At 43.0% G+C, this 72,089-nt stretch overlaps 2 protein-coding genes across 2 annotated transcripts; one reads left to right on the top strand and one right to left on the bottom strand.

Moving 5' to 3' along the window:
* Nucleotides 1–40,734: 40,734 nt before the first annotated feature.
* LOC307038052 (piggyBac transposable element-derived protein 3-like) lies at nucleotides 40,735–44,142 on the bottom strand. Its single transcript, XM_079679352.1, has 4 exons — nucleotides 43,936–44,142; nucleotides 43,352–43,582; nucleotides 43,102–43,254; nucleotides 40,735–42,940 (listed from the first exon to the last, which is right to left on the bottom strand). Exons 1-4 carry the CDS (start codon nucleotides 43,991–43,993, stop codon nucleotides 41,391–41,393), a joined length of 1,992 nt encoding a protein of 663 aa, XP_079535478.1. The 5' UTR covers nucleotides 43,994–44,142; the 3' UTR covers nucleotides 40,735–41,390.
* A 7,519-nt stretch (nucleotides 44,143–51,661) lies between these two features.
* Nucleotides 51,662–53,795, top strand: LOC307034874 (zinc finger MYM-type protein 1-like; the record flags this gene model as incomplete). The annotated part of the gene is made up of 2 exons (XM_079673801.1): nucleotides 51,662–52,838; nucleotides 53,245–53,795. The coding sequence occupies 2 exons, from the start codon at nucleotides 51,662–51,664 to the stop codon at nucleotides 53,793–53,795; spliced, it is 1,728 nt and encodes a 575-aa protein (XP_079529927.1).
* Nucleotides 53,796–72,089: the final 18,294 nt, after the last annotated feature.

The raw sequence follows: 72,089 nt of genomic DNA, 5'->3' as shown, positions 1-72,089 counted from the left end.
ATTGTTGTTGTGGCCATCACCAGTCCTGTCTGGACTGGTTTCCAGCTGCCCTTGGGACCGATCTTCAGGCCCCGAAACAGATGGGTTTTTTTTGTAAATAGTTGCTTCCCCTAACCCTTTTTTGTAAATAGTATTGCTTTTTTATAAATAGTTGTTTGTAAATATTTGTAAAATATGACATGTGACATCTCTTTCTAACCGTCAGAGCCAATGGAATCGAGGGGAACTCCCACATTGTCCTTATTTGGTCATGTGTGTGTATTATACTGCCGCATAGCCAAGACCGGAAGCAGCAGCCACTCTGGTGGCTACCATTAGCAGCTAACTTTTGCTCTGCGATTTTTACATAAAAATGGAATAATGGATTATAAATAATTCCATTTATTGCCCAGGAACTTTATCAACCTATGGATTAACCGATTCAGCCGCGTTTTTTCTCGTTTTAATGCCATTGAACACGTCAGATCAGATTAACAGCTACGGTGAGACGATCTCCCTAGAAGCTACGTAAAGGTACGTGTTGTGATGTTTGTCTTTGCTTCCCCTGTCGCATGTTCGGATCACTCAGTGATGATACTATATACCTAAATAATCTGTGGAACCTCAGCTTTAATCGGAGATCTTGTATGTGCAGCTACGATAAGTAATAAGGGTACTTTTATCTTGAGTTCTGTGCCAATGTCCGTTAGCATTTTTCGCTAAGGGCTCATTTACATGCTTCTTATGAGACTTGTGTTTTGTTTTGGTAAAAATTGTTTATATCGTCAGTTAGCTGAGATTATTTCCGTTAATCTGGTATAACACATTAATAGGTTCTTAAATATTAAGATCCCCTGAGACACAGTGTCCTGAAAAAGAACCCAGGGTCCCCGCCGGCGGGGACCTTGGGGCTTAACAGGTTAATCTTTTTCTGTTGAACCCTAACCCTCTTTGTTCTCCTTCTCATTCATTTTACTTTGTTTTTTTCTAACACACATCACTTTTTCCATACACTGTTCTTAATAGCCTACTTTATTCGTCCCTTTTACTTTGTTCTTCCTATTGTTTTTGTTCAAACACATATCAATTGTTCATCCACTGTTGTGGTAAAATGATATTCATAGTCTTAACATGATCATGCTTCCCATGCTAACATGAACACAAGCGTTTCCCTCCAAAAATGTAAAACGTATCTAAGTAATAGGCTACCAAGCTTTCCGTTGTCACCCTGCCTCTCCAAATGCAAAACTGTCAATAAAAAGTATGCAATAATACAATTACAGCTGAAAAAGTACTTGGGTGTGTGGGTTTTTTTCTATATATATTTACCATTCAATAACGCAATCGCTGCTGTCTGTCTGTGACAGTCGCAGTTTGATCTCAGTGTGTCTTATAAACTGTAGGGGCAGGGGAAAAGGTTAAGACATGTAGTTTAGAATGAAATGAAAAATATATTATGCATGTGTAGGCCTATTATCCTCACAACTACAGTAATTAAATGTCCACTTTTGTGTAAGGTTTGAGGGTGTGGTTCTGCAAGCCTAATTTGCAGATTCACCTGTCGCGGCGCGCGGCGCGCCCAGAGGCTTTTTAGTGGGCGCGTCACCGGGATGCCAGGGGTGGTTCTCACGGGAGGAGGAAGCGTATGTGTGGTGAATGCGGGTATTCAGCGGGATATTTAAGTTTCCTCAGCATGTCTATATGTTAAAATGCAACGGGGAAAGTAACTGAAAGTAACCGTATGTGGATATTGCATCGACCAACCTCGAAGCACGTCTCCCTGGAGAGGACGCGCACAGTGAGAGAGATTCTCTCCAACACAGGGTGAGATCGCTCCTTTGTGGCACGCCGATCATCGTGTTTTCCTTTTTTGTGGATTATAGCCTGAAAAGGCCTACAAACATTTCTGTTTTTGCCGCCGACGGGCGCAGGAGCAACAGCCTTTTGTCTGTTTAGTTAATTGTATTAACTAAACACACTTTAGTTAATACAATTCCGTGGGGACTATTTTGTGGGAAGAGCAGATTATCCGTTTATTATTTCTGTTTACCTTTTTATAATATTTCATTCAAGAACCCCTTGTGCTTAATTAACACAACTATTTTTAGATAGTTGATCGTTACATGTCTGTCCCATAGAAGAACATGACAGCGCAGCACAACTATACTACGGACGTTACTGCCCTGGCAGTGACATCAACATAGCCTGCTTGTGCTACCACCCTGAAAATATCGTTAAATAACGAAACTTGGAAATAGTGCCAATCCATACAAAGTGTAACCACATCATGTACATATGAAAACAATCTTTAAAAAATAACAGCGTTGGTTTAATCTATGACTATTTTGACCATGTTCGTGCTGTTTTTGCCATAGAGAAGCATTGCCCCGGAAGTGCGTTTTGAACTATCCCGGCATACATAAACCATGTGACCGGCTGGCGGCGACATCAAAGAGTGTCGTAACTCTTTCTCTCTAGGGCTCTGGTTTTTACATGTTCAATACATTTGTAACACTGTACACATGAACGTTTCTTTTTTCGGTTCACCAAAAAAGAAATCTCACTCCAAGCTGAACTCAAATGTTGGCAGCCCTGGTAATATCGTGGTAATCGTTAGCAAATGCTAATCGCGAGCTAGCGATGCTAGCTAGCGCTAACTGTGAGTTGATGCTAAACGCTAGCAGAAGCTAACGGCTAACACCACGTGTTAGTTCCATAGAACAGAAGCTGATAGCATAGCTAAATATTAAAAGAGCATTGCCCTTCTTTTACTTAAAACCACTCTCTTTTAGTTATTTAACTTGTTTCATTAGCTGTAGTGCTGCTACATGCTGACTGCAATATCTGTTCAGGTTCAAGTTAAGAATAACTTAAGAATAACTGTTAAAAGTGGTTGAAAACAGTTAAACTGATTTAAAAACATAAAGTGTATACATTGTGTATTTCAACTTGAATGTAAGATGTGTTGTTGAGAAATACAAGTTAATTATCACTAGTTAAAATACACATCGGGATGAAGGTGAACTCTGCTGCTCCGCAACGAGGGTCTAACTTCAGCAGCTTGAGTAAAAGTAGAAGTACCAGAGTGTAGGAATACTCTGTTACAGTAAAAGTACTGCATTCAAAATGTTCAAGTAAAAGTAGAAAAGTATTCTCATCAAAATATAGTGAAAGTAGCAAAATTAAGTCATTAATTCAATTAGTCATTGTGCAGATTGGTCCATTTCAGAATAATATATATGATATGTTTTATAATGATTGATCATTAAAGTGTTTTCCAAGCTGGTAAAGGTGCAGCTAGTTTGAATGACTTTGTATACTGCAGGGTAGCTTGTGGATTTACTCCAGGTGGAACTAAAGTCTGATTTAACACTTGATTATATTTCACATCATTCATCCACATCTGTAAAGTAACTAAAGGTATTAAATACATGTAGTGGAGGAAAAGTACACGTTTTACCTCTGAATTTTAGAGGAGTAGAAGAACAAAGTAGCAAAACATTTACAGTGGGGCAAAAAAGTATTTAGTCAGCCACCAATTGTGCAAGTTCTCCCACTTAAAAAGATGAGAGTCCTGTAATTTTCATCCTAGGTATACCTCAACTATGAGAGACAAAATGAGAAAAAAAAAATCCAGAAAATCACTGTCTGATTTTTAAAGAATTTATTTGCACATTATGGTGGAAAATAATTATTTGGTCAAAAACAAAAGTTAATCTCAATACTTTGTCGTATACCCTTTGTTGGCAATGACAGAGGTCAAAAGTTTTCTGTAAGTCTTCACAAGGTTTTCACACACTGTTGCTGGTATTTTGGCCCATTCCTCCATGCAGATCTCCTCTAGAGCAGTAATGTTTTGGGGCTGTCGCTGGGCAACACAGACTTTCAACTCCCTCCAAATATTTTCTATGGGGTTGAGATCTGGAGACTTGCTAGGCCACTCCAGGACCTTGAAATACTTCTTACGAAGCCACTCCTTCGTTGCCCGGGCGCAGTGGTGTAGTCCAGGGTATACGCAGGTATACGGCGTATACCCACTTATTTTTCAGACACCATGGCGTATACCCACTTCTCAATCACCGCTGGTGCGCATTATTTAGTAGTGGCTCAATGTCATTTCATAGTACTGTGAAGACTCATGACACAAACCTACTCTGCCTCATATTGGCTAACTCTATGCCTTCGCTGGTTAGATTGGTCAGGTTTTCAGCGCGAGAACTGATGAAAAACCAATCAGAGGCAGAGTAGGGCGGGTCTTAATAAGGGAAAAAAACTGCATATAGACAAATGTTAATTTACTTTCAACTATTTGCCATTACAAAAATTGTATGAACTGTTAAAATGAAGCGAGCCATTCAGACTAAAATCTCCTTTTCCAATAAACGTCCTTGTGGAACTACATCGGCCAGCAGCTCAGCTACAGATAGTGAGGCTAGAACACCGGAGCTGTTAGCTGATAGCCCTGTTATCATCAGCCCTGACATCAGCCCAACACCTGCGCTCCCTCCGTCCCCCTCATCCGTTGAAGAGGATGCTGACAGGGAAGGAGATGAAGATGACAATAACGGTGGGTCTCACTTCTATATTTTAAGATTTTTGTAACAAATCGTAGCTAGGTAGTCATATATACTAACATAAAAGTAGTAATAGCATTATTTTCGTTAATAGTTGGTTTCGACTTTTAAATTTAGTATTTCTGATTCTAGTGGCGCTAGTTAGCTATTATAGCTTCATGGCAATGAGCACAACACACCTTAGTGAGACAGAAAGACATTTGGAAAATACATCCATTATTTGCTGCAATCCATATTTATTACTCTGAACTTTATTGTGTCCCTTATGCTAAGTGTCTGCCCCAACTTTATTTTCCCGACATTTACATTTATCTTGTACACAAAATCCATCCCCATACACCAGAGATAGCCTGAAGGCTTTTCAAGAGCATAGCTAGGTACCACGCAATCTGAAGAACGTTAGCGCTTAGCTAACGTTAGCTAACATAATGCTAAGATCATCGTGTGTTTGGTGACGTGACACAGCTATCTGCTTAATTGTAACATTAGCTGTGGCAACTGAAGATTAGTGTTTTGGATTGTCAGCGTTTTCCTGTCAAATGGAGATAAAAAATTAGCTAGCTAGCACTAGCAGCTACATAATTTGAGGTCAAATGTAGCTAGTGCTAATTTATAGGAGACTGCACAATCTGAGGGTAGATGTTGGCTGCCAGTGGTCTCTTCTAATTAAAGACAGCCATTTATCCCGCCGATCTACCTCTTTTAGGATTGAATAAAGTCTTATATCTGTGTTACTTTGGCGACTGTTGTTTCAGCCAACAGCTTAAAAATAGCAAGGGCATTTTGACCTTGTGCGACGCACAGCCAGATTCGGGCATAGCGACGCTACGTGGAATCCACGAATTTGGATACATTATGAAAACGGTTACTTTTATTTTGAAGGCAGGATGCGGTAGGAAGTAAAAGATTTATATGACGGTAAAAGTTTAAAAGTGCGTCTTCCTCACGAAAGGAAACGTGCTGTTGTTTACCAAGGACCTGGTTGAAAAGGGCACAAGGTTTGTCTGTGTTTAGGTCTAATTTGTGTGCAACATTGAGTCACGTCATAACGCCTTTTCTTAGAAGAGTTTTCACACTTTGTATTGACACAGCCATGGATAAAGCTACAGCTAGGCCCTGTGTAATTGACTATTTGACTATTTGGGGGCTAAAATGAAAAAATCTAATAATGCAGATTATGAAGGTGACGACTTTACACTTTTGAATAGGTTATGGTCATTGTTCCCCTTTTATAGCCTATAATTCAATCACTTTTGTTGTTCTTCCCTTAGACATCAATAATGACTGGCCTGACCTGTGGACTGTCAATCAAAAAGAGGATTTTAAATCCAAGAACCCCTGGTTGGGATCCAAAAACAAAAAACTTGGTAAGTTTAGGTATCTTGTTAGTTTAGGTAGCTTCTGAAACAGTGGACACACATTAATATTGTGTGCGTGTGTGTGTGTGTGTCCTTTTATGTATATGGGAAAAATAGACCATGCACACATACAGCTGTTGATACAGTAGTTACATTGTATGTTTATGCTTCACAGGATGTCTGGTTTGTAGCAGTGTGAACTCCATTGGGATCAACAAGGAGCAAGGTGTATCACTCTCAAGAGAATGGATGAACTTTGAAATTCAAGTGTCTTCTCAGGGAAGTAGAGAAACAAGTCTGTCAGTCTTGAGAAATAAGATCAGGAAACATGCTTTGTCCAAGGCACACTCTCAGGCTGTGAAGGTGGCAGAACAACAAAAAGAATCGGCCATTGAGAATGCAGTGGAGGTTATGACTGAGTCCTACAAGAAGGAAACTGATGCTGTGTTCCGAACAGCCTACCATTTGGCCAAAAAGAACAGACCCTTTTCTGACCATGAGAGCCTCATCGAGCTGCAGGAACTGAATGGTGTTAAGATGGGCTCAATACTTCATTCACGTTACAGTGCAACACAAATCATACAACATGTTGCCAGTGAGATGCAGAGCAAAATTGTGAGTAACATAATAGCATCATCCACGAAGTTAGCTGTCCTTATTGACGAGGCCTCTTCTTTAAGTCACAAACCTGTCATGACAGTTTCTGTAAAAGCGTCAATTGAAGGAGCAAGCCCTGAGTTCATATTCCTTGATCTAGTTGAATTAGACAATCAGAGAGCAGATGGCATAGAACAGGCTTTACTCACCTGTTTAATGAAGGCTGGCTTTACAGAAGAGTGGCTTCTTGAAAACTGGGTAACATTTGTGTCTGATGGAGCCAGTGTCATGCTAGGAAAGAAGTCAGGAGTAGCAACCAGGTTGACCTCGAGATTCCCAAGGCTCTTTGTGTTGCACTGTATGAACCATAGGCTGGAACTAGCTGTGTCAAATGCTGTTGATGAGGTGACGGGTGTCAACCACTTTAAAATATTTATGCAGAAGCTATATTCACTTTATAGTATGTCGAACAAAAATGAGCGTGAACTCAAAGATGCAGCAGCTGAAGTAGGCTCACAACTTCTTCGCATTGGCAGAGTTTTAGATGTACGCTGGGTGGGCAGTAGCTTTCGTACTGTTCGTGCTGTGTGGACATCCCTGGGAGGTCTTGTGCAGCACTTTAAGAATGCGTCTTCCGATGAGATGAGGTCCACCAAAGAGAAACAAATGTACAGAGGTTTATTATACCGTCTTCAAAGTCCTGAATTTATCTGTGACCTTGGGCTCATGTATGACACTCTCCATGAACTAAGTGTCCTGTCACTGGAGCTTCAAGCTCATTCTATAACTCTCCTCAGAGCAGAGCATCTGCTGAAACGCTCAATCAGAGTGATACAGTCTTTCAAAGAGAGTCCAGGTGAAAAATACTGTGAGGCTTTAGAGGCAAAAGAGGCTGGGGAGTATCGCTCTATAGCTCTAGTAGGAAATGCAAAGCTGAAGTCAATCAATCCAGGCCAGTTCTTACAAAGCCTTGTGAACAATCTTGAGCAACGCTTGTCTTTCGAAGATGCGGTCATCAAGGACTTCAGCATCCTTGATCAGAGTAAATGGCCGTCAAACCCCAGCATTCGCCATGGTGAAGACCAGGTTAAGCGACTGTGCAAGCGATTTCACTTGTGCACAGACCAAGCACTGAATGGGATGCGAGACCTACTGGAAGAGCCCAATAGTGAGCCCAAGGACCTAAAACCACTCATGAACTGTATGAAGACATTCCCTGTCAGCACAGCAGAGTGTGAGAGGAACTTTAGCCTTATGAACAATATAAGCTCAGACAAAAGGGCTGTACTACTGATCTCAAACATATCAAACTTGATGATGATTAATATCAACGGCCCCCCTACTTCTATGTTTGATCCTCAAAAGTATATGAGGACCTGGTTGAAGAGACACCGTGCTGCCACTTCTATGCGTTCAAGGCAATGTGGTGTGAAAACTCCTGCAGAAAGCAAGTCTGTCTGGAAAATACTGTAATATGAGCACTTACTTAGAAACCCAGCACTGGGTTGAGAGAGTCACTTTGGTTTTCATGGATATGTTGTAAAATGTATATATTTTTGTTCATTGTTAACTATATATTGTTGTTTTGTAACATATCGTTTTGAATTTATTGTTGAATTATTTGAATGATGATATTCAATATTTGTGGTGATATTTATTTATATATATATATATATATATATATATATATATATATATACACACTATATTGCCAAAAGTATTGGGTCACCTGCCTTGATGTGCATATGAACTTAAGTGACATCCCATTCTTAATCCATAGGGTTTCATATGACGTCGGTCCACCCTTTGCATCTATAACAGCTTCAACTCTTATGGGAAGGCTTTCCACCAGGTTTAGGAGTGTGTTCATGGAAATATTTGACCATTCTTCCAGAAGCGGCAACTGAAGTTGGATGAAGAGACTGGCTCTCAGGCTGTGCTCCTAATTCATCCCAAGGGTGTTCTATTGGTTTGAGGTCAGGACTCTGTGCAGGCCAGTCAAGTTCATCCACACCAAACTCTGTCATCCATGTCTTTATGGACCTTGCTTTGTGCACTGTTGCACGGTCATGTTGGAACATGAAGGGGCCATTCCCAAACTGTTTTCAAAGTTGGGAGTATGGAATTGTCCAAAATCTCTTGGTTAAATTACCTCACAAATGCGCCTCTGGAAGAATGGTCAAAAATTCCCATAAACACACTCCTAAACCTTGTGGAACGCTCTGCTTATTTATATAACAAATAATTCACTCATGAGAAGGAACGACAGATGTCCCGTAATGTAGTGGAGTAAAAGTAAGATATTTTACTTTGAAATGTAGTGGAGTAAAAGTAAAAAGTCCCCCAAAATGGAAATACTTAAGTAAAGTACAGATACTTCAAAAAAGTACTTAAGTACAGTAACGAATTACATTTACTTCGTTACTGTCCACCACTGTGTGTAAGTAATACTGAGTAACTATACTGGGTTAATATTTTTGGGGTGAACTAAATAGAGTATGTCACTATAAAACAGGGCGATAATCCTTTGCACTATGGGCTGCTTAAAAAAAATTGCAAAACTAAGAGTATACCCACTTCTCCAGGGACCACTACACCACTGCCCGGGCGGTGTGTTTGGGATCATTGTTATGCTGAAAGACCCAGCCACGTTTCATCTTCAATGCCCTTGCTGATGGAAGGAGGTTGTCACTCAAAATCTCATGATACATGGCCCCATTCATTCTTTCCTTTACACGGGTCAGCCGTCCTGTCCTGGTCCCTTTGCAGAAAAACATCCCCAAAGCATGATGTTTCCACCCCCATGTTTCACAATAGGTATGGTGTTCTTTGGATGCAACTCAGCATTCTTTCTCCTCCAAACAGGTCTAGTTGAGTTTTTACCAAAAAGTTCTATTTTGGTTTCATCTGACCATATGACATTCTCCCAATCCTCTTCTGGATCATCTAAATCAGGGGTGGCAAACTCATTTCAGTTAAGGGGCCACATACTGCCCACTTTGATCTAAAGTGGGCCGGACCAGTAACATCAAAGCATAATAACCCACAGGCCCTACATAACGACAATATTTCTGTTTAAGTCAAATAAGTAGCTACAAGTATTCGGAAAATGTCCACATGTAATGAGACGCAAAACGTTATGAACAAACTGAAATGTACTGTATTAAGACAAACAAGTGCAATTTCAAGTGCTACACACATGTTCTTTACAACAGATCACAGTTTCCACCTGAACTGACTCACCACAAAATGCAAATAAAAACGTGGGAGCTATTAAGTGAGGAGTTTGAGTTACCTCCCTTGCCTTGAAAATATAGAATTTTTATATTGGCAGTGCAGCCACAGTGTCACATCAAATCAAACTTTTTTTTGCCTATTGAAGCTGCTGATTGACATTATAATACACAATGTTCAGTGACAGAATAATATAACATTTTCAAATATTTCAGTAGGTTCTTATTTTCACAGAACTGAGGTCACAGAACTGATTAATTTGCTCCTGAAACTTGACATCTTTTAGCCCTCACAAGGGCATCAATATCAGGCTTAAAATCCTGACTAGCAGCCAATTTAATTATTTCATTCAGGCACTTGTGTGTGAGTCTTGAGCGCAGCTTTGTTTTAGTAATGTTCATTACAGAGAAAACCTGTTCACAAAGGTAGGTGGTCCCAAACATGCTCAAAACCTTTGCTGCCAGGGCTGTCAATTTGGGGTATCCTGGCAAAAGATACCGATAAAATGTGGACAAGTCCGACGAGGCAAATTTGTCCTTTAAATCCTGATCACATTGTAAGTCGATTATCTCAAGTTGTATGTCGACGGGCAGATCAGCAGCCTTAACTGCAAATGGCGAGCGAAAAACTGCAAACTCTGTCTCAAGCTCACCAAAGACCTGAAACCGCCGCTCAAACTCCCGCAGCAATTCCGTAATTTTGTCTTTGTACCGTCTCATGTCAGAAGTAACTCCGGTCGTATGCACATTTCTTAGATGAGGGAAATGAGCAGAGTCACCACTTGACAGCTGTGTCTCCCACAAAGCCAGCTTCAACTTAAATGCGCTTATGCTGTCATAATATTCTGTGACAACTTTTTTGCGACCTTGCATCGTTATGTTCAGATTATTCAAGTGCTCTGAAATATCCACCATAAATGCAAGGTCCTGCAGCCATTCTGGATTTTTTAATTCATGCACTGGCTTACCCTTTTTCTCCATGAACTGTCCAATTTCCTCGCGTAGATCAGAAAAACGCTTCAGCACGGCACCTCGGCTCAACCACCTTACTTCAGTGTGATATGGTAGGCTACAGGTGATGTCTTTATCACTGAGGAGGCTGTCGAACTGACGGTGATTCAGCCCTCTGGCTCGGATGAAATTAACCGTTTGAACAACCACTTTCATGACGTGATCCATTTTTAACGACTTGCAACACAATGCCTCCTGGTGCAAAATACAGTGGAATGTCCAAAAACGATCTCCTCCATTTGCTGCTTGTACTTTCTCCCTGAATTTCGTTGCAACACCTGCTTTTTTCCCAATCATTGATGGCGCGCCGTCTGTAGCCAGACTGACAGCACGGGTCCAGTCCACTCCAACCCTGTCCAGTGCTTCAACGAGAGCGCTAAAAATGTCATCCGCTTTAGTGGTGTCTGTCATAGGAACCAACTCAAGGAACTCTTCGGTGACCGTCAAAGTCTCATCAACACCACGAATGAATATGGCCGGTTCAGCAACATCTGTAATGTCAGTGCTCTCATCGATTGCAACTGAAAATGCTACGAATGACTTGACTTTTGTTTTTTTCTGGCTATCCAAATCTGCTGAAAGATCGGCAATCCTATCCTTCACTGTATTCCTCGTTAGACTAATGTTTGCAAAAGCCTGTCGCTTCTCAGGGCACACCATTTCTGCAGCCTTCAGCATGCATGTTTTCACAAACTCACCCTCAGAGTATGGCTTTGAGGCTGATGCTATTTCGTTAGCGATGAGATAGCTGGCTTTCACTGCTGCGTCACTTATATCTCGGCTCCGGGTAAAAATGGCCTGTTGTTTCTTTAGACCTGATAGCAGGTCATTTATCTTTTCTTTTCTCCGTTGTCCTTGCAAGCAGTCGTATTTCTCTCCATGGTGAGTCTCATAATGGCGGCGAATATTATATTCTTTGAGCACAGCAACTTGCTGCGAACACACCAAGCATACAGGTTTTCCATTTACCTCTGTAAAAAAATAGGATGCAGTCCATTTTTCTTGGAAAACTCGGCACTACGTGTCCACTTTTCTCTTTTTTGACAGAGACATTTGGGGATGAGGGTGTCAGAGGTTATTGACTGCATTCACTACTCTTACTCATCACTTGTTTTACAGTCTGGCTGCGCTCTCACTGGTACCGGTGCGGTAGTGCGCCCACTAGTGGAAGGATTCAAAATAGCAGTTTTTTTTCCTCCTCTCACAGCCTACTTAGCAAAGTCCTTCAGCTCCGTGGGCCAAGCTGAAATGCTTCCCGGGCCGGATCTGGCCCGCGGGCCGTATGTTTGCCATCCCTGATCTAAATGCTCTCTAGCAAACTTCAGACGGGCCTGGACATGTACTGGCTTAAGCAGGGGTGCTTTCTTTTCTCTTTGAAAGTCATCACATAACGGCATTGTAATACACGGTTCGGCTGCATTAAATATTACATATCTGCCGTAGTTCTCTATTTATAGAGCCCTGATGAGAAGACTTCTAGACAAACAGGAAGAACTGCCACCAAAACGGAAAACGTGGCGTGGATCATAAATAGATCAGCAATTAAACAACATCTTAGATTTATTTTCACACAATACGTCTCGTGCAGTATCAACCCTAATTCGGCTGACTTTTATATTTGATCCAATTGGTAGATAGGCTGTATTTACACCATAACGGTGCACAGCTGATAGAAAGAGACATCTAGTGGTTAAAGCACGTTATTGAATTTTATTATTTGTATTATTAGATATTAATAGGATCCCTATTAAGTATATTCATTACTCGTTATTCTCTACTAATAGTTAATTAAAGACTGTATCTAATGACTATTTTGCAAAAAAGGAATACCAACACCCATAAATGCAGGTAAACTAATGCAACAAGTCATACAATACTGCCTATTATCATAATAAAAGGACTACCTACACCCACACATGCAGTTCAACAAGTCACACAATGCTGTCTGGCTAATTATAATAGGCTAATTAGCATACTACATCCAAGTGTCCAGAAACATTTCAGAAAGAACTGTTTCTGCCAGAAACAGAGAAGAGTTAAATGTATTTTTGTAACTAATTAACTGATAAAATACAAGTAGAGTTTAAAATATTGCTAGAGATATAATTGCACATACTGCCATCAGAAATAATGTATTAATTTATTAAATTCTGGTCTTAATTCAAAATCTTAACAGAGGACACATTTAGAACTAAGTTATAGTGAATTATCAAAGACATTATATTTCTATTTGTGTTTTATTTCCCTATGTGAACATATAAGATGGGCAATCTCCATGACAGGTGCACAGGCTATTTTGACTACCACACTGACCCAGGTATGTAATATTGCAACAAAGACATGCTCAAAGCTGCTCAAAATCAAAATGTTATGAATGTATTCCGCAATAACTGAATATGTACATGTTCTAAACATTTTAATAATACAAATATATATATTTGAATCGTTTTACTTACTTGAATCTGACAAATCCAGTCCAATAAAACAAAGAGATTTAGCTTGTTTGAAGATTCGGAAGTTGTTTGAGTGTATTGCCAGAGGGCAGGACCTATAAATACATTTACTACCCAATAGGATTGTGAGGCTGAACAAAAGGACATGTTGACTACGTAAATATAGTCTTTTAAAAAAACAATAAATGTAGTAACTTTTTTAGAGTAGGGTAAAGTAATGTTGTACAATTACAAACGGGGGCCTTACAGGGTTAAGAGAAAGCCATTAGACAATTCATGTTGTGAAAATGTAAAACCTTTTGAAGAAAATGTAACAATTGGCAGATGAGTCTAGCACCCTCCATTCAGATTTGATTAGTGATGCAGGGACTATTAGTCTGAAATGGTCATTGTCAAGAGAAGAGCTGTGTGATAGTGAGTCTCAGCACTAATCCCCACTGGGCGTGACATCCAGAGTATAGCCCAGTTATTCCCTAGTTTATTCAGGGAAGGGCCCTGAGTTCGTTAACTCAATACATCTAATTTACAATGAAGAATACATAAGGTAATGTTGTCTTATTTCTCTTAAATTATCCTGTTTATATTTTACCAATATGCTCTTTGTGTTATATTGAGTCCTTTTAAGCACCTTTAAGTACTGTAGCTTCGCTAGTATTAGATTATGTCTACTCTACTATAACATATACACACTGAAACATTTAGCTGAGTGACACATAATAGAAACGTATATTTAAATGTGTTGAGCACAATGCAGTGTTGTAGTCAAGTCACCAATTCACGAGTCCAAGTCACTCTCGAGTCACCACTCTTCGAGTCCGAGTCCAAGTCCGAGTCACCAAGGGAGAGTCGTAGTTGAGTCCTTAAGGTAGTTAAGGACTCAGTTTAACTTAGTTTAAATACCTTTATTAATATAAATCACCAAATATCACGCTGGAATCAGTTTTAGAAATGGAGATCTCAATTATTTACTGTATACAAACAACAGGAAATATACAGTCAGAATGTACCTTCAATAATGTCTGATTAATAATCCATTTAACTGGAAATTATTATAATATCAAAATATTATAAGGTCACCATTGAATACAATTTCACATTTAACTCAGTGGGCCCACACTCACTCAGCACACACACACACAAGCCGGCAAATAAAAAACTCACGTTGCAGGCCTGATGTGATGCTTGAGAGCGTTGAAAGTCAAAACTATTTGTCTTCTTTACTCAAATGGGCAATAAAACCAGAGTGATAAGAGTGCGCTTAAGACCTTCCTTTTTGATAAAGCTTATAGTTAGGGCTGATTAGATTCAGCCCCTAGTTTTGCTGATATAGGCTTAGTTTGTCGGGGGACATCTTACTTCTTCCTTCTCTCTTTCTATACCTGTGTACTCTCATGTTCCGATTAACCCAGCTTCCCCAAATGTCTTTCTTTTTGGTGTCTATATACGCCGGGATCCGGAGTCATGGATGATCCTGTTGCTGCGGTCCTGTGTCATGGATCGCTGGCCCTGGATCTTGAGTCGTGGCTGTGGTCCTGGATCATAAGTCCTGAATGGATATCCTCGTGGATTCATCTTCCTATTATACACACACATGCATTTCCAAACATTTGGACTACCTATGTTGCAAATGTATTATCTTTTCAATTTACACACGGCACCTATTGCACGTCTGTCCGTCCTGGGAGAGGGATCCCTCCTCTGTTGCTCTCCCTGATGTTTCTCCCATTTTTCCCTTTAAACTGTGGGTTTTCTCCGAAAGTTGTTCCTTGTACGATGTGAGGGTCTAAGGACGTATTGTCATACTGATATTCTGTACAAACTGGGAAGTCCACTGAGAAAAATTTAACATTTGTGATATTGGGCTATATAAATAAACATTGATTGATTGATTGATTGATTGATTGATTGATTGATTGATACCTTAGCTTAACATCTTCAACTCCAAACTGCAGCTGTACCGATCCCTCAGTCTCAGATGGCGATCAACGGTGGCGGGAAGGTGTCCAGCGACGGCGTGCTCTCTCGTATTGTCCAAAATTCCTCACTGTCACCAAGTTGCAGCAAAACTGATAAAGATCTTCAGGGTTTTCATGCCGAAAAACCCAGAACTGAAGCCAATAACGCCAGCTGAGTTAGCTATAACGTGGCTAAGAGTCCATTCACTGTATTAATGAATGCAAACACTCAGTTGCTAACAAGCTAATACATACAGGTGGATAAATCTGGGACAAACTTGGAGTAGAAAGGTAATCACTTCCTTGCAGACAGCGTGTAGAAAATAATCCATATGAAGACTGTCGAGTTGATCATCTTGAGACACTAACTACATACTTATTTGCTATAAACTTTCAACTTTAATTCACTCTCTCTGCTGCGACTTCTAGATATTTTAATAATACTTATAACTAAATGACATGTTTCAGTGCATGACATTAAGGATTTTGGGAGATGGCCCTGTGGGCCATCTAAGCTAATTTACAGATGGCCCTGAGCCTAATAGAGATTGCCCTGAAAAATGCGCGCGGACAAAATTGCACGAAGGGTTTGGGGGGCCTCCCCCTAGAACATTTACATTTTTCCAGGTCTTACTGTAGATGCTGTCTGGTGCATTCTCTAGACTGAATTATAAGATGAACCACCACAATATTATATTGTACAATTTCAATTTTATTCTTCATTTCACTTGTTTGTTTGCTCTTGTTTGCTCGCTTGCATGCCCTGCATAGCTATAAGAAATACTTAAGTTGTTGGTCAAGACACTTTCCATCTGATGAAGGCAAATGCCTTCCCTGATGTAAAAAAGTAGAAAACATTACATTCAGTTATAACTGCCAAAACAAACATTATTTACAGTATTATGGCCCCTGTTAAAAATGTTTGTAATGTTATCTACCGTAACTCGGTCGAATGAATGCTTCTCAACCGGAAGCTGGCCGAGCAGACCCGAGCAGCAGTCGAGAGGAGCCGAGCGCATCCACGAAGCACACAACATGGTGACGTCGGAGTTCCCGTTAGCCGGCAAATCTAAATCTCTTCGGTCAAAATAATTTCCCTTTAGCGCAATACCGCTTCAGTTGCGCCACTTATGTGACAGACAAGAAGAGTATGTGACAGACAATAATAGTCAATTCTAATGTCTAACACGTAATGTGGAGAAAGAGATGTCCTGTCTGGGTTGATTGTGCGTTGATCTGTTGGTAATGCCTCGGGGTTCTGGTGGGCATGTAAACAAAAGCATAATGCTGCGCTATACTTTGTGGCCTCACCCGGTTGCATAGCAACACTTATTGTTTAGGTGTCTTTTAATAAGCAGGTAGTCATATCATTAGCTAGAACTAGCTGGATCTGACTGATATGCACATAAACGCGAGTGAAGTCTAATCTGACGGGAGAGAGAGATCAGCTGCTGCTGACGAGTCGACACGCAGAACTGCATGATCACATGCAGCGGTGAGCGGACAAAACACACACTTCAGGTTAGAATATCACTCGTAGCTATTTTAATTACCTCTCAAACTACCTAAACTAGTTATAGACAGTGTTGGGCAAGTTACTTCCAAAATGTAATATATTACATATTACTTATTACTCTCTTTTGAAAGTAATAAGTTACATTACAATATTACTGTCTCTGAAATGTAATGAGTTACACTACTTTAGTTACTTTTTAGTTACTTTCACAAAAATAACCGCAAAACAATAGCTAGGTATTTTAAATGCTAAAATGTAGTTTAGTGCAGCTCATTATGCATCCAGTGAAGGGCAATGTGGTATAGCATATCAACTGTGTAGGCCCTTAAGGCTACTAACAACTTGTATTACAGGGCTTAGTTGAATACTCGATTCTGATTGTAAATACTTAACATGTGACACGTTGTTAATACAGCAGTACAGACCGCTGTCAAGGACTATAATGAAGGTTAACATATTGTAAATCAAGGCAAATATTATTTAAACCATGCTCATGGTTTGAAATGGCAAACATTGAAAGGCAAAAGTATTATTAAAACCATGTAGCCTACTACATCACCACCTTGGTCCCATCATATACGCTGGGAAGAGAATATTTACTGTGCTTGAAAACTGGTATCACATCATCATGTGAGGTTGACTTTGTGACCTGGAGAACATTTCAGCTGCAACATCAGCTCGTTGATAATAAGCTTGGGATATGAGATATTTTTGTAGCCATTCGTGGTGAAGGCATCTGTGCTATTGTATGCATTATTTTTGACCCAACATTTCTACAGGCATGTCAGAATATGGTACTATTTTCACATGAATATTCTAGCCATTGTCTATTTTTATAACACAAGCTGCCAAATGACCACCTTACCCCACTGTACAGGCGGGTAGTTGTTTAGATATACCTGGCACCTGCGGGCCACAGAGGGGCGGCGTAGTTTCGGGCGACGAAGACTGCTGCTCCGGAGCCGGCGAGTCAGGCGGGAGTAAGCTAGTGTCCACAACGGAGGGTAACGTGATGACCGCATCTGACCTGTTGCTACTGTCTGCAGTAGATGCAGTGTTGCTGGCGTTTAGTGATGGTTGCTTTAACCATTTTCGTATAAATGATTATCCACAGATCAGATGTGTGTCACTGCTGTGGAAGCACTTTGGAAATGATGCACACGCAGCGGAGCAGGTCACGCGCACCTGACACAATTTGTTGTTTGTATTTTTCGCTACGTTCTCTTTTTTGAATGGTTGCATAACGTTCAACTTCCCCGAAGATCTCGACGCGAAGCCTGAAGGGTAAACACCAGGTTTACTAATCTACCCGCACAATTTGTCCGGTGTCGGAATGTCTCGCTATGTTAGTACATTCTTAAAAAACAAAACACCATTCAATTTCGGGTTAAAATGTGTTGTAACTGCGTTACTGAGCATTGTAACGGGTAATATATTACCCACATTTCATTAGTAATGCGTTACATTACTTCGTTACAGCAAAAAGTAATATATTACTGTAACTCCGTTACTTTTGTAACGCGTTACACCCAACACTGGTTATAGATATGTTTAGTTTTACTGTCGGGTCACTCATTACTGGATCCGCGAGCCCCTGATACTGGCATAATAGATTGCCCGATCGGGCAACCAGCAGGTGAGGCTTCATTGCCCGAGCTAAATACTATATGGCCCCGGGCCATCGGGCAGTCCTTAATGTCGAGCCCTGTATTTATTATCTTGTTTTAATTTCACCGTAAGGGTTATTTTCAACCTGGTTACAAGAGGAATAGCTACAAAATGTTGGAGGCCCCTCTGACCTTAGCCAGCACCTTCTGTTGACCTTGGTTTGACTTTTGAGCGAAGTCCCTGAGCTTTCTAACAGAAGCCCAGCTCCATAACACACATTCATCTCACTCTCCTTTCCTCATTAAATAGCCTACCCCCCTTCATATTTACAGAGGCTTACCAGCGAGGCCAGGGCACACGGCTTCTCCTCCTCGCATACCCAATCTGCCTGCCACTTATCTGAGGGATTACTGCGGTAACGGGGCCAGCTACAGCAGATTAGAGACTAAGGCCAAATTAAAACAGGGCCTATCAACAAACACCGGGACAACATGACAGGGTGGTGATCCAATTACACTGATAACCCAGCGATCCCTGGCGTACTGCAGGAGACACTGGAACAAACAGAGGTAAACAGACACACTCACACATAGATAGAGATGCATACATGTGCACACATTGACAAGTGCCAGTCATTTGACAAGCCTGGCAACACTGTAATACATCTCTGGAAGATTATCACAGGTTATCCATTGAAACAAAGTGTCATAATAGAAGGTTTTGGGTTTGGAGCAGACATAGGCAGACTTGTCAGTTAAACAATGACTGTCTTTGAAAGGGACAATTATACTTGGTATTGCTTTCAATATTTCAATTGGAGGTATAATTTGCAAAATAACCAGGTTTTATTGAAAAAATATTATAATTAATATTGAGTGAGTACAGTAGTTCTTATAGTACTGACACAAAGATGAGACATTCTGCAATATAAAGTCCATCAGATCATGAAGATCATGTGATTGAAAGCTCCAGAACAACTGGTTAGGCAGAGATTGTGTGTTTAACCCTTTCAGAAGTGGCTTAAAGTTGAAAGAAATGTTCAGATAAGCATAAAGACAGAAATTCAATTATGGCAGGAATCCTGTAAAATGGTGAGCTTGATGATGGACTGGTATAGAAAAAAAGCGGCAGAATAGACATGCTCACCTCAGAGCTTTTAAACCGTACAGTGAAGTTCAACCATAGGATTGTGGGAGCCTTAAAGGACATAGGGAGAAAATCAAATGGTAGATGCATTGCAATTTTTGCCAAAAAAGACACTTCACCTCATATCTCAATAAAGGGCAGTGTCGCAAACTCTCTGTTTCCTGTTTTATGTCTGATTTAACTTCCTGTCTCCCTCCTGTTTGCTGACCTGATTCTGTTCACCTGGTGCTGTTGTGTTTTGCCTTCCATCCCTAGCTGTGTCTTGTCCTTTTGATTAGTCTTGCATGTATTTAAGTTCTGGTTTTCTGTTGCTGTTTGTCTGAACCTTGATTGTACCCATAGGAGAGATCTGTATGTATGTTTGGATAATTCTGTTCCGTTTTGCCATGTCCTGAAATATCCTGCCTAGCTTCTAACCCTAATTAAAGGTATTTTTCTGTAAAACGGTTGTCATCCTGCACTTTTTTCCGACCTGCTGTGCTCGACCATGACAGGGCAGGTCAAGTGCAAATTAAAGAAAGCAAATGTCACTATGGAGTGTAGTAGGAAGGACCCAAATGCAGGACACAGGCGGACTGAAATGACAGGGGAATCAGCTTGAATTCCCTGTGTAGAACAAGTCAAACAAGGAATTTGAAATGCTAAGATTAAAGACTATGATGAGGGACTTGATTGTGTGATATGTTTAGAGTAAATCAAATAAGTGTGTCATGTACACCTGATTTCCTATGTGCAAGAACACTCCAAGGATCTTTTTATTTGTCTGCAGAAGTAATTGTCTCAAGAATTTCTGAAGTCCAACTCTTAGGTTGGACCCCGGACCCCTTGCCAACAAAAAAAAAAACCTCAAGAAAAGAAATAAAGGAATGCGTGAGTTTTTTATATTTTGGGGAATTTCTGCCTTTTAATACAATATTTCAAGAATCTGTGAGATGTGCTTTGAGCCCGTGGAGCTATGTTAACAAGATACTACACAGACAAAGGAAGAGTTTGTGGGGCTACAAATTTGATGAGATGAGGAAATGACAAGAACAGCAATGATGACAGATAGAAGGGAAAGTAAAAATAGCATGCAGTGAGATAATAGATAATACAGTGTCAAATAAGCCAATGACAGTAATTTATAACGAGGAGCTTCTTAAAAATGAAATAAATTGTCTTTGCAGGTTTTTTTTCCATCACTGCACTGTAATGACAGTGTCATATCTTTGACTCCAGCTCTAATGGAAAAGCCACAATCCAGGAACTAACTATAAAGTGAGTGACAAGGAAGTATGAGCTCACCGTGGCCCCGACACTGCCCTCAGCGCCAGCAGCAGACAGCCACCAACCTCCAACTCTCCTCTCGACCAATGGGAGGCTAGCTCATTACCGCCGCAGCCCCATTGTGTTAATTGAAGCCACGCTAACTACAGCGTTCCTCCCGCTCTATAAAAGCAGAAGACTCGTCACCCTCTCTGGCCGCTTCTCCCTCCAGCTACACAGGTAATTGAATTGTGGCAGGTCTCTCAGTAAGCTGGCTTGTTTTAATAACTTCACTAGATTATGTTTAATAAGTGTGCCTTAAACGGTCTTTTTGTCAGGCCAGAGAGGATGAGGAAGGTCAAATGTGATAATAGAAATGAGGAAATGGGCCATTTTCCTGGCCCTGCTCTAGGGACAGATGTAATCACTGCAGCCTATCACCTTGTCTGTGCAGTGCGAGGTTCAACCGTGGGCCACAATGCCAGAAACTGGAGAGCTAAGTTAAATCAGCTCCAATACCGAGGGAAAGGAAGCTCCGCTAGATTCAACAAGCTGTCCTTTTCTGGATGTCTATCTTCACAGCAGATGCCATGCTTGCTACAGGAATTTCCAACTGTAAATACTAAGAGAAAGCTTCTCCATGGTCCAGTTCATCAAGACTTTCTGAACAATTTGAAAATATTTAAGTGTCATTCCTGGAGTACACTAGAGAAAGGACTGCTGTATAGGGGCAGGCAGAAGCTCAGTCCATAGGGACTTTGCTGATGAAGTGAATGTTAATTGGTTCAAGTTCTTCCAGAGAACAAAAAAACGAAATATGTAAAAATATGTGTGTGCAGTGGCGTTTTTATATGTACAAAAGTGGTGGGGCACAAAAAACATAGATGTCTATAAGCTTCTGCAGTGACGTGCAGTATTTTCAAAAGCATTTTTTGTCTGATGCTCTGATTAATTTTAAACAGACAGTTCAACAAAAGGATACCCAAAAAATGTAATTTTATCATTTAAATATTGGATTGTTAATAATAATAATAAATTATATTTGTATAGCGCTTTTCTTGAACCCAAAGACGCTTTACATTTGGGAGGGAGGGTAGACAAACAAAACAAAAACAAAACCAAAAAGGGTTTTGAGGCGGGACTGGAACAGGGTGAGAGACTCAGACTCACAGAGGTCTTGGGGGAGGGAGTTCCAGAGCTTCGGGGCTGCCACAGAGAAGGCTCTATCCCGAAGCTCCGGAGTTTGGCCTTGGGGATGGAAAGCAAACCGGCTGAGGTGGATCTGAGGGAGCGGGGTGGTTGGTAGAGGATGAGGAGGTCAGTGAGGTAGGGGGGGGGGCCAGATGGTGGAGGGCTTTGTAAGTGAGAACCAGGAGTTTGTAATGGATGCGGTGTGAAACGGGGAGCCAGTGGAGTTCTTTGAGGACCGGGGTGATGTGATGCCATGATTTGGTGTGGGTGAGGAGTCTGGCGGCTGCGTTCTGGACACGCTGGAGTCTATTGAGGGATGAAGTGCTGATGCCGTAGAGGAGTGAGTTGCAATAGTCAAGGCGGGAGGAGATGAAGGCGTGAATGAATCACTCAGCTGCAGGGCGGGTGAGAGAGGAGTTTGGCAATATTGCAGAGGTGGAAAAATGAGGTTTTTACAACTTGACGGATGTGGGGCTCAAGGGAGAGGGTGGGGTCAAATATAACGCCAAGGTTGCGTGCCTGGGTGGAGGGGGAAGCAGGGGTGCCATCAATGGTGACTGTCAGGTTGGGGGTTTTGCTGGGGGTGGATTTGGAGCCGATGAGGAGGAGTTCAGTTTTATTGCTGTTGAGTTTGAGGAAGTTGTATTGCATCCAGGATTTTATTGCAGTCAGACAGGATTCGATGTGGGTGAGGGGGGGGTTGAGGGGGGATTTGGTGCTGAGGTAAATCTGTGTGTCGTCAGCGTAACAGTGAAAGTCCAGGTTGTATTGGCGGAGAATTTGACCAAGGGGGAGGATGTAGATGATGAAGAGGAGGAGGCCGAGTACTGAACCTTGGGGAACACCTTTGGTGAGTGGAGCTGTGGCAGAGGAGTGGTTGTTGAGGGAGATGAAGTGGGATCTGTCGGAGAGATAGGACTGGAGCCACCTGAGTGCAGTACCTTCGATACCGATATCCTGGAGTCGGGTAAGCAGGATGGTGTGGCTCACGGTATCAAAGGCTGCACTCAAGTTGAGGAGGATGTTGAGGGAACCGGTGTCAGCAGAGGATAGGAGGACATTGAGGACTTTGATGAGTTCAAAAAGCTGGTTGGTTTGGAGATGGCGGTGGAGTTCTCTCTTAGTAAGATCCCATTTTCAATAAAATTGCGGTCTTACCTTGACTTGAAGATGAAGTCCATTTGCCTATCCTTCTTGACAAAAATCTCTATTACTTTTTTGTAAAAGTCCTCCTTATCTTCTTGTAGTTTCAAAAGTCGAATCGTAAATCTAATCGGTAGATTTAGAATTCAAAAATTATAAAAGTAGGGTAGACATGTGGATATTATCCGGCTGAACAAAACGTGCATTTATCTAACAGGTACGTTACCCACAGATCTTATTTCGAGCTATTTTCTAAAATCCCATGGAGAAATCTCATTGCTTTTTTGTCGAGGGAAACAATGCACAGCTTACTTCCGGGCTTTAGGACGCGTCACTGCACCTCTTGTCTCCTCTTCACACACTACTCTTTTCGCGGCACATGTACTTACAGCTTAATCAGCTCTAAATTATGTATGGTGACGTATGGTGGGGATGGCAGCTCAGTGCCCCTATGGTCATTATTCTTTTGCCACACACATTAAATAGGACAATACTCTGAGCATGCGCAGTGTAGTTTTTACAGTCACCATTCACTTTGACAGTGAGAGGGAGGCAGTGACGTGCGGTGAGGTTCATGGCTGGCGAGGCACTGACTCTTTCAGAGTCAGATTTACAAATATTATATTTTGACCTTAATCAAAATATTCGGTTATTTTCAAAAGCTTTTTTAGTCTGATGCTTCGATTCGTTTTAAACAGACCGTTCAACAAAAGGATAGCCAAAATCTAAATCTTGGATTGTGGTCTTACCTTGACTTAAAGATTAAGTCCATGCTCTCCTTCTGGACAACAGTCTCTATTAGTTTTTTGTAAAAGTCCTCCTTATCTTCCTGTAGTTTCAAAAGTCTAGTTTGTTGTTTGTGTCTACCGTCTCTGCGTAGAATAACAGTAGCAACAATAACCTGTGGGTTCACGTGCGCCACCTTCAGTGCTGCAGAGGTTATGGCTGCCTCTCCTGCTGCTTTTTTCATTGCCGTTATATGATGAGACCAGCGAGCCTAAATATCATATATACGTTAAATAAGTCATTTAGAGACTATGGATGGCGAGGATACATTTAATAAAGGGATCTACAAACATTACATTGGTGACCTACAGTGAGATGGTAACAGGCATGCGCTTAGGGCCCGCTTTCCAGCCAGTTTCTGTGGGGTGACATATTCTGAGGTGAGGCAGAGCTCATCTGTGCCTCACCTCACCCCACAGTAACTGGCTTGAGCGCGCTCACAAAATAAGTGCCCGCGCTAAATTAGTGCCCGTGCTCCAGCAAGTTACTGTGGGCTTACGAGAGGCAGAGCTTGTCCCTGCCTCACTTCTCATTGCTACCCATAGTTGCAGCGGAGCTCGGCAAATTTGCTGATTTTGACTTTAAAAAGCGATTGGAATCATACATAAATCACACTTACATCATAGATCAGTGGAGAAATTTTATTATTATTACTATTTAGTTTTTCTTTAATTGTTTTTCCGTTACATTGGAGTATGACAGGTGAGGCTCTGCCTCCCCTGACTGCACGTCGCCGGAGGGAGGGGCATGATCGGGTTTTGTCCCACATGGCTCTAAACAGCTCAATAGGCACACACTGTAGACACTAATTAGAAGAACACAGACTAAAACAGCAATGTACAGACGAATCAGATGATTAAACATGATCTTAAAATATATTTTATTTATATATATATTTTTTGCATTTTTTTGCAATCATTATTTTTAATACTTTCTGCTGACACTAGGTGTGGCTGTGCCCCACCTGCCCCTAATGACCAGTCGCCACTGTGTGTGTGTAATGTATAGGCTCTGTTCATTTTGGGTTAAAAAAGTATTTATTCTACTATGTGTTAGTTCAGTTTAACACAGAACTAAATATGACATGTTGATGATGCCAGAGGAAATGTTAGGGGAAAAGAAAGCTGATTATTATTTATTCTGGGGCTACACAAATCCCGCCTATTGTTGTTGATATATATTGTATCCCCTTTCATGCATGAATTATGAAAACCTCAGTCAGGATTTTTTTACCAAGTGTTTGTATTGCTCTTGGGGCATGAAAAACAAGATTTTAACTTTAGTTACTCTTTATCTAGTTTTTTCAAATTTAGAAAAAACATTTTTTATATGTCCACTCAGGTGGACAGTAGGCTATACGTTAAAGTTTGAACTGAAGACATTTAAATTTGGAAAAAATTATAAATAAAGATGTGCAAACTTAAAATTACATTATAAAAACATAAGTATATTGATTTACAAACATTTCGTTCTCATGTTAGCAAGCAAGGGACAGTTGGATTCATGCTTAGGACCATGACAAAAATATGTCTGTAATAAAAAAATGACTTCTAGTGATTCTTTGAAGCTCAAATGATAATTTCATCAACACTTCTCTAACTTCTGGTCATTTTCCAAACAGTCTCAAGGAGGCAAGAGTAAACCCTCTCCTAAAGAAACCAACTCTCAACCTGTCTGATGTTATAAACTACAGGCCTGTCTCTCTCTTCCCGTTCCTGTCTAAAACACTTGAACGCGCTGTCTTTAAACAACTCTCCTGTTATCTCCATCAGAACAACCTTCTGGATCCGCACCAGTCTGGTTTCAAGGCAGGTCACTCAACAGAAACTGCCCTCCTTGCTGTCATCTGGGTGTGAGCCTAGATAACAAACTGTCATTCACTGCAAACATAGCTGCTCCAACCCGCTGCTGCAGATACACTCTTTACAACATCAGGAGAATACGTCCCCAGCTGACCCAGAAAGCGACGCAGGTTCTGGTCCAGACTCTTGTCATCTCACACCTAGACTACTGCAACTCCCTCCTGGCTGGTCTATCTGCATGTGCCATCCGACCTCTGCAGCTCATCGAGAATGCAGCTGCTCGTCTGGTCTTCAACCTTCCTAAACAGCTCGCTGCACCCACACTGCGAGGGGGGACCCAAAGTTCCCATCAGCAAAAACACGTGGGTTGGCTCCAAAATGGTGGAATGAGCTCCCCATTGACATCAGGACAGCAGAAAGCTTACACATCTTCCGGCGCAGACTGAAAACTCATCTCTTTCGACTCCACTTCGAGCGATAGAACTACTAACAAAGCACTTATATACTAATAAAGGACTGGCTTATCTAAAACCAGTTGAGTAGCACTTGAAATGTTTTAGCTCTATAAACCTGATGTACTTATATGATTCTGTTTTCTTCAAGTTTGTATTTTGTTGGTCGAACCCACTTATTGTAAGTCGCTTTGGATAAAAGTGTCAGCTAAATGCAATGTAATGTAATGTAATAACCTTCCTCAGTTCCTGCCTTCACTTTCAAGTTAATCCAACAATTAACATATAGTTTAGCTATAATAATGATATACAAAGGTGGTTGGCCACAGAAATGAGGGATCATATAAACCAGGTATATGAAAAAAGGTGAATATTGACAAATGTGCATGTATTTAGCAATCAAAACCATTTTTGACATGTTTTTTTCTTTAGTTTTCCAAAAGGTTGCTCCGGCTGTGATTGTTTTGGCCCTCTGCATTTTAAGGTCATTGTGAAGTTCAAGGGGTTAAAAGATCAGACTGGGATCAGGTCTTATCAGTCTGGGCTGATGGTTGGCTTTCACTGATAGCTTTGTGTCAGTTTCGGCAGCTTGGCCAGACACAACCATACTAGAAGGCGGGACCGAAAGGTCAAAGGCCACACTGCTGAAGAAATAAGAGATACGGGTGCCCTGTTTCAAGTTGGCTCAAATTTTCAGTTGTGGAAAATGAGAGATACACTGAGAGATAAAACAAAATGAATGGATTTCAAAAAGAAAAAAGCATGATGTCCTGAGCAGAGAGGGACAAATTCAGAAAGATTATAAAGTGGTGCAGTGATGACGTATTTGTATAGGCTAACCCGAAAGTTAGCATCGCAAGGGCTACATTGACAAAAGTAATGGAATTTTTCCATTGGATCTGTGACAAACACAATTATATTATATTTACACGTTTTGTTAAACAGGATCATCTTCACATAACCACTTTTATAATAGTTGAATTATAAATTAAATTGACAGAAGTAAAAAGATAATGTTAGGCTAAGCTAGAATGGCTCTTGCCAAAGCTAACCTTATAGAAATGAATTACATCATGGCTGCGCATCACCACCAATTTTATAATAGTAGAAGCATAAATGTATTCTGCAGAAATTAATAGCTATTCTTACGCTATAAACAATAACGTCAACATTGCTAAGCTAAAGGTGAACTTCTGTTAGGCATGATGTCTTCTCATTTAGCCACTTGTTAGCATCTGCCGTTTTTAAGACGTATCAAAACTTCTGAAATGTACCAGACGGTTCAACGTCTCGCACGTTTGTCTTAACCACAGCCATTATTTGGGGAGTCAAGCCAAACACCCATTAGAAAAGACAAGTGATGCTAACCAATTTCCAGGTTTAGGACTCATATTGCACCACTCTATTCATACAGTGAAATAGAGAGGGGGATACCAATCTACAGAGGGGGATCTGTGTGTGGGGAAAGAGGGGGAGACAGAAATGCAAAGGGAAGGTAACCGTCAGCCAACAACGAAAGCAGCTCCACTGTCACACAGACGCCTATTTTAATATTCCTGTGTGTTCTCAGAGTGACAGCTTGTGTGGCTAGTTATCTGTTGGAGCAGGACATACATGTTACCCTGTGTGAGGGTGTTTAAATGTGTGCACGTGTGTCTTTTTTCTGGCCGCCACATCCCGTCACCTTGCTGGACAGGTGGCATCCACTAGCCCTGTGATTAGCATGTCAACGTCTTAACATGTCGATGTGAGCGCTGCCGCCGGCATCTACATTATATATAAATGTAAATTCAAACCCTCCCACCTGCATCACGTCGCCTGACAGTTCAGGATTGATTTGGCCGCTTCCCATCCGTAGAGACAGCTGCAAAACAGGCGCCGGATCGCCTCGGACACTGACAAACAATCACCAGACGCTTCAAATCGTCCACAGCGACAGGAAGCCGGGGAAGGAAATGACAGTCTCAAAATGTCCCAATCAAGAAAAGTTTTTTATGAAAGCCTTCCAGGAAACTTTTGCCCCCTTATTTCTTCTTTCATATTCTAATGACGTGCGTCAGTGTGGATGAGCCCTCATCAGGGCTCAGAGGGAAATGACAGGCCTCATCAGATTCTAGGAGTGACCACTTTGTCAATCCACACACTCTGATTTGGGATTGGGTTTGGATTGTGGGGAAACACTCTTCATGTTGACGAAGCCTGCTGATTTGTATTTTTTCTGGTAAAGAGGTTTAAATGTATCTTGAGAAGGGGGGAGAGTGGTCAACTTAGGCTTTCAGCTTTGAATTTGGGCAATATTTTAATTGGATTGTTTGCATAAAAGTACTGGAACATAACAAATTATTTAAACAAGAACGAGGATCTATCAAAACAAACCTAGGATCTCAAAGTGTGAATAGAAATGACTTAAAATGAATTCGATTATTTAAAATGTCATGCTAAACTGGGTCCAAAAATTGCCATTGAACCAGGACAGATTTGGACACTATTTGCAATATTTTGATATCAATTTCAGAAAAGACAGACAATCTGGAAGGCCAGTTTAGACACTAACCATAACCCTAACACTAACCCCTTACACCATATTATTGTTGTAGATACGATACGATATACTTTATAGAGTGCCACAGTGACGCGTCCTAAAACCCGGAAGTAAGCTGCGCATGGGTTCCTTCGACAAAAAAGCAATGCAATTTCTCCATAGGATTTTGGAAAATAGCTGGAAATAAGGTCTGTGGTTGACACACATTTAAGAGACAGATCACGTTTTGTTCAGTCGGATAATCTCCACATGTCTACCCTACTTTTATCATTTCGAATCATAAATCTATCGATCATAAATCTATCGGTAAGATTTATGATTCGAAAATTATAAAATCTCTATTTTTACAATTTACCCTTGTTTAATGACTCTTCTGTTTCTCTGCCTCCTAATATATTCTCTAATTTTCATCTAAATATTTGAAGTCTTTCCCATTGTCTTTTCCAGTTAAGCGTACCAATTTCTGCTTTGTTCTCAATTTCTTTCTTCATTAATAAAATAATAATTTTAATAAATCAGTTTCCGTGCTCTCCATGATTGTCAGTTTGGGAATCCTGTTTCTCCACATGAATTTTGCTTCCATGTAAGATGATATTGCTTTTGACAAAACTATACAGACTGGTCCATTTTATACCTTTTCTATAGGGTTTCAACCACATCACATGGATTTCACCAGTGTATTTATCAGGGAGATATTTGAACCATCCCAATATTAAATTCACCAACAAAATGAACATGAAAACAAAGGCTTTTTTCAGTAGCAGAAAGTTTTACTTAATTGATCATAAATTATGCATTGATCTGGAATGCATTTTCCCAGTCATTGTCAGTTTTTTCGTCAAAATTACATACGGAAATGTCCTTTATCCCAGGGTTGTCTTTCATGGAAAAGTAGATATTTTGTAGAAAAAAGCATAATGGTAGCTAAATGCTTGTTATACTATATGTTTTTTTTCCACTTGTATGTTTCCATCTTCAATCCCTTTTTATTTCTTTAAAACAATACATTCTATTTTTCTGGAAACAATATAATTGAATGTATTGTGGAATAACCAATTTCAATGGCTGTCATCTTGTGTTAAATATACAAAAATAACCCACACAAACACACTCACTTTCACTGTGTGTGTGTGTGTGTGTGTGTGTGTGTGTGTGTGTGTGTGTGTGTGTGTGTGTGTGTGTGTGTTCGGTGTGTGTGTGTGTGTGTGTGTGTGTGTGTGTGTGTGTGTGTGTGTGTGTGTGTGTGTGTGTGTGTGTGTGTGTGTGTGTGTGTGTGTGTGTGTGTGTGTGTGTGGGTGTGTGTGTTTGTGTGTGGGTGTGTTCGTGAGTGTGTGTGTGACAGAGCCACTAAAGCCACTCCAATTAAAAAACATGGGCAGGGAAGAGGACTGCACAGGTTTTTCCTTAGAGACCAGAGTCAATACAAACACTGAGTGACACGCTGATGCTGGCTAGGAGCTCACTGCAACAACACACACACACACACACACACACACACACACACACACACACACACACACACACACACACACACACACACACACACACACACACGAATAAACACACGCATGAACAAATCAGTCAGCAAAACAAGTAAAAAATACAGATTCTCAGACGAGAGAGAAAAAAGTCCATCAAGCGTGTTTTGTCTCTTTTTTCCCCTCTTTTCTTCTGCATCTAGTGACTGGCCTAATTGAGTTGTAAATCATCAAAATAACGAGTTGATTTCACACTGAGATGTCATGAGAGCATTTCTTGACAAAGCTGGGGAAAGACATAATTACAGAGGAAATTAAAAAGTGTGCCCAAATGTGCTGTTGCAACAGAAACAACAAACATATTACATTCCCCCCGCAGGCACATCAACAACCACTGTACAGTACGCTGCATTCAATAATAAAGCATTTAATTAGCTGCGCCATCTTCAGTAGCTGATTCGAATGAAATAGTAAACTTAGAGAATTATTTAACAAATACATATAAAATGTTATTTTTCTTCAAAGTGTGTGTGATTTCTAGAGTCGGTATTGATGGGAGCAGATGGTATTGGCAAGCTGCATCAGTGGCAGGCCGTGTGTGTGTGTGTGTGTGTATGTGTATGTGTATGTGTATGTGTGTGTGTGTGTGTGTGTGTGTGTGTGTGTGTGTGTGTGTGTGTGTGTGTGTGTGTGTGTGTGTGTGTGTGTGTGTGTGTGTGTGTGTGTGTGTGTGTGTGTGTGTTGTGTGTGTGTGTTTTTTCAATTCATACAGTCCCTGCACCTTTGATAGTCAAGTGGATTACACCTTGTGTTCAAACAGAAAGGGAGGAAAGAAAAGCGGCAGAACACAAAATGGAATTAGAAGTCTCCTTATAGGCGCTGATTCATTTATTGTTAACTCCTTCCAGTTCATTAAGCTTAATCCGTGTTAGGACGGTGAGTAGCAGAGGACCTGAATGGGCCCCGGTTGGGTGGGGGTGTGGGGGGGGCATGTGGTCCTATTGTGGCCCTCTCTTTGGTTAATCCCAATCCCTGTGGTGTGTTTGTGTGTTTGTGTGTGTGAGATGTGAGAAAGAGGGAGTCAGCTGGACAATGGGGTGCTCTGTATACATGCTCTGTCTGGGTGGGTGTCCACCATCCACCCTGAGGCCTTTTTTAACCCCCCCTCCCTGAGCTGCTGTGACAAGCATGAAGCAACCCTTTCCTTTTGTGAATCAATCTGGCGGGGCTCTTCCCACCTCCTCTGGCCAGACACACACACACACACACACACACACACACACACACACACACACACACACACAGAGGGTCACCGATGGCCGTGTTAATACAGATGTACATGCCAATAAGGCCTCTTAATCAGTACACAAGAGGGAGGGATTGACTTTTAAAGAAGACATACGGCTACGCTTTCCCCCCAACCCCCCCAGTTGAGCCGTTCTCCCTGTGCCGTGCCTTTAATTCTGCCTGTACAGCTGACACACTGTGGCTGAACAGATAGAAAAGACTGAAGAGAGGTGATAGCATCTGTAAGCACACAGCTTTATTTATTAGTGTTATGTTAATTTCAGGAGCTGGAAGAAGTACTTTGATTATTTACAAATGTAAAGATACTACAGCAATACTACAGTGTAAAAATACTCAGTTACAAGTAAAGGTTTTGCATTCTAAATTGTACTCAAGTAAAAGTAAAAAAGTATAAGCTAAAATAAATACTTTAAGGACCAACAGTAAAAGTACTCGTTAAACAAAATATATCCCTTTAGAAAGGGATATACTCTCAAAAAATGGCGTATGCCAGTTTCTACACAATGTTTGCGATTTAGAAAATACTAACTTGACGGGAAAACGTGCGGTCCTCCACGCAAACTCTAACCCATGCGTACGCACTAAGCACAAAAACGGGAGAGACGAGAAACTGCGACACCATTGGCAGAAGGAAGAATGGAGAGAAATATGTGGAAATAATACCATAAATAAAATGTTACCTCTCATTTATCATATATGAAGAATTCATTTTCAAACATTGATTAAAGCCAATCTTAAAATGATTAAACAAACGCCTGTTTGTGACTCCTCAGTGCACACAAAAACATAACTTGAAGAAATAAATAAATACGGATATGTTATTTAAAACCACCTTGAATATGTTGTGTAATGTTATGAATTTTTTTCTCATAAATGATGCAGTAAGCAGGAGGACAGAATTACGTCTAGACTGACGCCGTTTTGCATTTCTATAGGTTGTATACGAGCATGGTTTTATATACTATCATGATTAATCATGTTTTATGTCGTTTTCAAGACTTGATAAGTCGCTCGTAAAACACAGGAGGTATGGAAACTAAGAACACCATAGGCTATGTGGTAAATTGTACAGCTAATATAACACAACACATTAGTTGTATTTCCTTTAACTGGTGGATTGTGGTTATATAGTTGCTGATCGAAAGCTGGAACACAAACACAAATACAAAACAATAATTCAGATCCAGTCGTCATGACTCCACTCCGGAGGGATTCCCCGATCATTTCTTAGTTTCTCATCAAGGGGGTGTCTCCTGTCCCCGGTACAAACACACTGCCTGAGGAAGGCTATGTGTATTTATTTTGTCATGAACCTTTTTCGGACCACTTATTTATTTATTTTGGTGACGATCCGACCTCCATGCTGCTACTCTGGTTCAAACTGCATCCACCAAACAATATGATTTATCTCGACCTCCCCAAAATAACCAAAATCTGAAACGGTTTGAGATGTTTTTTTTAGCTATTCTGTCGTCATTTCCTGCTATCTTCTTCATAAAGTCAGTCAAAATGAATGAATGAATGGGCGTTTCTTTGACTATTTATAAGCAAATATGGCCGTTACGTGAAGCCCGCAAAAGCTGCGCCGCATTTCAAGTCGATTGTGATTTATAAAGGGAAACCGGCGTAGGAAGTGCCGTACGCACTTTCTTCTCCGGTACGCAATGTTCGGTGAATCGGAAAATTTCGGAAAATGTATGTACCTATTTTTCGGATTTCTATTACGTAAGCAACCTTCTCACGTGAATCCTACGCACAGCGTTATACATGAGGCCCCAGATATCTTTCAAATGATTGGTGTTTTTATGAATTCATCACCTCAATGTTGCACTTGGTTAAGGTGGGGTTTATTTGAATTACTTAATACACTACTGGATAGCTGAACAGATAATAATATATTATAACATGAGTCGATTTTAATTTTGTATTAATCTCCTAAACCTGCCAAGTCCCTTGTAACTAAATATGTAAAATGAAGGTAAAAAGGGACAACATTTGACTTCAGAAAGTAATGGATCAAAGGTTTGAATTAGCATCATGTGAAAATACTCAAGTAAAGTGCCTTCATTATACTGTACTCACTAAGAATAAGAGGAGGATGAGACAAAAAACCTAGAATCATACAAAAAAAACATTAAAAGTAAATCAATATTACAACTTTTATATGTGGGCAATACATTGAAACCATAGTAAAGATTACTGGCTATACTGAATAAGAAGGTCATATGTAGATTTCAACAAGTTTAGATAGATATAAAGGTTGTGCACTGTATGGTAAGACAATAGTAAGCAGAACTATACTATTAGGTTTATTATTGTAAAGTGATGTAGACAAATTGTAGTTTTCCACAACAAGACAACTTGAATTGTTAAAATAAATATATAAGCATTTTTTAAGTGTTTTTTTTTCTTCATTATCTGTAAGAAAAATTAGAATTTAAAAGCATATGCTCTTATATAAAAATGAACACTGGTCGTTTTTTAAACACAACTGTAAGTTTTTTATGGTATCACAAAAAAATCCCCAAATTGCCACATAAAAATAAATGATATTTAAAAAATGACTTTGCTCTGTATAAACATAGTTCCCTTTTATGGTTTGAATCAAATATATTATTTAACATAAAATATCTTAAAATGACATCTACTTCTCCTCCCTTACTGAACAATGTAACATCATCAGGTTACTGACCGTGAGTCGATGGTACCATGTGAAATACAAATTCAGTATAATTGAATTCATTGTTTCACTGTATTACACACAGCAGAGATGTCTTGGTGCTTCCTGGAAGCTACATTTTTGAATCGTTGCCTCAACAATCTAAGGAGCAGGAAGTGAACCTGGGAATCCCCCGCTAAATGGCCAACACTCTAAAATTGTGTGTATTGGGACAACTCAATGTGAGTGTGTGTTGCTGGAAAACAGTGCAGTGTTCAGTGTGGCTGTTGATAAAAAGTCAGTAAATGTCTTAATGATGGCGGAAGGCAGGGGGACAGAATTAAGATCTAAGTGCTCTGTTGGCCTTTATATTATATTTTTCTCCAAACCTGTATGCTTTTTATGTATCCATACCATGATTGTGAAATGACAGTAGCGATTAAGATGTAAAGACATGTGTAACAGTGCTAAATATTCAAGACAAACCACATTCACACCAAACTGTTAAAATTGTTTTAAAATGCCTTGTCTATTCTGGCCTTTTCTTGTGACTTGAACTTATTATTATTTTATGTTGTGCACTTTAACACAAAGAAAATTCCATTGCCCAATGCAAATACAAATTGTGTTCAATCTCAATCTTTATTTATTTAACGTTCAACGCACTCATGTGCAATTCGCGTATGGCTCCTTCAATACTTAATAGGTTCACTTCAATTATTTAGGAGATTGCTACTTGTTTTCTTATCATGGTGTACTTAATTGGTTCGCGCCTTAGTGTTTATATATATTGTTTTTTTTAGCAACGTGCACTCTCCTTTATATAATTCTTAATTATAAAGTCTTTCACTGTTTTGCCTTTTTAGCTGCTGTAATGCCATACATTTCCACACTGCGGTAGAAATAAAGGATATCTTATTATGATTCTGATTCGTTTCTATATGGCTATTTAGTATTATGTTTATTACGATAATTTGTCAAATAAATAATATTAAATGTTTAATCTTTAAATATTCCACATAGCCATGCTCCACCCAGGTGTTAAGGCAGAGTAAGTGGAAACACCTGTGTAGGTGTACGGACCTTTAATATGTGTGCTAACGTCACTTCCCCACCAGAACACGCCCCTTCAGCTGGGTAAAACAACACCCTGCAACATGGCTGCTGTTATAAGGGTTAAACTGAAGGACCATGAGAAGATTTTCGGCTTATATTAAAAGGCAGTTAGACTCGAAAGTGATCTTTAGAACCTACCAAAGAACCGGTGGTTCATGTACACGGACATATTGCCCGAATCAGGATTCCTGACATTTAAATTAAAGGTCCCATGTCATGCTTTTCCGGTTATCACCCATCCCCAGTGGCGGCCGGCCAATAGGGGTGCTAGGGGCACAGCCCCCCCTCTTCCCACATGAAAAATATATATATTTAAAAAAAACAAATTATTTTTAATTTTTAATAAACAAGGTAAATATTATATAATTGGTATCAGTAAAATGTATCTACAATAAAATCTCGTTTAAAATGGTGTTACGATGTCTAAAGTTGCTGATAAGTCATATGTTTCCTGCCTGGCCTTGCCCGTGTATCATTACCCTCTCTCGTCTGGGCGCTATGCACAGCGCCCGGACGAGAGTGCAGCAAGTGCAGCAGAAGCCAACTGTTGCTATCTTTAAACTATGCCGCCGAAACATAATTTCTGCCAATCAGCGTTGTCGAATCTGATTGTCACAAAACAGGAAGCTGTCATACACTCTGGACGTTATCATTAGCAGCTAATATGAAAACTCAGTTTTTGACATAAAATACAATGATGGATTATCAATCATTTTTTCAAAGTGACAGACACATTGGATTAACCTAGGGATTAACCTTCAGGCGCGTTTTTCTCGTTTTTGATCAGAATAACAGCAAAAGGTGTGCATATCTCCGTGTTTTGCTACCTAAAGCTACGTCGTGTGATGTCTGTAATTGCTTCCCGTGTCGCAAGTTCTGATGCTTTCATTGTACTGTACTCACTAAGAATAAGAGGATGATGAGACAAAAACCTAGAATCATACAAAAAAAACATTAAAAGTAAATCAATATTAAAACTTTTATATGTGGGCAATACATTGTAACCATAGTAAAGATTACTGGCTATACTGAATAAGAAGCTCATATGTAGATTTCAACAAGTTTAGATACTGTAGATTTAAAGGTTGTGCACTGTATGGTAAGACTGACTGTTGTTCGCTAAGCTTATTTGTGCATATCCGATAAGTATATCAATTGATTTATACCTAGAGTGCGTTAGCATTTTTTCGCTCAGGGCTCATTTAGACGCTTCTTGTGAGACTTGTGTTTTGTTTCGGTAAACATGGTTCATATCATCAGTTAGCTGAGTTTCTTCCCGTTAAATGAGTAGGACACATGAATAGTTTATTACATTTTAAGAAGCCCTGAGACACAGTTTTGTGAGAAAAGAAACGGGGGGGAAAGCCCCTTAACAGGTTAAATGGGAATGAAATCATTTTAAGTAATTTTGAGTGTTCCCAAAGCCCCGGTGTTCTGCAGTTTGTGTGGGCCTACTGTACTGTTGCACAGTTTATACTGTAGAAACCATGTCCAGGACAAGGTGTTTGGAAGTTTTGGAAGATTCATAGCTAACCACACTGAAGATTATGGAGGTATTGATCAGTCTTCACATATTTTTAAGCCTCAATTTGTCCTTTCACCCCCCCCCCCCCCCCCCCCCCCCTTTTAACATCACCAGTAGTCATAATTTAAGGGGTCTTTTCTCAAAAACATTTACTGGGGGAGCATTCCCCCGGACTCCCCTAGTATTGTTTGGTCACCATTTCCACAGCCCAACCTAAAATATTTTCCACAGCCACCACTGCCCGTCCCCTTGTGTGTTATGAAGGTTTTTCTGCATGTAAACGGTCTGCAGAGTCAAAAACCCTCAAAGTACACCCTGTAGCGAGTAAAACTCTAACACAGAAAAGACCTCCCCAAAACGCCTCGTTGAAGATTTCTCATTTTCCATTGTTTTCTTTCTGGGTACAATGACGTGGGGATGCCCAGAGGCCACACCCTCTGCCAGCCTTTCACGAAACAAAGCTTCCCAAACCTTTCAGCGATTCATGCCGGATATGTACAGCGTAGGGCACTGAAGAACGATGCTGTTCCTACTTTGTTTGGAGCGGGAGCGGGAGATTCGGGTACACAACCTGTAAGTATTCATTGTTGTTTGTGTATATATGAAGTTTAAAACAAACAAGGTATCTACCATGACTAAAATGGGTAAACGTTTTTCGGGCTACTACGTTGGCATCGCGGAGATATTCTCTCCGCAGACCCATTCTCACAGCGTTATAAACCTTTTTCTTACTCAATATCAAGCCACACTTATTGTTTTTACTTCGGCTTTGATTGTTTGTGTGTGCTCACAGGATGAGTTTCGCTTGTTCTTGCTGTATCGCCGACAAGGAAGCCTGCCTGCTCCTCGCAGCAGCTGCGAGCAGCAACGAGCTTCTCAACATCGAGGCCAATCAGAGCACACTGGGCTCACAGGGAGGGGGGGGCAGGAGCCGCAACAAGCCGTTTAGGACAGAGAGTGAATACCGGTGAATACACATACTTTACAGAGATGCTGTATGAGAAACCAATGTGAGTTTGGAAAATTGCACAATATAAATCTATTTTAGTATACCTCAATAATGGAATTATGATCAGTAGAAATGGCCATGACATGGGACCTTTAAGCAGGGGCGGCGGGTCCTCTAGACTAGGGAAGGCTAATATTTTTCTCACTGCATCCTGGTAAAATTAAAATATAATGTATAATGTTTGTGTCTTTGACATTAGCGCTGCTATGCAGCCACCAGTAAACTGCACTACGAAGCCAGTTCAACATACCCTGGATATGTTTGAGTTATCTTAACTAACCCTAACAAACGAGATCTCGCTAAGCGGTCCTACGACGCTGGTTCAACCAAGGGTTTCTTTCTCCAGCTGAGAGCGCATTCATGCGAAAGGGGCGGGGTTAGCAACATTTGACCATCACAAACAGGGACAAGTGTACTGACAGCACAGCGTCATACTTCTTTAATGAAAAGTAAACTAATATTAGACAAATATGAGCTTTAACCATCCATGACTTAAACATATAATCCAGGATACAAGCCACATAGTTGCACCTTTGGCTGCGAGGTAGTGCGGTCGTCTTTCAACCAGAAGGTTGTGGGTTCGATCCCAGCCCATGCAGCCAACATGTCAATGTATCCTTGGGCAAGGTACTTAACCCTGAGTTGCTCCCGATGGCATTGCCAACGGTGTGTGAATGTGTATGCATGTTAGTTCCTTGAGTAACAGACACTGCTCTGTATGAATGGGTGTGAATGGGTGAACGACATGTAGTATGTAAAGCGCTTTGAGGGGTCTTAAAGACTGGATAAAGCGCTATATAAGTATTTACCTGCAAGGTGAATATAGAACAACTGGTTAAAAAATAAATAAACTACTGAGTGTTTGAAAGCGTACAACAGTTTTATGATATCACTGCCCCATAGACACGAGTGGATCTGACTTTAATTACATTTGAGTTGAGTGTTTCGTCAACCTAATATGTTGCTTAAATAATACTTCTGCATACAGTATGTGACAATGTAGGTGTTGCACGGCCAGATACGGCTTGAGAAGCGGACTCAGATAAGGAAATATATGATATATTATGATTTTATATTATCGATGATCTGATTGATGAAGTGATATGAATGATAAGTGCGACACGTCGGCGTCTTCTCTGCATACGACAGTTTAAACTGTATTTCCTTTATCCTGCAATATGACTTGATAGATTTAAACTCCGTAAACTGAGCTCTGATTGGTCACTGAGTTGATCCCTTTTCTATACACGCCGGAGGCGGGCAGCATCAGGTAGAACAAGTTATTTAGCCTTCCCAAACCTGAGCATCACGCGCCGCCTGTGCCTTTAAGCTTATTTAGATTCCAAAGGAAAATCGGAATGCCTACAAGGGCCCCGATGCTTGGTCCTATTTCAAGGTGGGATAAGTTGGCGAAGCTAAAGTGACGATGGGATTTGGATAGTATTTTAGGTTTAATGTACATCTAAATTATTTATGACACATTTTTGGAAAGATGTAATGCTTTGTATTTTGTCCGTCTCTTAAAAGATAGCTTTGAAATACTTTAAGAATAGATTAAATCACGCAAAAGCAACAACATATTAAATCATGCCCTACTTGGTCTAAATAGTAGTTGTCTTCAGACAAGAGCTGACTGGATTGCTGAACCACTGCATTAAGCAACTCCTCATCATCGATCATCTATCATACATCGAGTTATTAAGATTTGGAACCTCTTCAGTGGTTTTGCACCGAGAACTGCTGATCTCGCAAAGCCATGATTTTTAAACCTCATTTAATGCAAAGGTTTTGAGTGTATTTGTAGTACGAAAGAACACACACATGCCACAACAGCTTCAAGGCACATCAATGAATGTGAAAAATACTTTCCACTGTGACAAGGATCATAACATACAGTGTCCTGAAGCACTTTACAAAACGACCAGGCAAGTGAGGAAAAGGGAACACAACTTCTGTAATCAAAAGTCTTAATTCATTACCTTGCTGGAGAGAACGCAATTGCCACGGACACTTAGAAAAAGTGCCCTGAGGCAAAGCAATCAAGAAAGAACTATGGTACCACATTGATACAAATGCCTCTGAATCACCATGAATCAAGTTGGACAATAGGGCCACAATGGTCCCTAGATTAGCGTCTATTACTCGGATGCATTAGTGCCTCACACCCGTATTAAGAGTCCTCATTTAACAACGTTCAAGGGGCGGGACAGAAATCCCCAAGTTTCTAAATTGGAATTTCATTCCCCCAGGTACTTCTGCTCATATGAGAAAAGTTGGAATGCATTTGATCTGTCCTAATTTCAATTAATTAGCAACAATGGTTGCTCGGGGAGTCCCAAAGGGCAAAGGGAAAAATGGGCTGAAGGGAAGCGAGCGTCAGAAAAGTGATGGGAGAAGTGGCATCAATAAACTGTAAGAGACTCATTAGCAGGCTAAATGGCTCTCCCAAAGTCACGACACTTTAACACGGGACCCGGTGCCTAATTACTGGCCCCAGTATCCATTACAGGCCCCTCCCTACATTCCTCTTTCTTTTTATTCCACCCATCTCAGCCACAGTGGAATCGGCCTGTTAATGATTGCTCTACGGAGCGAGATTAGAGGGCCATTGTAGTGGGGGTGTGAGTGTTGGCAGCCAACACAAGGAAGTGGATGTGTAAGTTTGTGTGCGGGTTGATTAAACCTTTTGGGGTGTAAAAAATACATAAATTCAAGTCAACCTCTTCAGCTCTGCCACCAGATCCAGCTGTGGTCCATCATGACATACATGGCTTACTGTTGTGCAAACTGGCAAAAATATTATTTACATGCCTGCTAAGATACATTTTTAGGGATTTTGGATGGTTGCCCAATATGATGCAAAATACTTCTTTGAAATAGTGGATCCTAAAAATAATGCAATTTTCATATGTTACTCAACACAGCTTCAAAGGAATGAAAATATAAAAGATCAACCATATATCACTTTGGACATGCATTTGAGTTATATAGCTTAACCTCCTAAGGCCCAAGCTGTTTTTTTACATGCATTTTTTATTTCTCTTTGCTATTTGGGCTTATTGGACCCTAATTAGAATAAAAACTAAGAATCATCTTTTGATATGATGTACTTTTAGATAAAAATGATGTCCACATATGTGGATTCTTGGTCCGAATTTCCATAAAACCCAATTAAGTCACCATTGAGTAATAGAATGAAAAACTCTTTATTTCTACCTTGAACACAGCAGTGTTTTTCCTGACTGCTTTTGCATGTATTAATAACACATACACACATATTTTTGAACATGTTTTGAATATCAGAGTAAAAACAACATAGAAACATTGCACTTTTGCCCCTTTGGACAGTTAAAACTAATGCATGGATCATTTGAAAAGCTGCAACAGTGCAAACAGTAATTGCAGGATGACATTGTATGCCTGTAACAAAATATAAAACATTCAAATCATTTTTTAAATTGTCACGTTACGTACACGGTACGTACAACAAATGACGGAACGTCATAGTGAAAAAAAATAAAAATAAATGTTGCCCCTTTTTGACAGTCAAAGTATGGCTCATGTGAAATGTTGCATTCGTAATGTAAAAAATAGGATATGTGAAAGGGTGGGAACATTGAGGACAGAAGGACCCGGCCTGCTTACGGAGGCCCAGGGGTCACCTGATGACCTTCACAGAATCTCTGCCATCACACTGCCATCACCTATGTGTGAAAGGCTAAGTAACAATTGCGTTCGGTTTGCATGCACAAGAACACTTTGCAGGTCACACAGCGCACTCGGGTTCTTCCAGTGCAGCCTGGTTGTCTGCAGCGCATGGCATTCTTCAGGCCCATCATCTCTGGGAGGTGGGCATTAGCCCTCCTGCGGACCGAGACATGGGGCACCTCTGTCACATGACGTTTTACCCCTTGTTGTGCATCTTCTTCCTCTGATTGTTCCGATAGGTCAGCATCTGCACCGTGATGCTGGGCCAAGAGGATCTTTGCCACTTCCATACGGAACTCAAGGAACTGGATGGGTTTTGTCTTTGGTCCAGCACATATTGCATGGTCTTTGCGGTAGAGTAGCCAGCTGTTGGCTAAAGCCAGATCCGTGAAGTGCATGACCATCCGCATTGTCCACTTCTTAGTACGGGTGCTCATGCGATAGTAACTGATCATTCTATCGATCAAGTCAACTCCACCCATCTTGGTATTGTACTCACGGACAATGCTTGGTCGCGAAACAGTGACATATTGTTTCAACCTCTTGTCCCAGCGCTGGCAGGTGTCCTCAGGCTGTGTACCATGAACAACAGACATCAGCAATACTGGCTTGTTGTCATACCACTTCACTACACACAGTTTTCCATCTTCAGCGGACACTTCTGATGAGGTACCTCTTCCTGCGCTTTTCATGGCTTTGTCACTGGGTAACTTGTCGTTCGCTCCAGCGAGTCGGTTCTTCATTATTGTACCAGTTATGTACAGCTCCTTCTCCATCATTTGTTGCGCACCTTTGATGGTGGTGAAGAACCGGTCACAATACACTTTTGTGCCGCGTTTCAGGGTTTGACAAAGACGCTCGATGACTAAGCTTCCCAAGCCCAGGCCCTCGGGTTCTTCGACCTTCTCGATCAGTGATTGTGTACCTTGATAGAGCTCAAAGTCAAGCACAATGCCATCTGCTGTAGCACACACAAAGTTCTTAATGCCAACTGGGTTGGGCTTCATTGGCAGATATTGTCTGTACGGACAGGCTCCCGTGAAGGGTATCATTTGCTCATCAATAGATGTGCAATCAGGTCGATTCAGAGACTTGCAGCCTCGCAGAATCCGCTCCAGAAAAGGCCCCACCTTCCAGAATTTGTCAGACATCTTCAGATCTTCAGGCACATCATCATCAATTACCACTTTTATTGCTCCCCTCAGTTTGAAGAATCTGGCACGCGTGAATCTGTCAGTGATGGCAGTGATTTTAAAGGCTTTGGACCAATACATCCTAATGGTTGGGTATCGGATGCAGGACATTAAAATACAGGCACCAAAAAAGTGGTAGACCTCATCGACTGACATGTTGAGTGGGTCCCCACTCCTAGACAGTGACATGGCATTAGAACATTCTGAAATCAGTGTCATCAGATCTCTATCGATGTACTGGTCAAAATACTCTAGTGGGGTCCAGCCATGTCTGTCCAGATCGCTTTCGTCCTGATGCTGATACTCCGCAAGGTTTGGCGTCAATGGAGTAGCCTTCCAGCGTATTCCACGTCCTGCACAACCAGAATCAGAATAAAATAGTATTTAGTATGTATAGTATTTATTGCAGTAAGTTACATTTTATCTATGTAAGCAAAAAAACTTGAATCTGTGTGGACGTTTACATGAAATTTGAAGATTTACCCTCAAGGCATGCTAAAATAATAACAATTACCTTGTTTGGACTCCCCCTTTTTATTTTTTTTGGTTTGGCTTGGTCCTGGTGTTGGCTCCTCAGAGTCATCTTCTGCACGATCAGTCTCAATCGGTACAGTTCGACATCGACGTCTGGGAGTGTGGGATGAACCTGTCCCTGTACTCTCTGTCCCTGTCAATGTAAATAAGCATTCTGCCTCCAATCCTTCACGTAGCCCTGAGGCCCTAACTACATAACATAAACACAAATCTACTGGGTCTTGACTAACCATTATCTGCACCACGGCGACGTTTATGTCCTCTGCTGTGCTCTGTGGGCTCAGGAATGGGGTCCTCATTGTCACTACTGTCACCCTCATCCTCACTGCTGCTTTCCTCCTGTGGTGATGGTTGGTAATTTGTATCCAGGATGGGATCATCATTATCAGATAGGTCTAAATCTGAGTTGTCTTCATCAATCAAGCCAAGTAGCTGCATAGCTTGGTGTAAAGAAAAACGCTCTGGAAATAAAAACAATGGATTTCAATGGTACTGTACAACGTTTTAATCCAACTAATTTATGTATGTATTTAGTGATTGAATTGTTATGTATTACATTTAGACAATGTACAGCCTTTTAGCTGCACCAGATATACTTGTTTTCTCATTTTACATGTGTGCATGTTTACTAGTATATTAGCTGTTTCGACGAGCTTCAGTCCATAAGTACACAAACGTGTACTTCATGTTTAGCGACATGTTACGTTCTTATTTTTACACTTTTTTTTCCAAATTTGCTTGTCATGACAAATATCCAACGCTTATATAAATATCTAAATAAGAATAAGCCATGAAATAAGGCAGGACTTCTTACCTGATCGATGTTTGTGTCTGGAGTGGCCACTTGAATCATCCCTCGTATTTGCCGCCATCTTGAATTTTTACCATTGTATGTTATACTCTTCTGACACCACCAGATGGCAGTATAAGTGTCCACATATGTGGCTATAAGACCCCAATTCAGCAGTGTACACCATTGTGGACATAAGAGCTAAAAAGTGCTGTCCACGCATGTGACCACTAAGCCTGTAAAGAGAAATATCGTTAAATATTTGTATTTATTTCCCTAAGTTAAATGTGATACATAATTAAATTAATTTAAGGAGAGAAGAGGACAGAGTGGAGAGGAACCTCCGTGAAGCAAAGCATGGACCAACTTTTGTCAGTTACACTAGTCCCTCGTAAAATACTTACTCAAAAGACACTATAGCTAAGTCCTGAATATAGATTAAGATGTAAGTTTAGTCAATGAACTATAAAACTGCTAACTGACATGAATGTTCAATCTCAACTAAATAGAAGTAGAAATAGTAAGATTGTTGATATCGTCGATACATCTGCGATTGTAACTCAATTGTGGAGGACCATTCCGATATGATTAGGCCTGGATTAGTTCTACCTTCTGAGGGGCCAAAGACTTTTTACTTTATTGCAAATTTGTTTGTTATATTAATATTGAATGATATTTTATTAGATTTGGCGATCTTGCACTAAAAAATACACCGGCTTCTTAAATAAATTGAGGTAACAATTTCCAATTTGATCGATTATTAAGTTAATCCGAGTACCCATTTATAATCTGATTAACTCGATTAGTTCAGTACTACAAACATAATTGCTTTCACCTTTAAAATCTAAATTAAGTTGAACCAACTTAATTTTAATTGTAAAGATGGAATGATATTAAGTTGCATTTTGTTTAATTGAAGCTATTGTAATGTATGTATTTAAGTCCATACTACTCAAAATGGTTACCTTAATCTGTTTGAGTATTAGAAACTAATTTGTTTGAGTCAAAAACAATATACACATTTAAAGAGCCTGACAGCCTCCCAACAACTGTTGTGCAATGAAATATTGGGCTACTAGTAATCTCGAACCGTCAGCTTAAAGAAGAAGGAGCGATACCGTTCCGATAAATATCAATAATTTCGAACATCGCAGGGAAATTCCTTCGACTCATTTTGAAGTTTTGGGGGAAGCCGGAAGTGACGTCTTCACTGTGCGGCGAGAGAGCCAAACACGGACAAAGTGTGTTGTTATGCATAGAAATTGTGAATTACTGAGTTTAGGCACGTTAATAACGTTTTAATGAAGTTGACTACAGTATATTCATATTTGTCAGTGCTTTCATGTCAATTCGCTGAACATAAACATAAATGATCGTGGTGAGGATGATTAAATTAGGATTAAAAATCGGTAGTGAGAGATGCTGAATTTCCTCCCGTCGGATGTGATATAAAAACAAATCGATTATTTTTGTAGTTGTAAACTCAAGTGGATGAAACTACATTTATTAGTGCTTTCATGTCAATTCGGCGAACATATGATAAATTAAATGATCGTGAGGATGAAGATTAAGCCGGTCTGCATTTCCTGATATAAAAACAAACCGATGCTTTTTGTAGTTGTAGTACACCAACGTGGATTAAACGTGTGTTTTTTTTTACCACAATGTTGGGAAATGAATCTGCATTTGGGTCCTGCCTGTTTCACACACCGTGACAGAACGAACCGACCTGAAATATGGGCTAAGCAGATCCTTTCGAGCAGGAGATATTGGAGTTAACCTTTGCTTTGGCTGTCTACTCTAGTCGATGGTTGGGAGCGTCCAGGGATCAGCAGCGAGAGGCTGTTCGGGCTGAGGCACACCAGAGGGCAATGGAGAAACCAGGTTTAGTTAAGTTCTTTCCTGGCTGGATTTTGGACTTCCTCTCAGTGTGTGATTCCCGGGCTGCTAGCCCCAGACATGCTAGCTCCATGTCTCCCAATTCCCAACCTGGCACCATACGCCTTGGTGGGTTCCGTCTTAAGTAAACCCGTGCTTTTGGCCCAGTTCCTGCTCCTATCCAGGAGTCGTATTCCGGAACTCGTCTGGCTTATGGAGGTCCACGGAGTATTCAGGCGGCTACTAAGAGGAGTCGTCGCAAAGTCAGGCTAGCAGCCCGAGCCCCGTCGGCTCTCCGGCCGACGCCAGCTCCCCGTGTCCTGTCGGCGTACCGGCCGACTCCAGCACCTCGTCTCCAATTGGCTGTTCAGCCGACGCCAGCTCCCCGAGTCCTGTCGGCGTACCGGCCGACTCCAGCACCTCATCTCCAGTTGGCTGTCCGTCCGACGCCAGCTCCCCGTGTCCTGTTGGCTGTCCGTCCGACGCCAGTTCCCCGTGTCCTGTCGGCATACCGGCCGATTCCAGCACCTCGTTTCCAGTTGGCTGTCCGTCCGACGCCAGCTCCCCGTGTCCTGTTGGCTGTCCGTCCGACGCCAGCCCCCCGTGTTCTGTTGGTGAACCAACCATCTCCAGTCCCCTCTCCATTTCCCTCTCAATTCAACTCTCAAGTCCCTTCTCGAGTCATCTCTCCAGTCTCCTCTCAAGTTCCTACCCGAGTTCCCTCTCAAGTCACCTCTCGAGTCTCATCTCGAGTCCCCTTTCAAGTCTCCTCTCAAGCCCCTGCTCAAGTCCCCTCTCCAGACTCCTCTCAAGTTCCTACTCGAGTCACCTCTCAAGTCAACTCAAAAGACACCTCTCGAGTTCCTTTTCAAGCCCTCTCTCGAGCTCCCTCTCGAGTTTCCACTCAAGTCCCCTCTCGAGACACCTCTCGAGTCCCCTCTCGAGCTCCCTCTCGAGTCTCCACTCGAGTCCTCTCTCGAGCTCCCTCTCGAGTCTCCACTCGAGTCCTTTCTCGAGCTCCCTCTCGAGTCTCCACTCGAGTCCTTTCTCGAGCTCCCTCTCGAGACACCTCTCGAGTCCCCTCTCGAGTCTCCTCTCAAGTCTCCTCTCGAGTATCCTCTCGATTCCCCTCTCAAGTATCCTCTCGCGTCCCCTCACGACTCTCCTCTCGAGTTCCCTCTCAAGTCTTCTCTCGAGTCACCTCTCAAGTCAACTCTCAAGTTTCCTCTCGAGTCTCCACTCAAGTGCCTTGCCCTGTGTCGTTGGAGGTCCCGCAGACTACTCTTCTGCCGGGGGTCCTGCCAACTCCCTGTCTTTTCCCGTTGGAGGTCCCGCAGACTACTCTTCTGCCGGGGGTCCTGCCAACTCTATGTCCTGTGCCATTGGAGGCCCCGCCGACTACTCTTCTGCCGGGGGTCCTGCCAACTCTATGTCCTGTGCCGTTGGAGGCCCCGCCGACTACTCTCCTGCCGGGGGTCCTGCCAGCCCTATGTCCTGTGCCACTGGAGGTCCCGCCGACTACTCTCCTGCCTGGGGTCCTGCCAGTTCTATGTCCTGTGCCGTTGGAGGTCCCGCCGACTACTCTCCTGCCGGGGGTCCTGCCAGCCCAATGTCCTGTGCCACTGGAGGTCCCGCCGACTACTCTCCTGCCGGGGGTCCTGCCAGTTCTATGTCCTGTGCCACTGGAGGCCCCGCCGACTACTCTCCTGCCGGGGGTCCTTCCAGCCCTATGTCCTGTGCCACTGGAGGCCCGCCGAGTACTCTCCTGCCGGGTGCCCTGCCAGTTCTATGTCCTGCGCCACTGGAGGCCCCGCCGACTACTCTCCTGCCGGGGGTCCTGCCAGCCCTATGCCCTGTGCCACTGGAGGTCCCACCGACTACTCTTCTACCGGGGGCCCTGCCAATCCCATGTACTGTTTCGTTGGAGGCCTCGACATCACCTGTATCGCCGGGGATCCTGCCAACTCCATGTCCTGTCCCATTGGGGATTCCGCCGACTGCTCTCCTGCCTGCCCTGTGTCCTCTTCCATGGGGGATCTTGCCGACACAGGCTCCTGACCGGCCTCCGGAGCTGTCCGGTCTTCGCCCTCGAGCCTGGTCCCCTGAGGTCGCCCGCTGTGGTCTTCACACCTCCTCGGACTCTGCCTTGCGCCCGGGCCGTCCGCTCGAGATTCCCTCCATGGACTCTGCCTTGCCCCCGGGCCGTCCGCCCGAGTTCCCCTTTATGGACTCTGCCTTGCCCCCGGGCCATCCGCCCGAATTCCCCTTTTTGAACTCTGCCTTGCCCCCGGGCCGTCCGCCCGAATTCCCCTTTTTGAACTCTGCCTTGCCCCCGGGCCGTCCGCCCGAGACCCCATCCATGGTCTCGGCCTTGCCCCCGGGCCGTCCGCCCGAGACCCCATCCATGGTCTCGGCCTTGCCCCCGGGCCGTCCGCCCGAATTCCCCTTTTTGAACTCTACCTTGCCCCCGGGCCGTCCGCCCGAATCCCCCTTCTCGGCTTTTGCCTTGCCCCCGGGCCGTCCGCCCGAGATCCCTTCCTGGTCCTCTGCTGTGCCCCTGGGCGGTCAGCTCAGTCCGATCCTCCTGACCCCCCTCCATCCACCCTGGTGGCCTTAGTATTCTAACAGATACAACATAAACCAATCCTTCAGCCCCATATGAGCTCTCAGACACGTTCAAAATTAAACTGTCATCGCTGTCTGAGCTTGCTGCTGTGTGCGCCATCGTGCGTTTGCAAGCAGATGCTGGGATCCGGAACGGTCCAGCTGGAGCTCTTGGCCCGCAATTACGTAACACATAATTTGGCGGGATTTGAAGAATCCCCGAGAAGATCCAGAATATGGTCAACATTGAAGGAGAGATTAATGGTTATCAAAGAACAAATATCCCAAATCAGTTTCAAGGGGACAATATTTACTAAAATTGATGGGTTTGGATGATGGGTGAAACCTGTGTCACAGGCTCTTTAAGTTCCACTTTTTAACAGTTTATTTTAAAATGTTCTTTACACAATGACCTTTTTATAAAAAATGTTCTCAAACATGAAATAAAAGTAAATACAAAAATTAAAATAAAGGCATGAACCTGCTTCAACGTTTTTAACATTTATTTTAGGTAGTTCAGGTTAAGTGCGTATATTAGCCCCATCAGCATGGCACAGGTTCTTGTCGCATCCGAGATTTGAAGGACTTCTGTTCCTTCAATCACTATTCTTGCATCCGCACCCCTGGTCAAGACAGTCTTCAGCACCTCATTGCTAACTTCCACATCACCGTCCAGGAATAAGAAGATTAGAACATAAATGTCAGTGTTTTTGGTGCAATCAGATTTGAATACATTGCATTGTGTTTTACAAGTTACAGTATGATTTAAGCAATCGTCTTTACTTACTTAAGTTTTCCTTGAAGATATCCTCCTTTTCACGAAGACACACCACCGACCAACGGATAGCAACCTCTTTTATTCTTTTGAGCGAATCATTCTTAAAAGGAGAACATTTTAATGTTGAGAAAGAAAAACAAAGGCTTGTTTGCAAAAACTGAACATGCCGGGCATTGTCAGTTGTTTCATATTTATTTTAAATCAGTTTTTATCAAATGTAACGTTAATTCTAACAAGAAAGAAATATATATGAATATATGCATACTGTATTACAAATAATGAACTGTGAAACACGATAAGGGTCGGCGTCATGGGGGTCACAAATGAGTCACTGGTCCCCCCCAACGCAGGGCGGGCAAGCCTTGCCACTTTGCCGTTTATTTTTATTTTTTATCATATAAGTGAAATCGTTTCGACTAAAAGTCTTTTGTGTGAAATAAATCAGAAATAAAGAATGCAAATATAAAACACAACCTGAAGTGTGCTCACTGCTGCTCTCTGAATGATGTGTTGCTTGACCAATGACCCCGACCTTTGTTTTGTTATCATTACGTGGCTGTGTGTTTAGATGAGAGCCCAGTGGCGATCTGTTCATCTGTTATACTGATTATACAATAAAGCCATCAAAAATAATATGATATACAGTACAAGTACTTCTGGGTCTCTGTGTTTCATTCAAGCTCCGCTCTGTTTGTGTGTGGCACGAGCGGTAACGTGGAATGTTGTTGTTAGCATCTGGTTAGCTAGCTATGCTAACGGATATAAAGAGCTGTTTCTACACCAAGGAGAGTCCTCTCCTGTCAGACTGAGAGGATCGTATAACCTCAGCTCAGTGAGGTAAGGACTCTCTCAGTGTTTAGATAGTTAACTTTAGTGTAAGTTATCTCAGTGGGTCTCAAACAGTTTGGTCACCATTTAAGTAAACAATTGTTTGCGAGGAACACCTTTATATGATCATTATAGTTATTACAAAAAATAAGAGAATAAATGAAAAACAGGTATGAAATACTATATGACAGTAACACAAGAATACAGTTTAAAAGGGGATTGATTTGTAAAATATCCATAAAGAAAAAGTGAATCTGTTTACAGTTATGTTTCATATTGATGTTGAGAGATGTGTCCATCTTCATGTTGCTCTCAAAGTGCACCAGGTTGATGCATTTAGATGCAAAACAAATATGCAAAGATCTTCCCGGGGGAGCATGCCCCCAGACCCTCCTAGAGGAGGTTAGGTCCACCCCCCACCTAAAACATGTTCACATGGATAGGATACTAAATACATTTGCACACTTTTTATATGGTGGCCTATGTCCATGTGTTTCTGTTTTGGTGGTCGTGCCACAACCGTGCATGTATGCACAAGTCATAGGTGCACTAGAAAATAGCACTATAGCCTACCCCTGCAGTGTGTGTGAAAGACAATAGACTTTACAGCATGTTTTTTTAAATTGAAGTTGCGTTGGTGTTTGTGTGTTGGTTGTTGATGGCAGTGTGTGCCCCCCCGTGGTAAATGATTTCCCACCCATTTGATTTGTTCTAGAGCCGACCATAGACGTCGGAACTAGGGGTGCGGGGGGTGCGGGAGCCTCAGGAATCACAGGATTAGCCTGCGTTAAAAAAATAAAAATAAAGATTCTGAATTTAAACTCAATTTGTCTGACTTACATGTATTTCTTAATACAGATCTTTTGATGTGATATGCACCTTGCCTGGCTCAATACAGCAGCCTGGCTGGCATGGCATAGCTGTTGCTATGCAGACTGCATCTGACAGCTCACTGTGACGTTGGCCTATGTGTAAAAAAAAAAAAAAGAAAGTAGCGGGAATTTTTTTTATGTTTGCTGTGTTCGCGGCTCTCATTTGTTTTTAGCATATGCATAGGCTACATGATTTGAGTTCAACTACGCCAGCTAGAACTAGCCTATGTCTCAAAAACGAATTTCAGATTTTTTTACAAATCCGCCCGACCCAGCTAAACGTCCGAGAGAGACACCTAGAGGCTGTGTGCCAGCAACCGGACAGCAGCAGCAGGCAGCCGAAGGGCCCGGCGGCCCTCGGCCTCGTCCTCCCTCCCCAGCGCCACCACCAGCACCCGGTGCTAGCCAAGAAGAGGCAATATCATGCAAACCACCACAGGATTACAATTTTCCTGCCAAGAAGTTGGGTGAGAACTTCACTCGTTCCTGCAAGGCCGCCTGGTTCAGAGAGTGGCCGTGGCTGGAATACATCGCGGTCAGTGATGGCATTGTGTGTGGTGTGTGCAGGTCAGCTGTCAAGCGCAAGTTGGTCGGGTCAGAACAAGCTGACAGTCCGTTTTTGAAAGATACGGGCTTTTCAAACTGGAGAAAAGCAAAGGAGAAAATCAGAGACCACGAGAAAACACGCATTCATTTAGATGCGACTCAAAGATTGGCTGCATTGAAAACTACGCCAATTAATGCGCTTTTGTCTGAGGCTGCTGCTAAAGAACAAATAACAGCCCGGAAAATGCTGGAGCTCGTTTTCAGCAGCGTGAGATTCCTGGGGCGCCAGGGACTCCCTCTGAGAGGAGCTGCAAATCGGGATGGGGTGTTGTCGCAGCTAGTGGTCGAGAGGGTACGCGCTGATCCTGACCTGCAAAACTGGATGAAGAGGAGGGACAATTGGATGTCGGGCAGCATCCAGAATGAAGTTCTGGAGCTGTTTGCCCATGACATCCAGAGGAAAATCGGAGCCAAAGCATCCGAAAGTCCTTTTTTCGGCTTAACTGCTGATGGGACCACCGACGTCAGTGGAAAAGAACAGTTCTCATGCAGTATACAATTTGCAGATGACAATCTTGAAGTCCAGAATTTCTTTCTGGGCTTTTACAACGCTCCAGACACAACCGCCGAGATGCTTTTTCTGTGCATTAAAGATGTCCTTGTTCGGCTAAATCTGCCGCTGGAGAAGCTGAAAGGCTACTGTTTTGATGGAGCCAGCAACATGTCAGGGAGGTTCAAGGGAGTGCAGGCAAGATTAAAGGAAACATGTCCTGACTCCTTGTTTGTCCACTGCGCAAACCACTCTCTGGATTTAGTGTTGCAAGAAGTGGCAAAAGAAGTGCGCCTTGTTGCCGATACACTGAACTTTGTTCGGGAAGTCACAGTTGTGATTAATGATTCAGCAAAGAGAAAAACGTTATACCAGTCTCTTTTTGGATGTGGAGAAGTGATCAACCTGCTTGCCCTGTGCCCAACTCGGTGGTGCGTCAGAGTTGTGGCACTGTCACGGTTGCTGGCATGCTATGGAGAGATGCTGCAGACATTTAGGACCTTGGAGAGTGACAGGATTGTCAAGGGGGAGACGCGTGCCAAAGTGGCAGGATTGCTCAAAAAGGGCACCACTACGCGCACAGTCTTTGGTTTGTTTGCCTGCGTTACCATGTTTACGCCATGTGAATCCGTGGCTCGGTCACTGCAAGGCACCAAAGTCACAGCCCTTGGATCAATGGAAGCTGCCAAACTTCTTTGCCAGCGACTGAACACACTCAGACAAGATGACACCTTCGCTGACCTTGTGGCCAAGACCAAACAATACACAGAGCGCTACAACTTGAAGCCTCCTCATCCAGTGCGCACCAGCAAGACCCCAGCGCGTTTTCGCCATACAGCGGAGGAGGAGGAACGGGAGTTGGAGAACGAGGGTAAATAAATAGGCCTAAATAAATAAATAAATAATGCCAACAGTATTTTAAAATTAATCATAAAGCTCATCGGTCTGTAATGTTGAAAGAATGCAACAAATACGCACACAGAGCGTGCTCTCCAGCATTTGTGGACAGATTTGATCTATCCATAGAAAACGATATCATAGTTCATAATAATGTACTACATCCATGTACGCTTATTTGCGAAATTAGCCTGCAATTAATAATTCATTACAACGGTATCAACTGACTAAATAACGTATAGGCCTACTTTCATAACAAACCATATTCATAATTTGAATTTAAATTGAAAATTTAAGGTTGACCCACCCAGCTTAAATAGGCAGCCCATATGGAAACTATTTGTTGGTTGTTGTTTAACTGTTATATTTAACTATTAAAGAATATCCAAGCCTGTGGAAGAGGGAATTGTTTGAGGCCCTGGACTTGGTGCGCACAGAGGTGGAGTGGCGCTTTGACCAGGAAGGACTCCGCGTAGCTGCAGGGCGAGAGCAGGCAGTTCTACAGGCGGCCCAAGGGAAACGAGTGGATGTGGGTTCCCTGGAACTGACTTCCTTTTCAAGAGAGCAGCTAAGCCTTGAGCTGGACATCCTGAGCGACGTGTGTAGGGGGCGAGAAGTGAAAACCATTCAGGATGTATTGGCCATTCTGCACACCTTGCAGCCCCAATCCCGCTCCATGCTGTCGGAAGCGGAGAGGCTCATAAAGCTCTGTCTGGCTCTGCCCATTTCTGTCGCGGCATCCGAGCGCTCGTTCTCGGCGTTGCGCAGGTTGAAAACGTGGCTGCGCAATACTATTAAGCAGGAGAGACTCACTCATTTGGCCATTATGAATGCGCATAGCGACCTTCTCGATGAATGCGATGTCTCGACCCTGCTTAAAGAATTTATCAGCAGAACAACGGAGAGAAGGTCTACTTTTGGAACAGTTTAAAAGCCCTTACGAGCGCAAAGTAAACCGTTATTTTTCTGAATGTTCCATTAGGCCTATGTTCGTAAAGGCTGTATTATTCTGTTGATTTTCTGAATGCTGTAGGCCTATGTTATCGCCTATTAGGCTACAGTATCCATCCATCCATCCATCTTCTCCCGCTTATCCGTGGTCGGGTCGCGGAGGTAGCAGTTCCAGCAGAGAGCCCCAAACTTTCTTTTCCCTGGCCACATCAACCAGCTCTGACTGGGGGATCCCAAGGCGCTCCCAGGCCAGAGAAGAGATATAATCCCTCCATCTGGTTCTAGGTCTACCCCTTGGTCTCTTCCCAGCTGGACGTGCCTGGAACACCTCCCTAGGGAGGCGCCCAGGTGGCATCCTAACTAGGTGCCCGAACCACCTCAACTGGCTCCTTTCGACGCGAAGGAGGAGCGGTTCAACTCCGAGTCCCTCCCGGATGACCGAACTTCTCACCTTATCCCTAAGGGAGACACCAGCCACCCTGCGGAGAAAACCCATCTCGGCCGCTTGTACCCGCGATCTCGTTCTTTCGGTCATGACCCATCCTTCATGACCATAGGTGAGGGTAGGAACGAAAATGGCCCGGTAGACAGAGAGCTTTGCCTTTTGGCTCAGCTCCCTTTTCGTCACAACGGTGCGGTAAAGAGACTGCAGTACCGCTCCCGCTGCTCCGATTCTCCGACCCATCTCACGCTCCATTGTTCCCTCACTCGAGAACAAGACCCCGAGATACTTGAACTCCTTCACTTGGGGTAAGGACTCATTCCCTACTTGGAGTGGACAGTCCATCGGTTTCCTGCTGAGAACCATGGCCTCAGATTTGGAGGTGCTGATCCTCATCCCAGCCGCTTCACACTCGGTTGCGAACCGATCCAGTGAGTGCTGAAGGTCGCAGACCGATGAAGCCATCAGAACCACATCATCTGCAAAAAGCAGTGGTGCAATCCTTAGTCCACCGAACTGCAGACCCCCTCCCCCACGACTACGCCTCGAAATCCGATCCATGTATATTACAAACAGGATTGGTGACAAAGCGCAGCCCTGGCGGAGGCCAACCCTCACCTGAAATGGGTCCGACTTACTGCCGAGGACCCGGACACAGCTCTCGCTTTGGGAGTACAGAGATTGGATGGCCCTGAGTAGAGACCCCCTCACCCCATACTCCCGCAGCACCTCCCACAGTGACTCCCTTGGAACCCGGTCATATGCCTTCTCCAAGTCTACAAAACACATGTAGACTGGATAAGCATACTCCCAGGCACCCTCCAGGATCCTTGCGAGAGTAAAAAGCTGATCCGTCGTTCCACGACCAGGACGGAATCCGCATTGTTCCTCCTCAATCTGAGGTTCGACAATCGGCCTGACCCTCCTTTCGAGTACCTTAGAGTAAACTTTCCCGGGGAGGCTGAGTAGTGTGATGCCTCGGTAATTGGCACACACCCTCTGATCCCCCTTTTTGAAAAGGGGAACCACCACTCCGGTCTGCCACTCCTTCGGTACTGTTTCCGACTTCCACGCAACGTTGATGAGACGTGTCAACCATGACAGTCCCTCAACACCCAGAGCCTTCAGCATTTCTGGGCGGATCTCATCCACCCCCGGGGCTTTGCCACTGTGAAGTTGTTTGACGACCTCAGTGACCTCCCCCCGGGAGATTGGTGTCGATCCCCCTTCATACTCCAGCTCTGCCTCTAACATAGAGGGCGGAGTTGTCGGGTTCAGGAGTTCCTCAAAGTGCTCCTTCCAACGCCCTAACACTCCATCAGTTGAGGTCAACAACGTCCCATCCTTACTGTACACAGCTTGGATGGTTCCCTGCTTCCCCCTCCTGAGGTGTCGGACAGTTTTCCAGAACAACTTTGGTGCCGCCCGAAAGTCTTTTTCCATGTCTTCTCCGAACTTCTCCCACACCCGCTGCTTTGCCTCGGCCACGGCTGAGGCTGCTGCCCTTCGGGCCTGTCGGTACCTTGCAACTGCCTCGGGAGTCCCCCGGGATAACAAATCCCTGAAGGCCTCCTTCTTCAGTCGGACGGCTTCCCTGACCACCGGTGTCCACCAGGAGGTTCGAGGGTTACCGCCCCTTGAGGCACCTAGGACCTTGAGACCACAGCTCCCCGCCGCGGCTTCGGCAATAGAGGCTTTGAACACCGACCACTCTGGTTCAATGTCCCCAACCTCCACAGGAATGCCCGAAAAGCTCCGCCGGAGGTGTGAGTTGAAGGCCTCCTGAACTTGGGCCTCCTCCAGACGTTCCCAGTTCACCCGAACTACACGTTTGGGCTTACCAGGTCTATCCAAAGGCTTCCCCCGCCACTCGACCCAACTCACCACCAGATGGTGATCAGTTGACAACTCCGCCCCTCTCTTTACCCGAGTGTCCAAAACATACGGCCTCAGGTCCGATGATACGATAACCAAATCGATCATGGACCTTCTGCCTAGGGTGCTCTGGTACCACGTACACTTATGAGCATCCTTATGTTCGAACATGGTGTTTGTTATGGCCAATCCATGACTAGCACAGAAGTCCAGTAACAAACCACCACTCCGGTTCAGATCAGGGGGGCCGTTCCTCCCAATCACTCCCCTCCAAGTGTCTCCATCATTGCCCACATGTGCGTTGAAGTCTCCCAGCAAGATTAAAGAGTCCCCTTCAGGAGCCCCATACAGGACTCTTTCCAGGGTCTCCAAGAAGGCCGTATACTCTGAACTGCTGTTGGGTGCATAAGCACACACAACAGTCAGAGTTTTCCCCCCCATAACCCGCAGGCGTAGGGAGGCAACCCTCTCGTCCACTGGGGTAGACTCCAACAACGAAGCACCCAACCGGGGACTTGTGAGTATCCCCACACCCGCCCGGCGCCTCACACCTTGAGCAACTCCGGAGAAGAATAGAGTCCAACCCCTATCCAGAAGTAAGGTTCCAGAGCCGACGCTGTGCGTAGAGGTGAGCCCAACCAGATCCAACTGGTAACGCTCCACCTCCCGCACAAGCTCCGACTCCTTCCCCCCCAGAGAGGTGACGTTCCACGTCCCCAAAGCCAGCTTCTGTCGCCCGGGTCTGGTCCGTCGAGACCCTCTGCCTTCACTGCCACCCTTCTGGCAGCGCACCCGACCCCATTGCTGTTTCCCGTAGGTGGTGGGCCCGCGGGACGGAGAAGCGGAGGTGTTGCCCACGTTGCCTTTTCGGGCTATGCCCGGCCGGGCTCCGTGGCAAGCCCGGCCACCAGACGCTCGCCGACGAGTCCTCCTTCTGGGCCTGGCTCCAGAAGGGGACCCCGGGCTTCCTCCGGGCCGGGTATCCTCACTTCGTGTGTCGTCTTTCATGAGGTCTTTTGAACCAATCTTAGTCTGGCCCCTTGCCTGAGACCAATTTGCCATGGGAGACCCTACCAGGAACACAAGGTTCCAGACAACACAGCCCCCAGGTTCATCAGGGCACACAAACCTCTCTACCACGGTAAGGTGCTGGTTCTTCAGAGAGGCTACAGTATGTTCCTTAATAAAGGCTTGATTAATTCATTAATTCATTTTGTTTCATACATTTTCGTAACAATTAAGATGCTGCGTGTGTTTATGTAGCCTATATCTGTTATGTATAGGCCTAGGCTATTAGGCCTACGTGTCGAGTTCGTTAATCATTGATAGTGTGAGTTTCCCCCCCGACCCTCCCAGCAAAAATCCCGCACCCCCCCCCCCCCCAGAAAATAGTTCCGACGTCCCTGGAGCCGACCCTGCAAAGGATACAGGAGGACACAAGCAGCTAGCTAATCAGTATGCATGCTACAGTAGCTTAAAACAAGTAGCTAGTGGCTACCTTACAGCTTGTGTTACACTGTCTATGCAGTAAGCAGCTGTGGTAAATGAAGCTGAACAAAAATGGCTACTTACCAGGTAACTTGATAGATTATTAGGTTAAAATCCTGTTGTTCCACTGCTATCTAGAGTTCTGCTTTGCTATCTAGAGTTCTGATTGCTCCAACACACCATGCGCTCAGCTAAGTCTGAGCAAGTCCAGGCGTGTGTTCAGTTTTGAAACTATACCGTTGAAACTCAAAAGATATGAGTTACTCTAACTTAATAAATCCCTATAGTTGAGTGAACGCAGAAATATCTTTCAAAATCATTACATTTGTAAGATACATTTTTTTTTTTTTCAGTTTGACAAATGTATTATAATGAGTTGTAAACTAACTAAAATAAGTTGAGGTAAAAAACTAAAATGTTTATGTTGAAAAAGTATTTATTTTTAAGTGGAATCTACTAACCCCATGAATCGTTTGTTGGAGCGTGTCTTGCCGAGGGACATGAATTACAAAATCAATTGTAAGACCTATATTATAGAATACTTCAGTTTATATTGTAATTACTTGATGTCTTTAACTAGCGGTGGCACACAAAACAAGGCTGAGTATGACATAATAGTTTAAGTGGTAAAACATAAATCCTTGATGACTTGAGGGCATTTGCTCATTTTCAGGTTCATATTTGTATTTTGTGCCTCTGCTGTCACATGTTTAGATCCTTTCATTTTCAAAAAGCTTTTTATTTTTCTCACACTGGTGCTGCCAACACAGCCTCACTCCCTGATAGTCCAATAGCGACGCTTGGTCAGGGTCCTTTGGTGTGCAGTTGTGACGCGCCGAGTCTCCTTCAGCTTCATAAACGGACGCAAAGAGCTTTCAACTGATTGCAATGTATTCGCATAAACGGCGGTATTTCACGCTCAGGGAAGCACCGCATCGGTCCATGTCAGCGGCACTTAAAGGCAATGTGATAACGGATAACGGAGAATTTTACACCCGAAAGCAAGTATTTCCCTCACTGTCAAATGATTTTACAGCAATATCTGCCATACTCATCCACTAAAAAACATGAGTTTATCCTTGTTGATTACACAACAATGCTTTTGTGTTTTTCCACTTCGATTCTGAGAAACAAATATTTTTTCGGAGTTTAGGATTGTAGAAGACAATACACTACCCATAATCCTCAGCTATCATTTGCAGTAGCGTGGCGTGGGGAAAAAATTAGGGGAAGCCAATAATACGTCCTTTATTTTGGGTCGGGGTGTGGTGGTCAATGTAATAACGTAACTAGATGAGTGATTACAGCACCTGGTATCATTTTACACACATTTGTATCATACAGATGCAGGACTTACACACGCCTGTTATCTGACCGACAGGTCCGCACGCACTCTCCAGCCGAAACTCTAATAAGCATTCATTCACAAACTAGAGACCGTTTTACGTCCGATTCGCTCCTTTGTTCCTTCCTGTGCACAGCTCCAGTTTGGGCATTGGCCTGTCATCAGATTGTATTTGTTGTTGCTGCTGCAGCGGAAGTTTAGTACAATTATTTTTGATTAAATACTCAAAATCTCCACCCTCCATAATTGCACTTGCTTCAGTTGCTTGCTACTTTCTAACGGCAGTGAGAGTGGTGCAGTGACGCTATCTATCTTCTATCGATTAGATTTATGATTCGAAAATTATAAAAGTAGGGTAGACATGTGGATATTAACCGACTGAAAAAAACATGCATTTATCTAACAGGTTCGTTTTCCACTGACCTGATTTTGAGCTATTTTCCAAAATCCTATGGAGAAATCCCATTGCTATTTTGTAGAGGGAAACCGAGCGCAGCTTACTTCCGCGTTTTGGGACGCGTCACTGCACCACTAAGTTGATGCGATTTGATTGGATTGTGAGGCATGGCCCTGACCAATCACAGGTTGGCAGGGGCATGACGTGAGCCTTGTCTGATTGGTCAATCCCTCAATTTGTTTTCACCAAGGGAAGCCAATTTCGGCTGGCCTCCTCTCGCAACAGAGGTGCAATCTACTGTTTCACCATAACACCTAGAGGGGCGCTGTTTCACTCTTTGTAAAATACTCAATGAGAATGGGGGAGAGACGGGCCGGCGGCAACACACAAAGAATTTCCGAAAGTAAACAAAGTATTTTCATTTATTTATTAAAATGATAACTACAATCCGAAAAAACAGGGGAAGCCCGGCTTCCCTTGGCCTCCATGAGAAAACGCCACTGATCATTTGAGACTACACCATGCACTTTGCTCGACAAACCCCGTGATTAGACCTCAAGCTCTGTGATTGGTTGACCTCTAACCATGGGCGCGGGAAGGGGGGTGCTGAGGGCGCTGCAGCACCCCCTAGCGGCAGGCAGGGGGTGCGGAGCTCCCCTGTCTGAATTATTATTTGACGGTTATTGCTGCTCCCGCTGTGCATAATCTGTGTAATATGTAGCCAATAAATTCCAGATTGTTGGTAAAATGATATTTTGGCCTGCCCCGAATGTTTTTTCTGTAGCCCCGGACAATTCTACCTCAATAATATAATACATTAACCGTGCTTTACGTGAACCTCATCAAGACACTAGAAAGGACGGCAGAACTGTAATTTTCCGTGTTCAGTGAATGCAACAGAGGCAAGACACCAGACCAATCAGAGAGTTGGATGGAAATAAAAGTGTGCTTGTGTCATTCAAGCTCGCGGCTCTGTGTGTGTGCGGAAATAGCGCATTTAGTGTGTGTGAGAGAGGGGGAGAGAGAGGGACCGGTGCCAGCAGCAGGGACCGTGTTGTTAGCATCTGGTTAGCTAGCTGCACTAACGGACATACGGAGCTGTTTGTTCCACAACAAGCTGGAGGAGAGCTCTCCTCTCAGACTGAGAGGCTCAGGTGAGCTAAAGGACTCTCTGAGTGTTTAGATAGTTAACTTTAGTCTAAGTTATCTCAGTGGGTCTCAAACGGTTTGGTCAAAAATTATTCAAAATATTATTTCCGCGGCACACCTTCATATGATCATTATAGTTATAAAAAAAATAAGAGAATAAAGGAAAAACAATTATGAAATACTATATGGCAGTAAAACAAGAATACAGTTTGAAAGGGGAGTGATTTGTAAAATATCCATAAAGAAAAAGAACATCTGCTTACAGTTGTGTTTCATCTGGGTGTTGAGAGATGTATCCATCGATCTCTTAATGTTGCTCTCAAAGGGCACCAGATTGATGCTTTTAACTTCAATATTTTAAAAAAATCTTCCCGGGGGAGCATCCCCCCGGACCCCCCTAAAGGAGGTGAGGTCCGCTCCCCACTCGTAAAAAATAGCACTTTACCCCTGCCTATATGCCGTGAGCTGATTATCGAGCCTTCATTGTAACAGTCGCGGGTTTACTGTGTGTTTGCGTGTGGGGAGTTTTTTTGTGCGTGCTCTATAGTGCCCGTAATACTGTTCACTGGAGTCCAGCACCTCAGCACCCCCACTCAAAATACCTTCCCGCGCCTCTGCCTCTAACTGCATTCCATGTGAAAAAAACATTTGTAAAAGATAAAATCGTTTAGCCTACTTTATTCAGCAGTGCTTGCTTTACTGTTTGAAAGTCATCACATGAATGCATTGTAATAAATGGTTTGGCTTAAATATTACACATCTGCCGTAGTTCTTTATTTATCTACAGAGATTGGGCCTCAGAATAGACCGGAAACTATTCTTCTTCTGTTTTAATTTCACAATAAAGTTAGTAGTAATATTTTGTTTTGATATGCGCTTTGTCACCAATCCTTTTTGTAGTATACATGGATCGGATTTCGAGGCGTAGTCGTGGGGGAGGGGGTCTGCAGTTCGGTGGACTAAGGATTGCGCCACTGCTTTTTGCACATGATGTGGTTCTGATGGCTTCATCGGTCAGCGACCTTCAGCATTCACTGGATCGGTTCGCAACCGAGTGTGAAGCGGCTGGGATGTGGATCAGCACCTCCAAATCTGAGGCCATGGTTCTCAGCAGGAAACCGATGGACTGTCCACTCCAAGTAGGGAATGAGTCCTTACCCCAAGTGAAGGAGTTCAAGTATCTCGGGGTCTTGTTCTCGAGTGAGGGAACAATGGAGCGTGAGATGCAGAGGCGCGGGAATGTATTTTGAGTGGGGGTGCTGAGGTGCTGGACTCCAGTGAACACTATTACGGGCACTATAGAGCACGCACAAAAAAACTCCCCACACGCAAACACACATAAAACCCGCGACTGTTACAATGAAGGCTCGATAATCAGCTCATGGCATATAGGCAGGGGTAAAGTGCTATTTTTTTACGAGTGGGGAGCGGACCTCACCTCCTCTAGGGGGGTCCGGGGGGATGCTCCCCCGGGAAGATTTTTTTTAAATATTGAAGTTAAAAGCATCAATCTGGTGCACTTTGAGAGCAACATTAAGAGATCTATGGATACCTCTCTCAACACCCAGATGAAACACAACTGTAAGCAGATGTTCTTTTTCTTTATGGATATTTTACAAATCACTCCCCTTTCAAACTGTATTCTTGTTTTACTGCCATATAGTATTTCATAACTGTTTTTCCTTTATTCTCTTATTTTTTTTATAACTATAATGATCATATGAAGGTGTGCCGCGGAAATAATCTTTTGAATAATTTTTGACCAAACCGTTTGAGACCCACTGAGATAACTTAGACTAAAGTTAACTATCTAAACACTCAGAGAGTCATTTAGCTCACCTGAGCCCCTCAGTCTGAGAGGAGAGCTCTCCTCCAGCTTGTTGTGGAACAAACAGCTCCGTATGTCCGTTGGTGCAGCTAGCTAACCAGATGCTAACAACACGGTCCCTGCTGCTGGCACCGGTCCCTCTCTCTCTCCCCCTCTCTCACACACACTAAATGCGCTATTTCCGCACACACACAGAGCCGCGAGCTTGAATGACACAAGCACACTTTTATTTCCATGCAACTCTCTGATTGGTCTGGTGTCTTGCCTCTGTTGCATTCACTGAACACGGGAAATTACAGTCCTGCCGTCCTTTCTAGTGTCTTGATGAGGTTCACGTAAAGCACGGTTAATGTATTATATTATTGAGGTAGAATTGTCCGGGGCTACAGAAAAAACATTCGGGGCAGGCCAAAATATTATTTTACCAACAATGTGGAATTTATTGGCTACATATTACACAGATTATGCACAGCGGGAGCAGCAATAACCGTCAAATAATAATTCAGACAGTGGAGCTCCGCACCCCCTGCCTGCCGCTAGGGGGTGCTGCAGCGCCCTCAGCACCCCACTTCCCGCGCCCATGGTGAGATGGGTCGGAGAATCGGAGCAGCGGGAGCGGTACTGCAGTCGCTTTATCGCACCATTGTGACGAAAAGGGAGCTGAGCCAGAAGGCAAAGCTCTCTGTCTACCGGGCCATTTTCGTTCCTACCCTCACCTATGGCCATGAAGGATGGGTCATGACCGAAAGAACGAGATTGCGGGTACAAGCGACCGAGATGGGTTTTCTCCGCAGGGTGGCTGGTGTCTTCCTTAGGGATAAGGTGAGAAGTTCAGTCATCCGGGAGGGACTCAGAGTTGAACCGCTCCTCCTTCGCGTCGAAAGGAGCCAGTTGAGGTGGTTCGGGCACCTAGTTAGGATGCCACCTGGGCGCCTCCCTAGGGAGGTGTTCCAGGCACGTCCAGCTGGGAAGAGACCAAGGGGTAGACCTAGGACCAGGTGGAGGGATTATATCTCTTCGCTGGCCTGGGAGCACCTTGGGATTCCCCAGTCAGAGCTGGTTGATGTGGCCAGGGAAAAGAAAGTTCGGGGCTCTCTGCTGGAACTGCTACCTCCGCGACCCGACCACGGATAAGCGGGAGAAGATGGATGGATGGATGGATATTATTGTTTTTTATTAACTAGACTGCTGGGTTGTGTTAAGACCATCTTTTTGCATTGCTGTGGGTTTTTTCCATCGCTTTTGTGCTACAAATATCAAAACAATATCTGTGTGGACACAAAATATATTCGTAGTAAACTAAACCGGAAACAGCATATTTTATTGTGTTAACACTGTAAACTTGACTGCTTTTTGACCCAAACCACCTGCCTGTTAAAGCACGTTGTTACACGTTTAGAGTAATTGCAATGCAGGTAGGTTGTGTTGCTTTTTAATTACTGTTTTTAAATTCCTTTTTCTTAATGTCTTTCATTTTTTTGTAAAGCACTTTCGAATAGAGTGGCGAAGTCCCTCCCATTCCGGTGGACCTCAGTAGTATTAATGATCCCGCTTCCATCACATTAGTATGCATGACAAGTGACAGGTACTGTGACAGGTCACACCTCTCCCTACTTATGCTAATGAGCTAAGTCCCGCCTCCCTTTGTTCGAGGTGGATGTCACACCTAGGTGTGATATCACACCTAGGTGTGAGATCCTTTGATGTGAAGGGTGAGGTGTCATCACACGTAGGTGTGAAATGCCCCCCTGTGTAGCGCCTTTGTTGTCTAATCCTTTGATGTGAGGGTTGAGGTGTTATAACAGGTAGGTTTGATTTCACACCGGTGTGTTATAAGCCTCTGATGTTAATCTAGGTGTTGATTAGGGCAGTCTCTTTGAAGTTGTGCGTGAGACTGTCTGGCCCTGTCCCCTCACAGCCCTTTGTTGTCTAATCTAATTAACCTTTGATGTATGTCCTTTGATGTGAGGGTTGAGGTGTTATAACAGGTAGGTGTGATTTCACACCGGTGTGTTATAAGCCTCTGCTGTTAATCTATGTGTTGATTAAGGCAGTCTCTTTGAAGTTGTGCGTGAGCCTGTCTAGCCCCCGTCCCCTCACAGCCCCGGCCTCTCCCCCTTTCTCCACCCCTTCCTGTCACACGATATGAGGCCAGAAGATAGTGGGGGTGGAGTTAGGTGAAAACAAAGAAATCCATGCAGACTAAATAAGACAGTCATTTCCACTCACTAAGACACCTAAAAAACGTTATTGTCCTCTCTAAATTTGATTTAGGGTTTTTTAAATGATTTGTACTCGCTAAGGATGTTTCTTTTTAAGTTTTTTGTGAGACTATTAACTAATGTAGCAGTAGTTTAACTACAAGGAAGTCTCTTTTTATGAAGAGGGTATTCATATTAATTTAAAAAAGATCTTATATAGGTTTTAATATGAATGGTGATAACTAAGGATGTTCTCTTTAGTTGTAGGGCGTTGTGAACTAGTGTGTAATTAGCCTTTGTTGTCTAATCCTTTGATGTGACATTTTTTTTTTTCACACACAAATCAATAGTTATACTGATTGTAACATCCCCAGGACCATCTCCAGCTTAGAATTCCCCAGATTACTGGAAATATCATGGAGTTTTTTCACTTCAGTCAAAATATTCATTTGTATGCTGTTTTTGACACACAGATGCATTACATCTACAGAGCATACAATGAGAGCACATGATACACTTTTGATGTTTGTTTCATTTCTTCGGTAATGTTACAGAATGTTTCGGAAAATGAAGATTCCAGGACCACTTTAAATGTTTCGTTTACAATCGTTTCCCAATGACCAGGAATAGTACTGCCAGAAAGAACGATATCCAAAATGTCTTCTAGTTTACAAACTTCAGCCATTCTGTTTACACGGGGATCGCTACTCATTCGGTTTGCCATTTTTATTTTTACTTTAAAGAAAAAGTCAATGTATCAAAAAAGAAAAATCCCTGGCTTCAATCAACCGCTGGTTATTAGTCTTCTTCTCCATCCAACTCGGCATGGATCTTTTCAAGTCTCTCCTTGAGGCGTCTGAAATTTTTGAGATTGTGCAGAAAAGCCTCCGAAGCACCTTGGATCCTCCAATCATCCGTGAAAATGTATTTATCAATAAGAGTCTGGTCGATCTCAGTAATGAAGTCGGTGAGCCAGAGTCTTTTCATTAACGCGTTGTAATTGTTTCTGAAGAAAAAATCGGGCATGTCATTCAGACAATTGTGTTGCCTCTGGCTGGGTGACTGACTTGGCATCCGTTGCAGATTTCTTCTCTGTACCGATGTATCGCCCTCTCGACAATATCAACCAACACCGATTTCACTGTGTCCATAAACAGAGACGTCTTCGCCCAAGGAGCAAAATCGGCTGCAGTAGTACTGCAAGATTCGGGTGTCCAAAATGGTGGTGATTATGGTAGTCCAGGAGTTTGTTCCTGGCTGCAACTCGCGGGGGGAGACTTGGTTTTTCTCAGATCCATGGCTAGTTTTCAACTGTCGTCTTAGTGGGGGTCCTTAGTTTTAGATGATTTGCTGAGTGGAGGGCGGGACTTATTGCGTTGAATGGGGGGGGGAGTCATCTGTAGAATTGAGAGTTTTTTAAAAAGTTCTTTAAGCTTTGTAGCTTTTTCATCTATCATTTCCAACCACACAGCAAGAGGTCACATTTTAGAATAAGTAATAGTTTGTCATGATTTTATGGAATAAGTCAAAAGTATAGTTTGTCAGAAAAAATTATAATATGGAAAAGTCATTGTGTACAACAGTATGTTGAAAATCAAAAAAGAAACTCAATTCATTATAAATTAATGAATATTTTACCCAGTTCTAAAGTTTTTGAACCCATTAAAGAAAACCCCATTCCTTACAAAGTACTTCATATTATACCCTTTGTCAAGTGTTGCGTACATCAAAGTGTAACTAAAAGTATCTTGATAGCAGAAAATAACTAAAATATGTAAGGTTATCAGAAAAAAAAACCATTGTTTAACTGAACAAGTGTTTAAAAAAAACGGCCATTAAAAAGAAAATGAATTCCTTACAAAGTACTTCATATTCTACCAGTTGTTAAGTGTTGCATACATCAAAGTGTGTCTAAAAGTATCTTAGTAACACAAGAAAAACAGAAAAAAGCATTGATGTTAACAAAACTGGATTGATCCACTGAAATAGCATTAAAATCAAAAAGTGCCTTTAAAGAAAATTTATTCAGACAAAAGTATTTTATTTTCAAAAATGTTTAAGGTTTTGCATACATAAAAAGTGTATCTTACAGTTCCTTTGTGAGAGAATTACACACAAATCTGCCGAGTGTCAGTAAAAAAAGTGCTAAAATCACAAACTTACCTTTTAGAGAAACAGTCTTTAAGAAAAAATCTAATCAGACAATGTACCTCATTTTCTAGTTTTAAGGTTTTGCATACCTCAAAGTGTGTCTCAAAGTATCTTGGCAAGAGAAAAAAGCCAAAATCTGCCTTGGCCATTAAAAAGAAACCGAATTCCTTACAAAGTACAACTACCAGTTGTTAAGGGTTGCATACATCAAAGTGTATCTAAAAGTATCTTAGTAACACAAGAAAAGAGAAAAAAAAGCCAAAAATCTGCCTAATGTCAGTAAATAACAACCGGTGGTTTACTCCATTACTTTAAAGAATTGATTTAAAAATACTGCTGCTGGTTTATAAAGCTTTGAATGGTTTAGGCCCAAAATAAATGTCTAACCTACTGCTACAGTATGAACCATCCAGATCTCTCAGGTCTTCAGGGACTGGTCTGCTTTCTGTCCCCGGTCAGAACTAAACATGAAAAAGCAGCGTTCAGTTATTATGCTACAAATATCTGGAAACCTGCAGGTCCGCTGCAACTCTTACTACTTTTAAATCCAGGCTGAAGACTTTTCTTTTTGCCGCTGCTATTAATTGAACTATTCACATCTTAAACTGCACTGTAACTTTTATTCATGTATTTTGTCTTTTAATGCTTATTTCATTATCTTTGCTTTTTAATGACTGTTTTTAAATGCCATTTTCTTAATGTCTTTCATGTTTGTAAAGTACTTTGAATTGCCCTGTGTTGAAAGGTGCTATATAAATAAACATTTTAAAATAAACAGTCTTTAACAAAATATCTAATCAGACATTGTACTTCCTTTTTCTAGTTTTTAAGGTTTTGCATACCTCAAAGTGTGTCTAAAAGTATCTTGGCAAGAGAAAAAAGCCATAATCTGCCTAGGCCATTAAAATAAAACAAGTTCCTTAATTGTGTTGGGGGGTTAGCATCAGACCTGTTGAAGGGGGGGCGTTACAGGGGGACAAGTCTGTATCAGCGCTTGTCGCAGAAGGTAGGCTGTGTGTAATAATAATAATAACTTTAATTTATATAGCGCCTTTTATCACCTCAAGGTCGCTTTACAAAGAAACATACAAGGACAAGACATAAAACATAAAAAACATAAACATAAAACAGGGGGCAGAAATGGAAGTGTAAGTGGGGGGGGGGGGGGGAGTGAGTTATTGTTGGAAGGCGATGTTGAACAGATGAGTTTTAAGGGTTGATTTGAAGATGTTGAGAGAAGGGCGTTGCGGATTTCTGCAGGGAGGGAGTTCCAGAGGGTGGGGGCAGCGACACTGAAGGCACGGTCCCCGAAGGTGCGGAGGCATGAATGGGGAATGGAGAGCAGGTCGGAGTCTGAGGATCGAAGGGTGCGGGACGGGATGTAAGGGTGGAGGAGATCTGTGAGGTACTGAGGGGAGAGGGCATGGAGGGATTTGTAGGTAAGGAGGAGGAGTTTGTAGGTGATGCGGGACTTGACCGGGAGCCAGTGGAGGTTGAATAGAGTGGGGGTGATGTGCTGCCAGGGCTTGGTGCGTGTGAGAACCCTGGCAGCTGAGTTCTGTATGTACTGGAGCCTGTCCAGGGTTTTGCTGGGAACCCCGGACAGGATTCCGTTACAATAGTCCAGGCGTGAGGTAATGAAACAATGATTGAGCTTCTCAGCAACAGAGTCGGAAAGTGATGGCCGGAGTCTTGAAATATTTCTGAGGTGGAAGAAGGCTGATTTTGAAATGGATTTGATGTGGTTTTGAAATTAGAGGGTTGAATCCAAGACAACACCAAGGTTGCGGGCCTGAGGGGATGGGGAGATGATGGAACCGTCGATGTTGAGGAGCAGATCTCCAACCTTCCCGAGCAGTGCCTTGGGGGCCACAACCATGAGCTCAGTTTTATCACTGTTTAGTTTGAGTAGGTTGGTGGTCATCCAGGTTTTAATTTCGTGTAGGCAGTTGATTAGTGACTGAGGGGTGAGATGGGCAGAAGGTTTTGTGCTGATGTAGAGTTGGGTGTTGTTGGCATTGGAGTGGAAACAGAGACCATTGCTGTGGATGATATCACCAATCGGAAGGATGTATATTGTGAAAAGAAGGGGACCGAGCACCGAGCCTTGGGGGACTCTATGGTTGACAGAGGCACAGGCGGAGCTGCAGCCAGCGTGTGTGACAAACTGTGTCCGGTCCGAGAGGTATGAGTGGAAGAAGGAGAGGGCGGAGTCAGTGAGGCCAAGGAGTTCAGACAGGCGGGTGAGGAGGATATTATGGGAGATGGTGTCAAAGGCTGCAGAGAGGTCAAGGAGAATTAGTGTAGTGATGGAACCTGAGTCAGCTGCGATGAGGAGGTCATTGGTGATTTTGATCAGGGCAGTCTCGGTGCTGTGGTGGGTCCGGTAGGCAGATTGAAAGGGTTCATAGAGCTCATGGTTGGACATGTGATGGTGGAGTTGGTCGGCGACTGCTCTTTCCAAGATTTTACTAAGGAAGGGAAGGTTGGAGATTGGCCGGTAGTTGTTGAGGTCAGTTGGGTCAAGTCCGGGTGACCAGAGAGCAGGTGGAGGGCTTGGCCTTAGAGATCAGCTTAGCCAGCTGGACAGCATCCACAGGGGCGAAAGCAGAGAGGTGGCAGTATGAGGAGCGTGCAGTTGGAGCAGCGGCGCTTGGAGTACGAGCTGTGTGAGGAGCAGGGGGGGCAGGTGCACTAAGCTGGAAGTGGATGGAATTCACTTTGGCCTGGAAGAATGAGTAAACTATTTATTGTTGAAAACAGTTTTCTTGGTTGATGTTGTTGGTCGTGGATTATGGTTGAATAGTATTGAGCTTTGGTCCGGGTGAGCGCCTCCTTGTAGGCCCTTACATGGTCCTTGTATGCCTCACGGTGGACAGTGAGACCAGTTCCTCTAATGAGTCTCTCAAGCCGGCGACAAGCAGCCTTCATGGAGCGGAGTTCGGCAGTGAACCATGGGGCAGGGCAGGTGTAGGAGACGGTACGGGTTGAGAGGGGCCAGAGCATCAAGGGTGAGCGCTAGTGCAGTGTTGTAACAGGCTACCAGGTCATCAACGGGGGTATTAGGGGGATAGGGGGCAAGATGGGATGCTACCATGGTGTGTAGGGCAGGTGCACTCACTGACTTGATGTTCCTGAAAGTGATGGTGCGTTTTGAGCGCTGCAACGGCAATAGGTAGAGAAAACAAGAGGGCATTATGGTCGGCAACAGCGAGATCTAAAACCTGGAGATGGGTAGGTTCGGTGCCCACTGAGCACACTAAGTCCAAGGTGTGGCCCTTAGTGTGGGTGGGAACTTGGACATGCTGCGTGATGTTAAAGCACTCCAATAGTGGCAGAAACTCAGCGGCAAAGGTGCAGGTGCTGCAGTCCACGTGGATGTTAAAATCACCTAGCAGTAGTGTGGATGGGGACATGGAGCAGATTGAGGTGAGAAGCTCAGACAACTCAGACATGAAGGAGGTGGAAGGTTTGGGGGGGCGGTAAATGAGGACGACCTGCTGCTTTGAGGGGGTAGCCACTGAAAAGGCAATGCACTCAAGTGAGATTTTATTCGTCACAAGCAGCTGTTTGAAAGGGATATCTGTAACACTGCACATGTGTGGTTTGTTGTGATGACGTAAGTGGGCGGTGACGGGGCGCCGGGACCAGACAGTTGGGATAGTGTCAGCTGAGCCGGTGTAAACAAATCCACGTTTGGAACCTCTATTGACATACCTGGGTCTGCCAACTCGTAACAGCCCGAGGTATTCAATGACTGACAGACATAGAGGGGGTGTAGTGAAGTGGTTGATCCTAAAAAGTTGCGAGGCGGAGTAACGAAGCATCACTCATAATGGTATGATGCTAACGTTAGCACAGCGTTAGCTGTGGTCGCGGATCAGCCGGGAGAATGCGCTCAGCCAAGAGAATCAGCCAAGAGTACAGATAAACAAGGACAGCAGGCAGCCTGTCCAGGAAGCGACTCAAGGACGGACAGCACTGAGGAGAAATGGTGGAAGTTGAAGGAGTTTGCCGCAGAGGAGCACCGGTGGTGGCCAGAGCAGGCTAGCCTGAGCAGGTAGAACCAGGCTAGCTTCTGATCGCCGTCAGACTGGCTGGGTGGAGAGGACCGTAGCTGTGTCTTTTACGGCAGAACAAAATCAAACAGCTGAGCAGGTGATACAGTGAAGCAGGATTGGGACTCAAAACGGGAAAATGAGATGGAGAATTTCGCTTGTCGTCAGATGGAGCCACTAACGTTAGCGATAGCGTTTGCCCTGAAGCAGGAGCAGGTGAGTAACATTAGCAGGTGTAGCAGGGTGGACAGGTCGGAAGCGGAGCATCCGTAAAAAGTTGCCATCGGGTGTTACAAAAGTGTCCAGAACAGCGTGTGAAAGCCACTGAACGTACGGAAACTGAGGTAGAAACGTTGGTCCAAAACTCGGCAGATAAATAACCTAGAGAAGATTTGTTTTCGGACAGAGAAGCGGCGAACAGACAACGCCAGCGTCCTCTCTCTCTCCAATGACAGAGGACACTCCATAGAGGGGAGGTTTTTGGTACATTGATGGCTGGCTTATGCTGCAAACTTCATCACCTTTTAACAAGAGAGTAAGTATATAAAACGTTATTTTGGATATTTTACACATCATCAAAAAAAAAAAAAAAAAACATAGATACAAACACATACAGTTTTAAATAGCCTATATACCCACTTTCCACAGGGAATGAATCATATGGGGTTCCACCAAAAGAGTTAATCCTCTCTAATATTCCAATTCGTATTTGGTTCAGACTTTCCTGAACTGAGACACACACAAAAAAAAAAGATTTGATTAAAAAATCTACACCACATTATTTGTACATAGAGGGGTACTTTTCCTCAAGCTTCTAAATCATTAAGAGCCATAGTGCTGTTACAAAATAAAAACAACAGATGCACATAGGTTGTTTAACACACACCAAGCAGCATTAAATAATTATGATAAATAAAATAAAATATAAAGTACTTACCAGAGACCGGTGTGAAATCACCTACCTCAAAAAAAAAACCTCAACCCTCACATCAAAGGATTAGACAACAAAGGCGCTACACACAGGGGGGCATTTCACACCTACGTGTGATGACACCTCACCCCTCACATCAAAGGATCTCACACCTACGTGTGATATCACACCTAGGTGTGACATCCACCTCGAACAAAGGGAGGCGGGACTTAGCTCATTAGCATAAGTAGGGAGAGGTGTGACCTGTCACAGCACCTGTCACTTTTCATGCATACTAATGTGATGGAAGCGGGATTATTAATACTACTGACCACCATGGGACCTTATTTCGGAAAAGTCAATGGAGAGAGAAAGATTATCTTTCGATCCTGTTTGAATTGTGCCACGAATTACACATATGTTTGTAATT

Source organism: Notothenia rossii (genome assembly GCF_949606895.1).
Source record: "Notothenia rossii genome assembly, chromosome: 4".
In the NCBI taxonomy this organism is placed as follows: Eukaryota; Metazoa; Chordata; class Actinopteri; order Perciformes; family Nototheniidae; genus Notothenia; species Notothenia rossii.
The sequence above is the reverse complement of the archived record's forward strand: the minus strand, read 5'-3'. Positions and strand labels throughout refer to the sequence as shown.

What these genes read in the sequence shown, in the direction of transcription:
- LOC307038052 (XM_079679352.1), bottom strand. Translation starts at nt 43,993, where the DNA reads ATGGCGGCAAATACGAGGGATGATTCAAGTGGCCACTCCAGACACAAA. An exon ending in TCGCCGTGGTGCAGATAATG is followed by an intron (nt 43,255 to 43,351) that starts GTTAGTCAAGAC and finishes TTACATTGACAG; the next exon opens with GGACAGAGAGTACAGGGACA. An exon ending in AAAGGGGGAGTCCAAACAAG is followed by an intron (nt 42,941 to 43,101) that starts GTAATTGTTATT and finishes CTGGTTGTGCAG; the next exon opens with GACGTGGAATACGCTGGAAG.